Source organism: Lygodium microphyllum, chromosome 12 (genome assembly GCF_053477565.2).
Source record: "Lygodium microphyllum isolate KBCC chromosome 12, Lygodium_microphyllum_v1.1.10, whole genome shotgun sequence".
Lineage (NCBI taxonomy): Eukaryota > Viridiplantae > Streptophyta > Polypodiopsida > Schizaeales > Lygodiaceae > Lygodium > Lygodium microphyllum.
In genome coordinates this window covers 77013014-77085102 of record NC_141146.1, presented here as the reverse complement: position 1 = coordinate 77085102, position 72089 = coordinate 77013014, and the positions used below count along the sequence as shown (strand labels likewise).

The 72089-nt window shown below is 42.5% G+C and overlaps 1 protein-coding gene, 1 non-coding gene and 3 pseudogenes across 2 annotated transcripts; all 5 read right to left on the bottom strand.

Annotated features, from left to right (window-relative positions):
* Window positions 1–47235: 47235 nt before the first annotated feature.
* Window positions 47236–49259, bottom strand: LOC148027938 (protease Do-like 8, chloroplastic). Its single transcript, XM_087689894.1, has 4 exons — window positions 49179–49259; window positions 48700–48826; window positions 47358–47641; window positions 47236–47274 (listed from the first exon to the last, which is right to left on the bottom strand). Exons 1-4 carry the CDS (start codon window positions 49257–49259, stop codon window positions 47236–47238), a joined length of 531 nt encoding a protein of 176 aa, XP_087546020.1.
* A 9039-nt stretch (window positions 49260–58298) lies between these two features.
* On the bottom strand, window positions 58299–58367 carry LOC148027937 (small nucleolar RNA SNORD36). Its single transcript, XR_015692751.1, has one exon. It is a non-coding gene; the product is annotated as a small nucleolar RNA SNORD36 (small nucleolar RNA).
* A 4242-nt stretch (window positions 58368–62609) lies between these two features.
* Window positions 62610–63857, bottom strand: LOC148027936 (pectate lyase 1-like; annotated as a pseudogene).
* A 2171-nt stretch (window positions 63858–66028) lies between these two features.
* Window positions 66029–67083, bottom strand: LOC148027935 (putative pectate lyase 21; annotated as a pseudogene).
* A 2365-nt stretch (window positions 67084–69448) lies between these two features.
* LOC148027934 (putative pectate lyase 4) lies at window positions 69449–70503 on the bottom strand (annotated as a pseudogene).
* Window positions 70504–72089: the final 1586 nt, after the last annotated feature.

Sequence of the window (72089 nt, the reverse complement as noted above, 5' to 3'; positions counted from 1 at the left end):
ATCCTCCTGAACATAGTAGAGTCTTCTATCTCATCCCCAACATCAGCACTCAACTTTACATTCTACTCCAACGGGACTGAAAGTGGTTTGCATGCTATCATACCATACTTGGACAACATATCCAAGCCATACTGTCTTTGGGACAGCCATATACCATCATCACATTTGATCACCTCAATGCCAAAGAAGTACCTTAACTCACCTAAATCCTTCATCTCAAACTTTTTCTTCAAAATTTCCTTGACTTCAGCAATCCCACTATCATTATCACTTGTAATAATCAAGTCATCCACATAGATGACTATGATGACCAAACCTGCATCTCCCTTTCTCACATAAAGTGAATGATCAGCATCAGAAACATAAAAGCCAACATTGACAAGATACTCTCTGATCTTGTCAAACCATGCTCTAGGTGCTTGCTTGAGCCCATAGAGTGCCTTCTTCAACCTGTAGACATACGTGGGATGCTTTAAATCTTCATAACCTGCTGGTTGATCCATATACACTTCTTCCTGCAAATCACCATGCAAGAAGACATTCTTCACATCCATTTGTTGTAACCTCCAACCTTTGGATGCTGCCAAAGCAATCACACATCTGACAGTTATCATCCTAGCAACTGGATTGAAGGTTTCTTCATAATCTATACCATATGTCTGGGCATAGCCTTTTGCAACCAGCCTAGCTTTGTACCTACTAATAGAGCTATATGCATTGTGCTTAATCTTATAAACCCACTTATATCCAATAACTTTCTTGCCCTTCGACAATGATACTAGATCCCAAGTCTTATTGGCCTCTAATTCAGCCATCTCCTCATCCATTGCTGCATCCCAATGAGTATGACCAACAACATCCTCAAAACAAGTGGGCTCAACATCCTCGACTAGTTTCACCATATAAGCATAATGGTGAGTTGCATAACCTTCAAAACCAAATCTTTTAACAGGGTATCTGACCCTGCTAGATCTACGTACCATCGGATCACTCAATGGAGTCTTTGCATTGATACGTGCTCTCTACACACATGGAGTCCTCATACTGAAGGAATGCCAAGCTCATCATCCAAGCTCTCTGAGCCACTAGAGTCTCCATCAAGAACTACATCAATGCCATGTGACACTTTATTCTTTCCTTTGTCTTTACCTGTAGTGCTACTAGATGCACCTGAAGATGTAGAGCTACTCCTTAGTCTCCCAGACCAAGGACTGCCAGATGATGTCTCTGGTCCACTAAGAGTTCGTGATTCTTGCTTTTCAACCTGCACATGAGTGTCATGATTATCATCATCATCCAATGCATCACCACTAGATGCATACCAACTGCTCATTTCATCAAAGATGACATCCCTGCTCACTCTGAATTTACATGTGGCAGGGTTATAACAACGATACCCTTTTTGCTCTAAAGAATATCCAATAAAGACACATTTTTCTGCCTTTGGATCAAGCTTCTTCTGTAGCTCATCTGGCACATGAACATATGCAATACATCCAAACACTTTCAAGTGTGAGACATCAGGCTTCTTACCTGTAAAACATTCTTCGCAGGTCATACCATGAATCACAGCTGTGGGAGTTCTGTTCATAATATAAACAACAGTATAAACAGCCTCAGACCAAAAATGCTTAGGCATATTCTTTTCAGCCATCAAGGCTCGTGCAACTTCTGCAATATGCCTATTTTTCCTTTCTGCAACCCCATTTTGCTGTGGGATATACCTACATGTGAACTATCTCTTTATCCCGTGAGACCTCAGAAAATCACTGAACTCATTCGAGAGGTACTCTCCCCCTCCATCTGACCTCAAGTACTTTACTTTCAAGCCTGTTTCTCTTTCAACTGCAACCTTGAAAGTTCTAAAGTACTCAAACGCTTCACTCTTTTCCTTCATAAAATATACCCATAGCTTTCTAGAACAATCATCAATGAATGTGACAAAGTATGAATTGCCTCCAAGAGATACATTTTGTGTAGGCCACCAAATATCTGTATGCACAACATCAATGATATTTCTGCTTACATCTTTGTCATGTGAAAAGGGTTGTCTTGCCTGCTTACCAAACTGACATGCTTCGCATACCTTATGAAATTTTACAACTCTAAATGTAGGTAACCAACCCTTTTGAATGCATTAATTTCAGCCTTTGTACATTTGCATATCCAATGCATTTGTGCCAAATTTCAATATCTGCAACAACACCTTTTCCTTTAGCATACATAGCAGCATTCATAGTAGGAATTCCAGTATCCAGAGTAAACATACATCCAACTCTACTTCCCTTTGCAACCAACTTGCACTTGTCATTGAAGTCTTCTACAAAGAAGCCCTTTGCATTAAATCTAACTTGTAGCCCTTGCTCTACCATCTGACCGACTGACACTAAGCTCTTTGTAATAGATGGCACATGTAATACATCTAAAAGACTCTTTATCTTACCATCATGCAAGGACAAGGGAACTTTTCCAATGTGTGAGATTGGGTGGCATGAATCATCACCTGTTTGCACATAACCTATATTTTACAAATCCTGCATCTCTTCAAACCATTTTGCATGGCTGGTCATATGATTGGATGCACCTGAATCAACATACCAAATATCATAATGTGTTCCCTTTCCTATAACAGCATTCAGCATATGCTGCATAACAAACAGATGTTCATTTTTGTCTTCATTCTGTCATGAAGACGATGCATAGTTTCCTTACTGCAACTTACCACTGCGAATATCATCTTTCTTAGCATAACATTGGGCTGCAATATGACATGTTTTGCCATAGTAGTGACACACAATACCAGAGTTGTTAGAACCTCTGTTCTACCATCCACCTCTTCCTCTAAAGCTTCCCCTATCTCTAAAGTTACCACAACCTCCTGAAACCTACATATCGCCAAATTGCTGATTCAATTTGTTTTGCTGGTTGTCACTATCACGTCCTGTACCACGGCCTTTTGAAGAGGACCTGCCACGTCCCCTTCATGAACTGGAGTAGAAAGCTTGGACCTGTTCACCACTTTTTTCAGATGTCTCACTCTGCATGTTGATCTCTTCAGTGATCATAAGGGAGACCAACTCATCGAAATCTGGAAATGGATTTCTGACATATACAGAAGTTACAAAAGACTTCCAAGCCCTTTCATTGTTAAGTCCACCCAAGGTAGACGACACCAAATCATCATCATCGGGCATTGCATCAATCGTTGCCAAGGCATTTGCAATGCTCCTTACCTTCAATGCATACTCATTGATAGACATCTTCCCTTTCTTCAATGTATTCAACTCTTGCTTGAGTTGAATCTTTCGTGCCTTTGTATTTATGAAAAATATACTTTCAAGTATGGTCCAAGCTGCATATGAATTCTCTGCATTTTTAATATATCCCAGCATATTATTGTCAATTACTACAGATAGCCAATACATGACCTTTTTGTCTTTTGCATTCCATTCCTTCCGTGCCTTTGTCTCTTCTATAGTTGGAGGATCACTCACGTCCGGCTCCTTTTCTTCACCTGAAACAAACTCGTAGAGGCTTTTTCCAATAAGGAAGTTCGTGACATGGAACTTCCATGAAGGGTAGTTGTTTTTGTCGAGCTTCTCAATGATGGGGTTTCCACTGTTCTCTGCCATTATCACAAAACTAATACCAAATAGCAAGCAAATCTTCTGCAACCCTCGAGCTGTAGTGCATAGCAATACACCAGAGAGCCATTTTCACTGTCTGCTCAACAATACATGCAATCTACAACCAGTTTGCAGATAAACCTTGTGTTTATTCGCTGGTAAACACCTTTGAACTTACAAATCTGAAATCTGTAACCTGTGCACCTGTATACGGCAGATACAACTGAAATTGCAGGATACCTCAAACTGTTTTCCGCAACCTTGAGAGTCTAAAACGGGGCTTGAAATGACCTCGGATGGCGAAAATAGTAGTGGGAAAGCCCTAAAGGGCCTATCTGCAGAATAGACAGCGCTCTTCGCGCACACCAAATCTCATTGCAATTTGAGATTTTTGCTCTGCCCTGCTTTCGGTGCCTCCACAGGCACTGTCCAAGAGAAGAAGTAGAGAATGGAAGAGCTCGAATCTTTGGCTCCTCTCCTTTGCTTTAGCCTTCAAAACCAGCCTCAATCAATGGTGCAGCTCTGGTACTATGTTAAGAATTGCGTGGTGGGGGGCTTGCTCAAGATGCTGCACCGAACACACATAGAATGCACAAGGAGAAGCTCACTCAAGAGACAAGAAGAGAGATGGAGGCCAAAACGTTTTCTTGCTGGTTTCTTCTTCTTCTTCCACACATTTTACAATGTACACAAAGTATAGATAAGATATAACATAAAGGAAAGTGGCCTACTAAGTCAAATAATGCATAACCGACTACACTAGTCGACTGGTGCTATAACTATGCCAGTTGTAAATAGGTGTAACAACCTGAATATAATAAGTAATGAGTCAGTGGCCATGTGAGATTCATAATGACCACCGACGTGCTAAGTGTAGACATGTGGATCCATCTAACCATGCGGTCCATCATTAATGTCCGCATGTGTTGAGCTTGTCATCTCAACATTTCTCAACAAGGATCAAAATTTCTATTAATTTGTGGTTTAATCATGGGAAGTATGAGGTGTTTTACTTCAAAGCATTAAGGGCAAGTCCAATTCATAAATATTGATCTAGCATTGGAGCAATAAATGTTAGTTCATAGCATTTCCTTATTCTTGAATGCTTGGAGAGATTTGGATTCCTAAAATCTCTTGGATTCTTTTTTCTAATCAAGAATTAAAGTATTTCTTGAAGTTTACGATTGATCTTCAGCCTTAAAGGCAATTGTTCCAATTTATGGAGATTTCATCACTCTTCAATTTTGCAAGCAATACTAGTTCAAGATTGGTATTCTTGAAGCTATTTGAAGACTTCAAGTAAACTCTTATTCAATGGAAGCCTTATACAAAGTTTCCACCAACTATTATGAGGGCACTTGATCCATTTTAGCATGTTACAACAATTTCAAGCATTAAACAAGGTATCATGTACTATTTTCTAATCTCTCCAATTCCAATTATTGAGTCTTAGCCAAATATTGAAGGAGGGGCTAAATTGGATATGCCTTCTTTGTTTGATTTAAAAATTCAATCCACTTATGGTAAAATTTAATGGCCATTCATTGTTGATTGAATCTCTATCATGAAATGATGGATAATTCAATCCTTCATCTTGATTTCCATCATTCATATATTCATGATTGAAGCATGCATGGTTGTATATTTCAATTTGAAAATTTCAATGAATTCTTACTTATGTGATTACCCAATCTCTAAATATTGATCTCTTGTGATCCTAACATTGAGATATCCAAGAAAATTGTAAAATGTGAGTTTAGTAAATTAGTGACTTACTAATTACTAAAGGCAAACCTTTCCCAACCCTCTTCATTTCATTCAACTTTTAAATTCTTGCATCTCATTAAAGGCCCAAAGCTTTATTTCAACCATGCATAGCACACTTGTTTTCTAGAAAACTAGCTCTACCATATACAAATATCGATTGAGAAAAAAAATCGAAGTTGGATGAGATAGCAAGACAAAAGAGAGGTGACATTCCCTTGCTATTTAGGACTTTGTAGGGGTGCATAACTGGGCTCGAAAGGAACTTTGCACACCTTTCAAGGTTTCAAAGTCCATTTAGGTATTTCCCATCCATAATTTTATTCTAGACTATAGGTGGTGGGCTACAAAAGACTACTCATGACAAAGGAGTAGAAGAGGATTGAACATCATTGGGAAACAATGTACTAAAATAAGATAAACATGGAAGTGAACACTGAAGAATTACATGTAACTATTGGTATATAGATCATTTACACGTAGCTATATGGTATTTGAATGATATATAGGTTATAATTTAGTGGGTATAGGTACATGATGCATATCCATGATCAAATTTGACAAAACATGGCAATTACAAGGTCATTGTCACAAAGTAAATTCAAAATCAGATATTTTGATTCTAATATAGAACGTTTATACTACATACACAGATGACAAAGAAATATTAGATTCTAACCAATAAGTTTGACAATAGGAGTTGCGAAGCAAAAGTTATGCCCATTTGTTTGATAGGTGGTCACTGAAAACAACTCTTAGACAGCTAAGAAAGGTATACTATTTTGATCTAGGAATATTTTTTACCCAATTGCAACTTGTAATTTCAAAAAAATATACCATACCTACACACACTAAGCTTCATTTTGAGCCCATAAACACAAGGATTAGAGAGGTAAATCTCCTGATATAGCCCACTTATTGACAAGTAATCTTCTTTTATTGCATCCATTCTAATCACTACAAGGATATAGGGGAATAGCAACGGGCATTTTCAACGCAAATTAGTGGTGTCACTAATAGTGACGGTACTCAAATTAAAAAAAGGGCTGAAACCTAAGCGTGGCATTTTTCGCAAAGAGTGAAAGATAGAGAGAGAAATAGATAGTGTGTTTAGGAGGGAGAGGGAGAGAAAGAGAGAAAGAGAGAGAAGAAGAGCTTCTAACCACCACCGTCACCGTTTGCGAAGAAGAGGAGGAAGTGCATGAAGGGTGAAGAGGAGCCGCCGTCGAAGAGGAGATGAAGAATCCATCCTCGGGCCTTTGCGGTGAGTGCATTTATTTGTTCTTGTTTTTTCTCTTTTTTTTTTGAGAATTAGGTGCATTGAGGGAGAAAGAGAGGAAATGAGAGAGGGAGAATAAGAAATAAAAAGGAAGAAAGAATGAGAGAAGAGAGGAACTAAACATGAAACATAATAAAGAAATAGAGAAATAGAGAGAGAGGGAGAGAGAGAGAAGAATGAATGAGAAAACATGAGGGGGTAGAGAAAAACAAAGAGAGGGTTTGTTCTTGTTCTTTAATTTCTTATTTTCTTGTCTGCTTTTTTTTACAATGATGTGCATTGAGGGAGAAAGAGAGGAAATGAGATAAGAATTGAGAGAGGGCAAAAAATGTAATGCATTGAGGGAGAACGATAGGAAATGAGAGAGGGAGAAGAAGAAAGGAAAAGGAAGAGAGAACCAGAGAGAGAGAAAGAATAAACATGAAAGATAACAAAGAAATGGGGAAAGCAAGAGGGAGGAGAGAGGAGAATGAGTGAGAAAACATAAGGGGATGGAGAGAAACAAAGAGAGAGGCAACAAAGAAAGAGAGAGAGAGAGAGAAAGAAAGATAGGAAATAAGAGAGGGAAAAGAAGAAAGGAAGAGGAAGAGAGAAATGGCCGTCGTGTCTACTATACTCTTGTGTTCTAATACTATTGAGCAATGTATGAAAGGTGGGGTGGTGGCTGTAGTAGTACTAGTAAACTAGTAGTAGTAGCAGTAGCAGTAGCAGTAGTAGTAGAAGAGAGAGAGAGGTTTTGTTAAAGGTGCACCTTGGGTGTGTTCAATGCTTTGGTGGTGGTAGTGGTGGTGGTGGTGGTGGTAGCAGCAGCAGCAGCAGCAGCAGCAGCAGCAGCAGCAGCAGTAGTAGTAGTAGTAGTAGTAGTAGTAGAAGAAGAAGAAGAAGGGAGAGAGAAGTTTTGTTAAAGGAGCACCTTGGGTGTGTTTAATGCTTTGGGAAGGTGTGGAAGATCTGAGTCTCTAGGCTCGGTAAAGTGAAAGAAAGATTGGACTTGGATGTGAATGGATGGTTTTCTTGACATGCTTTCTCCTATGCTTTGCATATCTAGTCACACACAAAGGAGAAAAGGTGGCAAGGTCCGATGCAATACCACAGGATGGGGAACACTCCGATGTAGGGTAGCTAGGCCCTTGCCCCCATGCATAGCATATTAGACTTTACATACTGTAGGCCCGCCCGTAAGAGGGTGGCGAGAAACAAAGAGGAGGGCAACAAAGAAAGAGAGAGAGAGAGAAAGAAAGATAGAAAATAAGAGAGGGAGAAGAAGAAAGGAAGAGGAAGAGAGAACTAGAAAGAGAGAATAAACATGAAAGACAAAGAAAACATGAAAGAGAAAGAGGAGAGAACATAAAATGAAGAGCCCAAAGAAATGTGCAAAGAAAGGGGGAGAAAACCAAGACTTTAGTTGACATTAAATTTTTTTGAGAATTAGAACAATTTAAGAAAGAAAAAGAGAATGAAAACAAAAACAAATTATTTGTCGTAACGTAGACCAAATGGAAAACGATGAAGGTCATGATGTTCAAGATTGCGAGACATATCTTAATCAGTGTGTCTCATGTCCTTGCTCTCAAAGCTGCCCTGCCACATATAGCACTAGATGCTTTATTTGGGCCATACAAAATAGTTTCTGCACTGTGTACAATGCTCGTGTAAATAAAGACAAAGTATACTTAAATCATAACACTGATACATGAAATAAATACATAATCACATAATGAAAGCGATTGATACAATCATGGCAAGATATCACTACTACATAAAAAATTTCTACACAGATTATGTGACCAAAAAGGAAGGGTGTGTGAGCTCCAAGGATCCAAGAGCCGGCTATAGATCATCGCCATCCGAAAGCTCGTCCCGTCGCAAAGTAGCATCGAACAAACTCTGCAAAAAAGGAAATAACTACACATCAGTCCACCATACAATAATGCATTACAATTAAACATGGTAACTACGGACAAGAAAGATGGGCGACTTATAGGGCTGCCACATCCATACAATCAGTCGATCAATGCAGTGAGACCATGCCTCTCTACATATCGAGTCTCAAGGCCAGTCGGATTGCGATTTGTAATGGAGTGCTGCAAAGGAAACAAAATACTAATTGTTAGAAACACGATTGTCAGTACAAAGGATATTGCAAAAAAATAAGCAATCAAAACAAAAGAAAAACTTACAAAGTCCTCTAGATATGTCCTGTGGCTGCTACTCCCAAGATGATGGACCGCTCTGGCCTCTAGTCGTGCCCTCGCTGCCTCGCGCTGCTGTCTCCAACGTCCTAGAGAACTTGTAGCCTCCTCCCTCAGTCAGCGCGCCAGTCGTTCAGGCTCCTGACCTGTCATCTACAAGGTAGGCATACCCCTCTGGGGTATGCCTAAGATGGGTCTTCTCCCACCTGTGAGACCACACTCCTGGGGCATATCTAGGAGACCCCTATATATCTGGTGTACCAACCGGGGTAGTATCTATTGGAGTGGCACCCATAGGGGTGCCACCTACGGACGGCTAAGAAAAATCCAGAGTGACTAGAGTAGACGTCCCCACAGGTATGTCAAATCCCTGAGGTGATGCAACTCCAGCAGAATGATGAGATGGGGACACTACGTCTGTGTCTCCACAGCAACCACCTGAGCCACACTCTTTGGAACTGCCATGAGAGCAAGGAGTAGTACCTATATCTCGAGCCGACCGCAGGATTACTGCATCCGGATCTCTGCAGCATCTCCCTGACCTTGAAGCACTCCCTCCGTCTTGGCCCAAGTCTGGAGTGTCACCTTTGTCTCGAAACTGAAGCATCTGATCGCATCGAAGTAGATCTAATAGAGCGGCCTGACACTACCCTCAAAATGTCAGACAAGAGGGACCAGATCTTTCTTGCTAGTGGACACAACATAAATATGTGGTGGGAAGATTCCACATTGGTAGTACAAAAGAAACAATTGCCATTAGAAGTACAACACTTGAAAGGGCTAAGGCGAGGGGTAGACTACCGATTAGCATTCTCCAAAGAAAGGTGTCTACCACAATGTAAGAATTGAAATACCTTGCTAATAATACATTACCGTGAGTACGTACAACAACAACAGCAACAACAACAACAAACAAGAAAACCACTACTACTACTACAACCACGGCTACGATGACTACGACTACGACCACGACTACGACTACGACTACGACTATGACTATGACTACGGCTACGGCTACGGCTATGGCTATGACTACGACTACAACTATGACTATGACTATGACTACCACTACCACTACAACTACCAGTACCACTATAATAAACAAGAAAAGAAGAAAAAACAACAACTACTAATACTACAATAACAATAAACAATAAAAGAAGAAAAAACTACTACTACGACTACTACAAAAAACAAGAAAACTAAACAACAATAAACAAGAAAAGAAAAAAAAAACTACTACTACTACTACAACAAACAAGAAAACAATGACCTCTCCCTCCTTCTCTCTCTCCCACCCTCTCTCTCTCCCTCTCTTTCTCTATTTCCCTATTATGTTTAATGTTTTCTCCCTCTCTCTCTCGTTCTTTCTTTCCTTTTCTCTCTTCCTCTCCCTCTCTCATTTCCTCTCCCTCCCTTTCTGTCTTTCCCTATTATGTTTAATATTTTTTCTCTCTCCTCTCCCTCTCTCATTTCATTTTCTCTCTTCCTCTCCCTCTCTCATTTCCTCTTCCTGCCTCTCCCTCTCCCTCTCCCTCTCCCTCTCTTTCTCTCTTTCCCTATTATGTTCAATGTTTTTTCTCTCTCCTCTCCCTCTCTCATTTTCTTTTCTCTCTTCCTCTCCCTCTCTCATTTCCTCTCCCTCCCTCTCCCTCTCCCTCTCCCTCTCTTTCCCTATTATGTTTAATGTTCTCTCTCTCTCTCTCTCTCTCGTTCTTTCTTTCCTTTTCTCTCTTCCTCTCCCTCTCTCATTTCCTCCCCCTTCCTCATCCTCACCCTCTCTTTCTCTCTTTCCCTATTATGTTTAATGTTTTTTCTCTCTTCCTTTCCCTCTCACATTTCCTTTCCCTCCCTCTCCCTCTCCCTCTCTTTCTCTCTTTCCCTAAACCAGTTTAATGTTTTTTCTCTCTCCTCTCCCTCTCTCATTTCCTTTTACAATTTTTTTTTCCTGTTACCATCGCTATTAGTGTCGCAAATTTACTGCACGCGTCGCTATTGGAGTCGTTATTGGCATTGCAAAGCGTCATTATCAGTGTCACTATTTGCGTTGGTATCAGCGTCGCATTTGATACCGATACAAATAGCGACGTGCGTTAGTATCAGCGTCCTGATACCGATGCAAATAGCGACGCTGATAACGATACTAATACTGACTATTCTATGGCGTCGCCAATAACAACGCTTTTTGCGACAACGGGGGAAAATTTTTTTATTTACACTTTCGTCGCTTTTAACGTTGGTATAAGGCCTACATCTTGCAGTGGTAGTGGAAAGGTCTGTCCATAGAAGGGATAGTCTCGAGCAATAGGAAATGTGGATGCCAGGGGGGGACTTTGACCATAAATTTTGCATTACTCCAAGAATTTGATGAGTCCCTTCATGACCCAGGATGGGATCCTAGAACCCTAATACTATTTCAAGGGAGTAATCTTGATGGATAGAATACCCTTGTGGAATTCTGTATATCTTCCATAAGATTGGAAAGATGGAAATTATAATGAACTTTCAATATAATAAAGGAATTTGTTTTTATTCAAGAGTTGTTTGAATTGTATGCATGTCCATGAGATAAATTACGTGAGGGAACCTATGATTTAATGGACTAATTAAGAAAGCTCGTTGTATATGTTTCAATAAATGTGCTGTAGATAATTAAAAACTTAAGATGATACTGTCATGAAAGGAAAGTGGGTGGCCATGACCTCTGACGGGTCCGTCCAATAGTAGGGTGGTCCCAGCTAGTTGGGAGCTTTTCTAAACCGGCAATAGAAATAGAAAGATGATAAATTGATCGCAACTAGTCGCTAGGTAGAACCGACTTGCATGGTTTTAGGGGGCCGGAATGAGATTTTTCCTTATGGATAGGAGGGTTGATGTACCACACTCCCCTTCGTCTCCCATTCTCTTTAAACAAAGTGCAATGGCAAGTCTTAAGTTCAAATAATCCTATAAGAAGTGGAAACTTGAAATTACTGATAGTAGCTAGTTGTTAAGAGACTTGTTTGATTTCAGGAACCTAGAAATTTAGGCTGATCCTAGTGGGTTCTGGCCGGGAATACTTCCATTGCGATGTAGACTCAGTAGGATCTAAGTGACAAACCCCATGATATTCCAAGGAAGCACTGGGCAGTGTCATTTGGAAAACCTACTAATGGACTACAAAATGATGCGCCTTGAAATGAGCCTAGCAGACACCTCATAGGCTTCATCTTCATCTAAACCTTCTATGATCACCATATTAAACTTTGCATTGTTAGCCTTGCACTTGTGTTTATGATCATGTGACCATTTTTCTTCACATTTGAAACATAGGACTTATTGCTAATGGTATTGGATGATTGTTTAGCTCCACTTTTAGTTCTCTTAAAATCCCTTTTTGGATCAACACTATACCTAAAGTTGTTCCCTTCTTTAGAAGTATATGCTATAGGGTACATAGAAATCTTGGTGAAAGTGTTTGAAGCCCTATTCTCATGTCTACAAGCCTCTCTTTGCTAGCTACTAATGTCCAATCCTCATTTCCTGATTAGAATGATAAGTGGCTCCTATCTTAGGCTAAAAAGAGCTCACTTCTCTTTTATATTTTTGGCTATAGCATTTAGCATAATGTATGGCTACATATACACTCGCAAGCTTTGCTGCCCCCACTTGTACTGAAAGATTTAGCATAATGTATGGATGCATATACATTCACAGGCTTTGTTGCCCCCACTTTTACTTAAAGATTTAGCATAATGTATGGATGCATATACATTCACAGGATTTATTGCCCTTACTTTTGCTAAAAATTTTGGATCTAATCCAAAAATTTACTTACTCAACTTTATTGAATTAGAAATGCCCTTAACATACATGGAAAGCTTTAGGAGTTGGTTGGAATACTCCCTAGCTATAGAGCCTTGTTGTCTATGATCGTATTAGTTCCTTTTCAATCTTTCTTTTTTCATTAGAGATATGAAAACCTAGGTCATGGTTGATTTAAATTCCTTCCATGTCTAAAAAACTTGCCCAGCTTTCCTCATGTATGTGCACAACCCTCTAGGTCTAAAGCCACGTAACAAATCTTTGCCTCATCATGGCATGAATAGAGGGTAAAATACATTTTTAGATTATTGATCCATTCTTCAAGCTGCATTGTTGGTGAGGGCGTATCCCCTTTGAACTATGGTATGTTGATTTTCCGTTTGTACTCCCTATCATATTAGTAATGATGGCCATTTTTATTGGCTAAACCACTTGATTGTTCTCTTGGAGAGAGATTATCAAATATTGACTTTCCAAAGGTTGGATCCAAGACATACAAGAAGAATATTTGTTAGATGAGCAAATAGCCAACATCATGAAGAATTTACAGTAAGACAATGAATCTAAATTTCCCAATATCAAGTGGCAAAATGGGCTCCTTTGGTTTAAAGGTAGTGTATATTTGACTCCTTATATATCTTTTAAGCAAAGGATCTTACAAGAGATGCATTATTCTCCTTTGATAAGGCATATTGGTTTATTTAAATCCTTTGATAAGATCCACAATTTTTTTTAATTAGAAAGGACTTTAGAAATACGTTGAGTGAAGAATATGTGATGCAATTTACCATACCAATAGAATAAAGGTTCCAATTTGCTGCCTAGTGGTCTACTTCAGCCATTATCCATTCTTCCACATGGTAAATGGATTGATATCAACATAAGCTTTATTATAGGATTACCTATCACTAAGTAGGGTTGGAATAGCATTTTTGTTTTGGTTGATCGTCTTACCAAATCAGCCCACTTTATATCTACCAAAGTCTAGTATTCATCCAAATAATCAATTCATGGAAGAAGTTTTCAAACTTTATGGTTTACCTATAAAGATTGTTTTTGATAGAGATACAAAATTCATAATGAATTTTTTGAAAAAAAAAAATTACTTCCATGGGAACAACATTAACTCCAAGTATAGTTTACCACCCACAAACAAACAGTCAAATTGAAAGAGTCAACAAGTGGTTAGAGGCCTACTTGCAACATTTCTACCATGATACACAAAATGCATGGGATCATTGGATTCATCTTGTGGATTTTTGTTACAACACATACCAGGTGAGTGTAGGCATGTCACCATTTGAGGCTTTATATGGCTACAAGGTTGAAGTACCTTCAACATTATTTCATGAAGAAGTAAATCCCCTTGCTAAGGAAGAACTAGAAAAGATGGAGACCTTAATGAAACAATGCAAGGAAAATATTAGAAAGACACAAGAGACTATGAAACCTTATGCTGATGACAAGCGAGGCCATGTGGAATTTGAAGAGGGAGAATGGGTATTCTTGAAGGTACCTAAATCCCATTATGCTTTAGTTAAAGGTGAACATAATAAGCTTGCTCTCACCGCTATTATAGTCCCTATCAAATCTTGAGAAAAGTTGGAGATCTTGGCCACTACCAACTTGATTTTCCTTCAACTACACATATTTACAATGTTTTCCATGTCTCTTAGCTCAAAAAGTATATTAGCCTTGATATTCAAGTTCTTGAAGAACTACCTTCCCTTGATAAGGATGGGTTAATCATCCATGAGCTTGAGAGGATTGTTGGTAAGCGGGAGAAGGTTTTAAGATATTTTATTATCATGAAATACATTATGAAATGGAAGGGTTTGCCTATGGAAGAATCTTCTTGGCAACATGCTTCGTATTTGGAACAATTTCCATGTCTTCTCAAAGAGGATACTAGCTCTTTGAAGAGTGGACAGCTAATGTTTACAATTTTTGCATTCAAAATAATTGGCCTAATAATGTCAAAATTGGATATGGATTCTTACCTATTGAGTGAGGAATTTTGATGCCGAGAGGTGCTTAAAAATAGCTAAAATTACGAATATCAAGGGAAAAATATTCAACGTCGAAGGCGGCGGCTCCGATTTTAAGCGGCAAAGTGCTTTAAAGGCGCCCGAGTGACACTTGTTGATTTTTCATAATTTTTCAGACTACCGTGTGGGTTGTCAAGAGTTACCGGCCAATCCGGGATGCCGAGCCAGATGCCCAGGATTTTTCAGAGCTCAATTCGGAGTCCGGACGGGGAAGGAGCCAAGAAACCGGACACGATACGAAAAGGTAGACATTAGAGTGGCTAAATGTAAGTGACCTTTGGGGGGGCCTTGGGGCATTTGATGCCACATGAAAGCATGGCATCTTTTGGAGGCACAAAACGTGAGGAGAGGGCACATCTTGATGGCACCGAAATTTGCGCCAAGAAGATGGAGGGGGAAGATGCAGCCTGTGAACAACCATACCAAGTGATCATTGCCCTTCAATCCCCTCTGGTTGCTAGTCATATCACCGTGCTTTGCTCCTCCAATGGTGGTCTCTATGAAGATCTCCGATTTCAGTATTTCTTTCTCCTCCCTCTCTCTCCTCTAAGGGCAGATTCATGTGGTGAAGAAAAAGAAGAAGAATGGATGACGGATGCTTGTCTGATGAAGACCGGATTGCTCCGTGGTTCAGGAGGAATGAAGATTGCTGATTGTGGACTGTCATGAGAATTAATGGCTGCTGGAAATCAGTCCCGAGACATGGCAAATAAAAACCCACAACCCGCAAAGAACGGTAATTTCATTTTTACAAAGGAAATTGATGTTTTATGCAATTTGCTTCATGAATATTTGTTCCCATGGGATGATTATGCATCATGATGTTGTTGCTATGAGTTTGATCAGTTTATGCTCAAAAAATCAAAAAATCATAAGTATTGTGACTGAAATTAATGGTGTAAAACCCATAAAACATGCGAAATAGGGGGAAATTGGGTGTTTTTGATATATAAATGGAAAATATAATAAGACACACCAACTAAATTTGTGTTTTTGCTGCAAATGAACCTAAGGGCCACAACCCACAATCCATTTTGCATTTTCAGTTATTTAATATTGTGAAAAATACAAGAAAAATAGGAAAAATGGATGAAAAATAGGAAAAAAATGGATTTTGAGTACCGCAAATTAAGGAAAAATAAGATTCATGTTTGTGTGTATATGGGGGGTCTGAAGTATGAGGTTTAGCCTCAGTTCAGCCCTACATTTATGTTCTAGTGAGTTTTTATGGCTTTTTATACAATAAAAACATGGAAAATATTAACCTAAACCTATGCATCGTGCACAATCTAAACGGTGAGGGGGTAGAGAGAATGAGAGTGGTGTTTAAGTGCTGAGAGAAAGAAAAGGCTGATTGTTTTTATGTACGCATATCATATAGATCGATCGTTAGTTTAAAATAAGGATCTGGTAGCACAAGGTCTCCTCGGTGCTAGGTTCGTGCAACATAGCAATTACACGTCATAGAAATTCATTGAAAGAATGCTTTTGCACTAAGCACAATGCAGATTTTTCTTTGTTTGAGCACATGGACATTCACAATTTGCATAAATCATAAAGAAAATTAAAGGGTATCAGACAATACCTCCTGGATGCATAGCACCTGTATTCTCTAGATCGTGACCAACGTTGAATGAGAGACAGGATATCCCAAGCTGCAGGCTAGGCGTTGGATCCTAGGGGCAAGAAAGTGAGGAAAATGGTACATTCTTGGATACGATCAATTGGTACCTTGAGTGGAAATATGTGCGATATTGTGTTATATATGTTTAGCGACGCATCGAGAGGCCAATCCCCAAGATGTAGGAGAGTCACAGTGAGGTAGCGGCAGTCAGCCGTGGGAGGACCTCCTATGTTTGTACTTTGTGCCATTTGGCAATGTGCTGGGACTCCCTCTGAGGAGTGTTAATTGGGTTAGAGTTGGATTACGAGACGTGATACAAACGCAAGATGTTTAGGAAGGCAATGTATGTGTCAGTGTCATCAACGCTCCTAGCCGCGAGGCCGTGGGGTTGTTGAGCGCATGATAGAGGTCCGGCTAGTGCATGAGCCAGTGCCGGCCCATTTTAGGTCCCATCACCTACTAAAATATTGTTTGTCTAGAGTTATGGAATATTTTCTACAGTTATCTTGTTTAGGATAGAATTTCAAAAATTCATTATTTGATGTTGATGATGCTTCTACAAGTCTATTTCAGCATTGGGTTTTCTCTTAGATTCATTTTTACCATTCATATACCCTTTTATATCTTCAAGTTTTGAGAATGAAAATTTTGGTAGGAATGGATTATAATAAAGCAAAATTTTTACCCTTTATTCTAGGGAAATTAGCTTAATTGGGACTAGATTATAAAAGGCAAGAGTGTGCCATTGTAAATATCATTTAGCACATTTGTAAACTTCTCCATTTTCTTGGAGCTTGAGCATTCTTTCCTTCCCCACCAACATTGAGGGTGAATACTCAAGGTCCACCATAGCACAATGTGGATCTCTTGAAGCAACCTCTTATCCATGAATCCCATTGTATTTTTTATTTCATTTAGATATGGCTTCAATGTGCTATAGACTTAATACATTTTCAGCTATGGCATGGCTATGGTTGATTGATTAAATTTTTGTTTCTTGGTTTTCTTATAATTTTAATCTAGTCTAGGCTAAATTAATTTTAGGTTTCAAGGTTCCAACTTAGTTTCCACAAATTAAGGTACATTATAACCATATCCCAATACATAGAGGTCTAGAAAAATAGTCAAAACTTGTAAAAAGGTCAATTGACCGACCTTCAACAAAGGCTAGGTTAAGGAAGATTGCCAGTAAAGGCCATAACACATTGGAAAATTTACTAAAAATCAAGGAAGGATCCAATCAAAAAGACAAATTGGGATCATGATTTCAAAGATAACTTAGTAAAATCCAAAGGGAAACTAGGAGAAATCCAAGAAGTAGACCAAGTTGAAAAGAATTGCTGCTAGGTTAAGACATTACTTTGATTGCCTCCCTGTTTTGTATAAATATTTCTTGAGAAAGAATTGCTTGTACTTGCAATTGGTACATACAAGTTTACTTCATGCACTTAGGATGTTTGATTGAAATTGTCCAAAACCCTAATATATCAAATTTACAAAAAGGTAAAGAAAAAGCATCCTAGACCTACGCCAAGGCTAGCTATGAAAATCCTTCACCAAGAGGGATTGGTCTTTGCAACCTTAGAGAGTTTGGACCAACCCCTATTGCGAGAGGTCACTCCGTAGGGGATCCTTGGGCAAGAGGAGTTAAGGGTGCCAATGGGTCTCTGGCCAATAAAGTCTTAGACCCCTAGGAATCATCCAAACCCTTGCATGACTTAGGATGGACCACTAAGAGTCCCGATACTAGTTGGGGAGTATAGGCAGAAGGTGAACACTTGTATAAGATCCTCTAATTAAATAAAGAAGTTATATTTCAAAGGATTGTTTTTATTGTTTGTGTGTTGTGACTTAAGCTATGTGGACGAACACTGACTAGGGGGAATAATTAAGAAATCTCTCTTTATTTCTACAACATAAATATGTTAGGCAAGTAGATAACTAAAACTATCCAATCAAGGAAAGCAGAAGGGTGAGATTCCTGACAAATCTGCCCCAAGCTAGGGTAGTCTTAGTAAGCCAAGAGCTTCTTTATAATTTTATGTGTTAGAGTATAGGGAGCAAAGGGATCGATGTAACCATACACCCTTTTGTTTCTCACTCTTCCTAAACCAAATGTGATACATATCAACTTTAGCTTGGAAAACCTAGCAAAGGCAGATGCTCAAAGAATGACGCTAGTTAATCTAAATAGGAGACCTTAGTTCACTTAACAACCCAAAATTCAGAGCAATTCTCATGGGAATAGCCAAGACCTTCCATTATGAAGTGGACTTGAGAGAGTCCAAGTAGTAAACCTCGTGTTAATCGAAAGAGTAAAAAGTAGTTTTGCCTATAAAATCTCTCAATGGACCACTAAATCATGCTGCTCAGAATATCTCAAAGTGGTATATCACAACTAGTTACAAGATAGTTGGCAAAGGCCATTTAACAATAGTTGTAATCCACAATTGTTTACTTGGTATAGAAAATCCATCCAAGGTAACACTTAGTACCACTAGTTCCATTTTAGAGAAATCTATTTGTTATCAAATGGTCTACCTAGAGTGGCTTTTGGCTCAGTACGAGGTGATTTTGCCCAAAGTTGATTTTATGATTAGTTGATGGCTATTATATTTGATTTGTTTGAAATAAATGATATTTTTTATTTTATTTTTTCCATGTATGTGATATAAAGGCATGAAATGAACTTGCGCTGAAGGACTAATTAAGGCAGTTGATTTTGAATATCCAAACTAAATATGTTAGGACCTTAATTAGAAAGCTAAATATATTTTAATTTTGTGCATGGGAAGTGGGAAGATGACTTCCCCAGCAAGCGTTGTTCTATGGGGAGTATAACATTGACGACCGATGTGTGCCTTATAATTAAAGATCAACATTCTACTCTCCTTTGTTTCTCACTCTCATTGAATGAAGTGTGGTGCTTGCTTGAGTCTTTAGGAAATTCAAGTTGATCCTTATGGGTCAAGCCAAACCTAAGCATCTAAGTGTGTGTGTTTTGTGGATCCGTGTGATGACACTTATGCCATGCAAATGATCAATGACTACCCAATGTTACTCCCCAGGGCTTTTAGGTTGATGTGTCTCACAAAATTTGTCTCTTAATCACCTATCATGCTATCCCCAAGAGAGATCAATTCTTCTCTTAAGTACCAAATTTTAATGATATATATGGCATTGCACATGGGTGTTTGATCAAACATTCAACCAAATATACATTGAAATCCTTGATATATACTTTCTCTCTCAATCAAAATGAAGAGTGTCTATTTGATATCTAGACAAATTTTCAGCCATGGTAATGAACTACTTGAAGCATAAACATATCCCACAATAGTGAACTAGATGTAATAATTGTATCACCACAAGAGGAATCATGAGTTATGCGAATATGCCAAATTTGCTAAGTTCTAAAGATAACAACACTTTTCTCTTGACCTCTAGTATATATAGAGCATCTAAAGTGTGAATGAATTGCCATTAATAGTAGTCAACATAAAATTTTCAATTTATTTAACAAAATAATATAAAGTTATTGGCACATCTCATAGTATTGCTCTTAGGGAAAGGTTCAATACAAGTGAAATTTTGCTTAGAGAAGTGATATGCTTTCTCAGACCACTATCAAAGTATCATGTATTTGAATCCACAACAGACATGCCAAAATCAAGTAAAGAAGGATTATGGGTGTTGGTAGCTTATCCTAGAATGCATTTTTTACTTGTTCACAAATATCAAAAGAATATGATAGCTAGCATAAATTCGGATCATATTTTGGATGTATTTTGAAATGTCAAAATGTACTTTTTATAGTAATTTGAGTATTTATCCTAATTCATACAAGCAATTACAAAATATAAACAAGAACAATCTTTTTTAAGAAGAATATATATTTATAGAGTTTAGTGACTAATTTATGAGAAATTATTAATTTTACAATTTAATAATTTCATATCATGACTATCTTAGATGTTAAATAGTATTTTTGATGACTTTATATCAATTCTAAATATTTAAAAAATAAAAAAAATTAATAATTTTTTCAAAAACTAGTGTTTTAATTATATTTAATTACTTTTAGTTTTTAGTTTAGTTTTTTTCTTTTATTAATAATTTTATCGTATTTTATTAAATTATTTTAATTATATTCTTGGTTTTAAAAGATAAAAATATTAAAGTAAATAAGATAAATATTATTTTATTATTTTAAGAAGACTTTTTATGATTTAAATCAATGGAATTATAACTTGAAAATAAAAAATACTTTTAATTATCACATAAATTTTATAAAAAATTAGATATTATTTTAGCTATTTTTTGACAATAAAATAAAATATTATGCATTACCCATATTGATGGCCCGAATTCTGACACCATGGCTACTTGTTGGGGTCCACACTATGTTGACATGCTTGTGCAAAGGGCTCGGGTAAGTCACTCATAAATATATATGTGCATCACGTGAGTTCAAAATAATGCATTTTTGAAATACCATTTTAATACATTTTATACATACAAAAGGGTGTAATATAAAGGGGTTATTTATCAATTGAATAGAAAAGGATTATATTTTATTTAAGAAAAAATCACAAATAAGGATATTTATAAATAGGCCTTGAACATACATGATGTAGAGAGGATATATATATAGTAACTTCCCTGAGGCGCAGGGCGATCAAGGATGGAAAGGATGAGAAAAGAATGAGTTTCATGGTAGGGGGATGGTGCACAAATTGCCATATGCTCCTTTGTGTAGAAATTCATCACCTCTAACTTGTAGTTTTCACTCCCTCTCTCAGTCTCAAGTGTTGACTAGTAACATTGTGCATTGAAAATGAGAAGAGGGACCCTCCTTTAAATAGTTTAAAGGGGAGGGGAGGAGCAAGGATTTGCATCTTTTAGTGAGGTTTTAGTAAATAATTTTTTTTATTTTATTACCTAAGGGATTTCTTTGGTGTTTAATTTTCAAAGTAAAATTTTAATTAAATATGTGCAATTTTTTTAATTTTTTTAAATATGAGAGAAAAAAGTGGGGCGCAATGTAAGAGCTTTGTAGCTATTTTATGGCATTGTTGCCAGAAACATCTATATAGGGAGTAGTAGTCACTCAAGCCCTGTGCTTCTATATGTGAATTCCTGGGCTTAGTCTCGGGGAAGTTACTATATATATATTCTCTACATCACATGTGTTCAAGGCCTATTTATAAATATCCTTATCTATACAATTTTCTTGAATAAAGGATAACCCTTTTCTATTCAATCTGTAAATAACCCCTTTATATTACACCCTTGTGTATGTAAAAAATGTATGAAAATGGTATTTTAAAAGTACCTTATTTTGAACCCACGTGATGCACACATATATTCATGAGTAACTTACCCGAGGGCTCAGTGGTGGTGAACCCTCACATGTACACCATTATGATGATGTAGTCCTAAGATGTGCCTTAATGTTGTATCTTTCTAAACCATGAATACAAAGGATTCCTTATTTATATATCTTGTGTGCTGCCTTTCTACTATGCCATTTGTGTGCCTCATGGCGGGTTATGACTCAAAGTCACATGAAGATTTGTTACACTTAGTACTAGAGCAACTCTAGTGCATAGCATACCAGCTCAATAGGAGAGAAGCCTCACATATGTGAAGGAGATCATACCATAACACATTGCATAACATGATGGGATGACCCCAATATGATAGAACACGATGTGACATAACACAACATGACATGGCATGATGTGCCATGTCGCGATTCTCCCGAGCATGATACTTTGCTAAAAAATGGAAAAGAACTTGCTCTGCCAAGAAAGTTGAGAGGGAGCCGTGACATGATAGGGTATACCATTCAAAATGACTTGGAGAGAGTTGAAGCTATGGAAGGACACTTTCTTTGAAGAGGAGGATGAGCTATATCATTGGATCAAACATACAAGAAGAAGAAGGTGTGGCTCAAACTGATGGAGCAAAAAAAGAAGACCATCAAAGCACTAGAGAAGACCCACAAAGGAAGAGATGTGATGTGCAATCTCGGAGAGAAGGCTAAAGAGCTAGAGGAGGTTGACTACTAATTGATCATGGTGAGAGAGAGAGCTTTTTGGTTGTGGCAAGTGAAGATGGCTCAAGACCTCGATAAGGAGATACAAGGAGAAATTATGCTAGTAAGGTGGAGCAGGGAGACCACCTCTAGATTTGAAGAAGCAAAGGTGCGGGCTGAACCATACTTGAAGTAAATAAGAGCTGAAAGAGTCCAAGAGCTAAAGAATGAACTGAAGCCTGTCAAAGAATAGAAGAGCCAAGAAAATAAGAAACATGTGATAGAAGAAGAAGAGTTTTGGTCAAATGAGGCGGAAGAAGAGGACAAGGGAGAGGATGAGCTGAACCCCAATCTTGGAACACCCACCCCAATAAGAAGTAGCCGACTACTAATACCTTGAAGATTTACCAAGAAGGCTACCCCAAAGATCAATATCTCTACAATGAATAATCTCTTGAAGAAGATGGATACTACTGGCTTGAAGATTTTCCTATTGACTACCACCCAAAAGGAGATTACCTCTACATCGACTAGGGAGAAGGATGGAGAATGGATGTGAGTTCAAAGGTAGAAAATATTATGATGGAGTTAGGATACAAGAGGAGGAAGATAGGTGGATATATCAGAAGGACAAGCCCTTGTAGCCATAGGTTGCATCCCAATTGAAAGAGGAACCGGTCTCACAAGAAATAAAGGAGAAGAAGGGGGAGGATGAGCTCAATCCTGATCTTGGAACACCTCCATCGGTGTTGAGATTGAGGGTGAGGCTAGGTTGGCACCCTCCTTTGAAGCACAAGATGCCTTCGATGACGATGATGATGAGGAAGTAGATGAGGAATTAGACTTAAAAGATAAGAATGGTAGGGTGAAAGCACCTTGGGCAAGGCATCCACTATATGGAGCCAACACTTCAACATTAGAAGAGGAGTTAGGAAAAGAAGAGGGGAAAAAGAAAGAGTTAGAGAAAAAATGTGAAAAAAAGGGAGAGGATGAGCTCAACCCAGATCTTGGAACGCCTCTATCCCAATAACCTAAAGAAGAAGAGAAGGGCTCTGTTTCTTGTGGGGTTGTTTGGTTGGTTGTCGGGGTCAAGGTTAGTCGAGGTCGAGCTCATAGCCTAGATCTTGGAACACCTCAACCTCAACAACTTGAACCTTGTGGGGTTGGTTGGTTGGTTGTTGGGTTCGAAAGAGAGTTGAAGGAGAGAAACATGAAAATATGGGAAGAGATAGAAGAAGACGATAAGAAAGAAGAAAAAAACTTGTTGGATGGAGCCATAGAGAAGATGAAGGAAAAGATGAGACAAGAAAAGAGAATAAAAGAGATAGAAGAACAAGTAGAGTTAGCTAGGAAGAAGCTAGAAGAGAAAGGAAAGATAGAGCAAAATATGAAGAACCAAGCATAAGAAAACCAAGAGAAGAAAGTTAGAAAGAAGAATAAGCAAGTAGAAAGAGGTGAAGGATCCAAGCTAGAAGAAAAAGTGTGGAGGGACATAAAGCCCAATGAAGGAGATAGGATAGAATAAGAATAGCAATAAAAGTTAGACCTAGGCATCAAGACTAACCAAGCAAAGATAGAAGATGAGTTAGACTTAGGTAAGAAGAGAAGGAAGAAGAGGAACCAAAGATAGATCTAGGTGAAGAAGGTTGAAAAGAAGAAGGAAATATAGAAAAAGAAGATGATGAGAATCAAAGGAGGAAGAAGAGGGAACCAAATTCTAAGAAACTAAGGCAGGTCAGTAGAGCCAAGACAAGAGATGAGAATGAGGATATCTTGAAAACTCCCCAAGCTAAACTCATGGTTAAGGATGAAGTAAATCCAACTTTCTATCCAAGGCTACATTCCATTATAGTCAAATTAGATCAAAGTAGGAACCAAGTCTACTTCAACAATGGAGTCATTGGCTACACCTTTCAGCCCGGAGAGGCAAACCCTTATGAGCTTGGATAGAATAAGTCATAAGATGAAGCCTCAAAAGAGTGAGAGCATGAGGGAGTGGTTGCAACATGGTCTGACCTAGATAGCTTAGTGCCATGCAAGGGAACCTTGCTAGCTGAGCCTTGGAGAACTCTCCAACCCACTCTTAAGGTGAATGTATTTGGACTATGGAACTCATTGGGACCATACTCAATGCTAGTAAATATTGAGATCTTAGTACTCATGCTGCAAGCTGTACAAGGAGTTGTCATTATGATCCTATGGATCTATGATACATCAAGCACTCCAAACATGGGTATCACCCCAAGAACTTCAAAGATACCTCTACTTCCACAACCCCTAGAAACTGTCCAAATGTTAAGTGTGATATTTGTGGGAAGTCGGCCACTTAGCTGCTACCTATTGGAGTAAGATTAGTTCCCTCCAACAAGGGAGTAAATAGTCAAGTCCAGTTAATCATAGAGTGCAAGGTAATAACCTCCAGCAAAATGATGGACCAAGACAAATATTGCAAAGGGGAAAAACCACTATAGAGGAGTTGCCACAAGGCAATGGAGTCAGCCTTATCGAGGCTGTACGTGTCAATGGCGCTGAAACCTCTAACCTATGAGCCATGACAAGAGGACAAAAGGCTAAAGAGGGTGATAGAGATAATGCAAAACCGGTCGAGGGAAACCCTAAGCAAGGGGATAAGGGGACGCAAGTCCTGGATCCTGGCGTGGAAGGTGGACCTCTAAGGCTTGTTGACAAAAAAGTTAATCCTAAGAAGGATGAGGAAGTGCCAAGAAAGAAGGCAAGAGCTAAAAAAGAAGCACCAAAGCCGGTCCCAAGACCAAAAGAAAGGATGGTTTGGCGAGAAAAGAGAGCTTTGGCTACCTATTATGATTTTGATCTAGCAAGTTCTCTTTGCGAAGTCAAACTAGATGTAAACCTCTTTTAGTTGATTAAATTATCTCCAGGAGTACGCAAGGAATTCAAGAAGATCCTGCGTATTGGGTATATTGTAGAATCTTTGGGCATAGCACGAGTAGGGGAAGATTGGTTTGATCATGCTGAAAAGAATTGCCCTAGGTTTCCAACATACGTGGATGGAATGTTAGTGGAGCATGCTATCGTAGACACTGGGTCCTTCGTCAATATCATGAGTTCAGAGTTGATGGAGAGGTTGGGTCTAGGCATCCAAAAAGATAGCTCCACCCTTCTTAGAATGGCTGATGATAGTCTAAGGCAACCAGAAGGTTGCGTTACTAAAGTCCATGTTACAGTTGCAAGTGTAGAATGCTTCTTGGACTTTAGGGTAATAAAATTTGCAGGATGCCCGAGCTATGGAGTCTTGCTAGGCAAGCCTTGGATCTTACAAATAGACTATCAAGTCGATATACCCGCCGGTCTAGTGGTTCTAGGTAGAGGTGCTAATCGAGTAATAGTCGATGCTTACCCAGAGTCTCCTCAGAGTGAGAGAGCTCCTTTATCCTCTACTGAATTAGAAACAACAGATGATCCATCTGGTAGTGAGACATCATCCAGGGATGAATCTAAAGAGGGGTCCACTACACAGGATATTTATAAGATAACTCTAAATGAGCCGATAGAGCTGCAAGATAGGATAAGAGATGCGGATGTGATTGAGTTGGACCTTGGCACGCCGAATGATTCACGACCAATTAAATTAGGTTCCATGCTCAGTTCAGCAGAAAGGGAGGACTATGTGTCCTTGATTCAAGAATTCTGTGACATCTTTGCTTGGAGTTATGAGAGTTGAGAGGCATTCCTCCCAGCCTGGCTGTTCATACTATTCGTGTAAAAGAAGGTAGTCATCCTGTGCGCCAGAAGGTAAGGCGTATGCCTTTTGAATTGAGGGACGGGCTGTTTGAGGAGTTACAGAAGTTACGAAAAGTTAGTTTAATCTTCCTTGTACAGCACACAGAATGGTGTTCACCAGTTGTTATTAGGAAGAAGAAAAACAACCAGATCCGACTATGTGTAGATTTTAGAGAGATGAATAAGCAAACGGTTAAGGATTACTACCCGTTGCCATTTATTGACCAGATTTTGGATCAATTAGCGGGTAGGGAAATATATTCGTTCATGGATTGCTTTGTAGGATACAACCAGATGGCAATTGCAGAAGAGGACAAGTTGAAAACAACTTTTATTACTGTCTTTGGTACTTTTGTGTACCATGTGATGGCCTTTAGTTTGTGCAATGCACCTGGATCATGGCAAGAATAGCAGACAAGACCTTTGGTGACATTTCCCCCGATGAGTTGAAAGTATTTATCAATGACCTGGGGGCAGCCACTATAAGGGAAAGGATGTTGATTATTTTAAGAAAGTGCTTTGAGCGCTGCAGACAATTTTGTATCGCTCTTAACCCATGGAAGTGTGTCTTTGGAGTGCCTTATGGGCTATTGCTAGGCCATGTGGTCAGTTCAGTTGGGATCGCAACTGACCCTGAAAAGATCAAGGTTATAGTCGCTATGAGTCCACCACGCACTCTGAAAGAGGTACATAGCTTTCTGTCTCATCAGTAGGATACTATTGGAGGTTTATAAATGCCTTGGCAGAAAGGACGTTGCCACTAATGAACTTATTATCCTTTAGTTAGTAGAAAGGACGTTGCCACTAACGAACTTATTATCCTTTAGTTGTCTATTTGTATGGAGCGACCCTTGTAAGGTAGCTTTTGAGGATGTGAAACATGAGCTAGTAAAAGCACCAGTTTTAAAAGCACCTAAAAGAGGCGAGGTATTTTACATATTTTCAGCAGCCCACCATGCATAGTATTAGTTCTTGTTTATCCCAAATATGGGAGGAAAAGTGGTATCATCCGATAGCTTTTGCTAGTAAAAAATTAGGCATATTAGAAATTAACTACACCTACATGGAGAAGTTGTGCCTTGCAATGGTCTTTGCGACTACAAAATTCAGGCACTACATCCTCTATGAGAAGGTAGTATTCTATATGAAGGCGGAAGGGCTTAGATTGCTTATGAACAAGCTACAACTGCCTGATCGTTTGGCAAAGTGGTTAGTTACTTTGCAAGATTTCGATTATGAGATTAAGAGTAAGCCACCGAGGTTGTAGGGTATTGTGGAATGCCTTGTGGATTTCGGGGAGCCGAAAGAGACTTTGACTGAAGGAAGTGATATTGAAGAAATATTTAAAATTAATACAACTTCTATCCCATCTTGGTATGTTGTTATCATGCATTATCTATCAAGGGGAGAGACTGGAGTTGGTTTATCAAAATCTGAAAAGAGGAAACTCAAACAACAGGCTTTGAAGTTTTCCTTGATCGCAGGAACACTATATCGGCAGGGTGTTGATGATATCTATCACTGATGTGTGACGCCTGATGAGGTTCCTTTCATCTTGGAGGAGTGCCATGACTCTGCATGTGGAGGGCACTTTGCTGGATGGTTGACGGCACAGAAAGCTTTAAGAGCTGGATATTGGTGGCCATCCATCTTCCAAGATTCCTTTGAGTATGTTAAGAGATGTGATACATGTCAAAGACACGACAGCAGAGAGAATAGGAAATGCCCACTTACACCTATCATGGCTATCCTTCCATTTGAGAAGTGGGATATTGACTTTGTGGGTCCTATCACCCCGTCATCTACTACTCAGAAGAGGTACATTATAGTAGCAACTGATTATTTTACAAAATGGTCAGAAGTGCGGGTGACGAGGCAGGACAATGCAAAAGAGACTGCAAGTTTCCTCTTAGAGCAGATTATCTGCCGTTTCGGTCCACCAAAGGAACTAGTGTCAGACCGTAGAACCCACTTTTTGAATAAGGTGATTAAAAGCCTGACTCAAGCTTGGCAAATTAGGCATAACAAAATGACCCCTTATAATCCGCAAGCAAACAGACAAGTCAAAAGTACTAATAAGCAGCTTGTGGGTATCTTGTATAAAATAGTCTCGGAGAAGAAATGAAACTGGGACAGGAAGTTGTATGTGGCAGTATGGGCATACAATACAACGTTCAAGTGAGCTACTGCCATACTCCATTTAAATTAGTTTATGGGGAAGAGTGTGTGTTACCCCTTGAAATTGAGTTGCCAACCATATGGTTTGCGATTAACCACTCTTTGGGAGATAAGGATGCACTTTTTGAACGTTTCACGACCATAGCCCACTTGGATGAACTGAAATTGCAGAGCTTATTACACTAGGAGGTAGCTAAACATTAGACGAAGTAGTTGCACGACCTTAAAGCAAAGAAGTACACCTTTAAAAAAGGGCAATTAATTCTGTATTACAATATGCGTAGGGAGCTGTTTCCAGGAAAGTTGGAACCTAGATGGGATGGCCCCTACAAGATTGTTAGGATAGGGAAAAATAGGTCTACAGCTCTACTAGCTAATCTGCAGAGGGAGTAGAATTTAAAACTAAGGTTAATCTTAATAAGATTAAACCTTATTATTTCTAAGTATGCTAACACGGAGAAATGCATTGCAGATCCATGCTGGGGCTGATTTGAGACCTGCAAAAGAGCTTAAAGCTGGTTGATGGGGCAGTTAATTCCTTATTTGGAGCACCCATATCTGGAGTAGAGATACCATGAGGGGAAACTTATATGGTGGAGCAAAGGATACAAAGTGATTGAGCAAGAAGACAGAACCTTTGTATGGGAGATCAAAGTCTTCTACCATCACTGCTTACGAATGTTGACAAGTATCCCTGTTGAGTTTAAGAAGGTGGGATGGAGCCGTCAGTTCACCCTCTAAACATGTTAAATTTTGACTATCATAATTACGAATAGAGGAGTTCGTGATGGCAGGTTGTGTAAACCCATTGTGGACGTAGACATTATATTTTGATGCGTCTAGGGGCCCTAAAAAAAAGGGAGTGTTGGAGTAGTAATCCGAGATCCCCGATGTAGAGTTACGATGAAGTTAGCTGCTTATCTCGGGGTAGGATTCACTAACAACATGGCGGAGTATAAAGCCTTGATTATGGGACTGTATATTGCCAAACAAGGTGGTATTTGGCAGTTGTTAGTAAAAGGGGATTCCCAGCTGATCTTGAATCAGCTAGATGGGACATACACAGTGCAGAATCCCATCCTTGGTATGTATCATCGAACTACCATGACCCTACTTGAGGAGTTTGAGAGAGTGTCTCTTCAGCTGATTCCACGTTATTGGAATCAATTTACGGATTCACTGGCAAATCTTGCTTATGAAGAAGACCTTTTCTTTAACTATGGTCCTAGTTTGGATATTGTTATCAATAATGAGACAGGACCCGATCGCTTGTGGGGAATGTTATCAGAGCATGCAATGTATGGCAGGCGATGGTTGATATGGGTGATGCAAAGAGTAGCCGAGACCCATCTACCATTGTTATCCTGGACCCATAGGCTGATTAGACAACATGTTATGCGTACACCTCTTGCTATATATGTAGGAGGGATGGGTCATAATCTTATGCATTTAGCTTAGGGCTGCGAGCCCTATTTTTTCTCCTTGGAAAGGAGCATATTATTGCATATCTGTACTATTTTGGGGAGGGATGTATAGGTGCTATTTTGTTTGATCTCGTTAGGCCAAGAGGGCCAGTTTTGTGAGGTTTTAAATGTTTTATTTCATTAGGCCATAAGGGCCGATCAGTTTTTGTAGTGGCATGCTTTATTTCATTAGGCCAAGAGGGCCAGTTTTTTTGTTACCAGCTTTTGCATCACTACATTGTCGTTTCTCCTCACCATTGTGACACCTTCAACCTTCGTTATTGGCCTTCTGTACTCATTCACTTCTGTAACGTGTCCACTAACATCCTCTAGGACACGTCTTAGCAGTCCATCGGAAAGGTTGTCTAGAAGACTCCACCCGGCACTCCCATGGAATGTTACGGGACTTGCGATCTAGGTCTTCCCGCGTCTGCCACGTAGCGGAAGTATCCTGGCCGTTCCCACTTAGGATCGACCTGAATTTTGGGTTTTCCTGTTTGGTCATTATCTAGCAACCACTAGCGTCAGACCCGAATGAACTACTTTACGTAGAAACGCCCGGTCTGAAGCGGATTCAAGCTGCACTTGGTTCAAGGAGAATGGAAAACGAGAGGGATGCAAGGCTCGACCTCTCTGCCAAAAGGCATAGTCCCATTCCGTTCCCCTAAAACAGCCTGAATCGGGTAATCGTTACTTCCAAGTCATTGTTCTCCTTGCTTGCTTTGGTGATGATTATCACCCTGCTGTTCGTCGAAGACTTTGAGAAAAGTTCCCGGCTAACCGGGACCACCCTTCCATAGGACAGACCCATGGTCCATCCTCCGCACTTTCCTCGGTTTGTTTTAGTTATGTAATTACCTACCACATTAGTTTGACATATACAAACAGCTTCCTTGATTAACCCTGTTATGCACTGGTTCCTTCACGTAATCTTATCACAGGACATAAAGAAAACAATGCCAAACAACTCCTTTATTATCATTATATCCTTTTATCTTTGAAATACAAGGAGTTTCCGCCCGTAGGCGTATTCATAATCCGCCCGAAGGCTATCCAGTAATCCTTCCTGTGATTACTATCCCAAGTTTCCGCCCGTAGACTAGTATGCGGGCCTCGAGATCCAATCCCGAGTCACGTTAGTCTCTTGTGCAGGGCCCGGAAGGCGAGGGATTTACAGCCAGAGCCCCCCCTGGCACCCAAGCGTCCTCCTGCTCCAAGCAGAACTCAACGGAGAGACCTCTCACGGCGGGTTCGGTCCACGTTCCCGGCGCGGTTCACAACCCCCTTGGTTAGGGTCAGGCAGGCAGTCGGGGGTAACTGAAGCTGCCTCTCAGGCACCAACCTGAAGCTTTAGATATATTTTCATCCTTTAGTTCATTGAGCAAACAATGCAAACAGTCCTTTCTAAACTGTTACAAGCACAATCAATTTCAGTGGTCTTTTAACTGGCAAACTGTTAAGGATTGACTCCTTATCTCCGAATGCAACCCGCATTCGATCCGGAATCAATTGCAACTTAGCAAGATTCCTATCATTCTTGGGTTAGGGTCATACCCTTCCAATACATTAGGTTTATTGTGGCAGGATCCAGCGACCATGTCGCTTTAGTTTATTGTCGGACAACTGCTTCAAGGCAATTTACTTAACTTTCCTTTTCCTTGGCAACTTTTCCCAGGGAAAGTGAATAAGAGGATGATTACTCATCCTCAATAATTTAACTCCCTCCAATAAATTGTCAACCTCATTTCGAGAGATGACAATACTCTTTGCGGACAAATTCCAAGACTATACAATGTTGCGGCTTGTGCGCAAGTATTGCATCTATTGTATGGAATCCTCCTATCCATTCCTTAGTGTTCCGACCGCGGGTTTTTAACCCTACCCGAGTAACAGGATTTTGGGTATTCTTCAAGTCATTATAATTAGGTTTGGGTCATGATACTAGAATGCGCAACTCCGTCGGAGTTCCATCATGATCCTTAGGTTCACAGTTTTTGTCTTAAGCGATATCGAATTATCCTTGCACTAAATCCTAGTTATCTCTTAGGATTCCTATGTTTATACGATTCCTTGTGGTTCATATTACTTAGCCAATTCAACTATGCCTGTTTGTGACAAGGATGATCCTTCTAGGGTGATAAACCAAATCTACGGAATCGAATTCGCATAAACAAGCGATTGATTTCCGTTTCCTAGGTCAGGTAAAATTACTTACTACTATGTATGCTAACTTTCCTAATAAATCAAGCCTATTACTTTATAGTTTATGCTCTCGAACTTATGCACCGGCGAATCATACAATCTTTCCTTGGTGCACGTTAATTTGGCTACTAACTTTTCCTAGGGCCTACTAGGTCTTGCATCAACAATCGTACCTACTACCTTGTAGTTTATCCTTCGGCATCCCATGCATTTACACCTAGTTACAACTCTTTAATGATTGATCCTTTTCTCACGAAGACTACGCAATTTCATAACATTCTCCTAGTCACTAAGTCGTGATGATACTCAAGCGAAAACTAGTGTTGCTCTATTCCATCGTATAACTATGTTGCAAGTCATACGTTCACTTTAGTACCCTATTAGTTCTTTCCAAATGAAATCTTATGGTGCTAGACTTTCCCTATGAAATCATAATGTGCATATACGCTTAATTCATCATATCTAGGATGGCAACTAATGCACATATAAACTTCGTCTTCTTGCTTAGGATTAGATTCTTACCTTTAAAAATACCATCTACATGCATCTAATTCCCTAACCGTTCAATCTTTCATAATGCTCAAAAAGATGCATTTCTTTCAATGCTTTTAATTTAAACGTAACTTGAATTTCCCTTCCTAAGCGCGCCTAATCATTTCTTATGCGGAATTTAACACGGAAGAACCTGGACTTGTGGTGTCGGGGTGATGTCCACTTGCACATTTGGAGTCGAACCTCCCGCGGTCGCATCTTGGGATCTTTTTGGAGCCATCGTAGTCGTAAATTCGACTTCCGATCTGCCTTTGTGCTTGTATGCGGTTGGGTTCCTCTTCGGGATAGAGCTTGCGACAAAAGCTTAGGAGTCCCCACGAACTCGAATCGGCACGGTATTTGGACGGCTTGCGGATTTAATGTCTTTGTCCGAAGTCTTGTCGAAGGTTCTTGTCGAAGGTTCTTGTGAGGTCTTTATGGCCTCACCGTCTCCTTCTTTAGAAGTCCCGGGGTATTTAATGGATCCTCAGGAAGATGCCGTGGGAAAGGTCCTTTGGGACAAGTGGTGGAAAAGTGCCTTTTGGCCAGGTGGTGGGAAAGGGGGTTATAGAGGCCCCCTTTGGAAGCTTCTAAAGAAGCTTCCAAAGAAGCTTCTGAGCTTCTCAGCTCCACGTGGGCAAAGGGGGGTCGTGACAGCGTGGCGGTGGCCCGAATTGGCCAGCAGACAGGGCGGGAGCGATGGCGGCTGCGGACAAGCTGGCGGCGGATATGGCAGCTGGCGGACGGCCTGGGCGGCGGCTCTTATTCGATGGCGGCGACCTACGTCCCTCTCCTCCACGGCCCGACAGCCTCTCCCTTGCTCCCTCTCTCACAGGCCTCCACAGTCTCCTCCTTCACAGAGTCTTCCCTCTCCCTCCTTCTCCTTAAGCACGTCCCGACGGCCTTCTTCCTTCCCCTTCCTTCTCCTTCAGCACGTCCCAACGGCCTTCTTCCTTCCCCTTCAGCACGTCCCAACGGCCTTCTTCCTTCCCCTTCAGCACACCCCCTTAATGGAGGTGTTTTTATAGCCTTGGGGGGTGGGGAAGGGGGTCTCCACCCACGTGGGGAACTTCCCATGCAAACTCCTCTTTCCCATCCCCCCCCACACACTCCCTTTCCTCCAGCCATGCATCGGCTGGGGGAAAAGGGATAAATACATAAAAAAATTTGCCTTTAGTTAATTGAATTTGCCCCTCCCAAGAGGGTGTTCCCGTGCGGTTAGCGGTTTTTATCCCCCGGTTCAATTTACTACTCGCAGAGGATTCTATTTTCCTCGTGCGGCTCACACATTACGCGGTCAACAATTTCAATGCAAGAGATACCCTTTACACAGGGTTTACACGGTATACGGAAAGTTAATATTTACGGTACGGTACGCGGAAATATTACATTCTCTCCCCCTTAGAAGAATCGAGATGTCCTCATCTCGAGATAAATTGGGGATATTGAAGATTGAGAGAGCTTTCATCCATCCAGGTAGCATCCTCTTCGGAATAATCTTGCCACTGGACGAGGCATTCTCTCAAGGTTCTAGATCTCAACTGTCCCTCCCTGACCGTGGCCAATACCTTGACGGTGTCCCTCGCTGAGCTTGGGGCATTGCTTTCTGAAGTGACCGAGCTCATTGCAGTGGAAACATCGGACGTTTCGGCCATTACCGTGAGTAGGAACAAAGTTGTTGACGTTATTTGTCCTTGCCTTCTTTCTTTGTCCCTGATTGTGGCCTTGAACTCTCTTAACCTGGGGTCTGAATGCTCCTCCGCTTGGGTCGCTATAAGACCAATTCTTAATACTCCTTGGTTTAGCTTGCACTTCCTGAATTATGGGTGCCGCTCGAATGAGTGCATCCTGAAGATCTGATGGTCTCATAGATTCGAGACGGGTATTTACAGGTGGATTTAAGCCTGCGCAAAATTTGGACACCTGCTGTGTCATGTCCATTCGTGGCGCATACTTTAAGAGTGAGACAAACTTAGAGTAGTATTCGTCAAGCGTGAGTCCTAACTGTTTTAACTCATAAAACTCATTCATTTTCTGAGTACGATATGCTGGTGGCAAATATCTCCCTTGTACGGCTTGCTTTAACTTCTCCCAGGTAACAGACCCCTCTGAAATTCCTTGATCCCTGCACCATTGTTTCCACCATAGTCTGGCTTCACCGGTGAGTTTTAATTTAGCGAGCATGGCCTGATTGGTTGGCGCAGTGCCAGCGGCTTCGAAGTAGTCCTCCATAGATTCAATCCAAATCTCAGCGTCTGTCTGGACGAATCTGCCTCTCCCGTCAAACTCGGGTGGCTTAATCTGTTTGAGGAGGAACTTCTTCTCCTGGATTACAGTAGTACTTGATGTAGGGGGCGAATTTGGAACCTGTACCTGGGGTTGTGCCTGGCGTAAAAAGTTTTCTTAACGTTATTATATGATAATTGCCATTAGCTTATCTTTAGTTCAGCTAATTCGTAACTCATGAAGCAACTAGACTTTTTGCAACAACCCTGATGCACAATCGGATAGTGATAGAAAGAAGTCCTTATTTATATTTATATGGCGTAGCCTCATACAACATCTCGAGTGATGATAGTCTAATCATTATATCTAGTTTGGGGAGAACAACATAGTATTGGATTTGTCTACAGGAACTGTGTAATAGTAGGGTTTTGGGTCATGTATCTTTAGGAATCGATAATTCATCGGAAGTTCGGGATATCCTTTCCGCTGGAGACCATACTTCCCATGGCGTCCCAATACCTTGATCCTATCAGCTGGAATTACACGGGTTACTTCCTCATAAACATATGAGTTTAATTCAACCCTCCGACCTTGAATATGCAAAGTCGAATTCACGTGAGCTTCCACAAAAATGAACAGCTTCACGACTTTCAAATCTTCCAACCACTTGATCCTCTTCAAGTTGGTTTGTAGATAAGCAAACCGGTGGGCAGCTATGTAGTAGATTCCTGAAGACCCAGTCCATCTTTGCTCTATATATAGAGGTGATGGGTTATAAATCCGCTCCAAGATGTTCATCATCTCAATTCTCTGCCTATAATGCGGAGAATGCATCGCAGTCATGAACATGATCCGGCACACCAGAAATTTATTCCACGCCTCGTAATTCTGGAAGACAGTATTGAAGATGAGAAAATGTTTGGACAGGAACAAATTCTTTACTTCACTTCTAATGAAATCTTATGAAAACAATTCCATTGTAAGTCGGCTCTGATACCAACTGTAACGTGTCCACTAACATCCTCTAGGACACGTCTTAGCAGTCCATCGGAAAGGTTGTCTAGAAGACTCCACCCGGCACTCCCATGGAATGTTACGGGACTTGCGATCTAGGTCTTCCCGCGTCTGCCACGTAGCGGAAGTATCCTGGCCGTTCCCACTTAGGATCGACCTGAATTTTGGGTTTTCCTGTTTGGTCATTATCTAGCAACCACTAGCGTCAGACCCGAATGAACTACTTTACGTAGAAACGCCCGGTCTGAAGCGGATTCAAGCTGCACTTGGTTCAAGGAGAATGGAAAACGAGAGGGATGCAAGGCTCGACCTCTCTGCCAAAAGGCATAGTCCCATTCCGTTCCCCTAAAACAGCCTGAATCGGGTAATCGTTACTTCCAAGTCATTGTTCTCCTTGCTTGCTTTGGTGATGATTATCACCCTGCTGTTCGTCGAAGACTTTGAGAAAAGTTCCCGGCTAACCGGGACCACCCTTCCATAGGACAGACCCATGGTCCATCCTCCGCACTTTCCTCGGTTTGTTTTAGTTATGTAATTACCTACCACATTAGTTTGACATATACAAACAGCTTCCTTGATTAACCCTGTTATGCACTGGTTCCTTCACGTAATCTTATCACAGGACATAAAGAAAACAATGCCAAACAACTCCTTTATTATCATTATATCCTTTTATCTTTGAAATACAAGGAGTTCCCGCCCGTAGGCGTATTCATAATCCGCCCGAAGGCTATCCAGTAATCCTTCCTGTGATTACTATCCCAAGTTTCCGCCCGTAGACTAGTATGCGGGCCTCGAGATCCAATCCCGAGTCACGTTAGTCTCTTGTGCAGGGCCCGGAAGGCGAGGGATTTACAGCCAGAGCCCCCCCTGGCACCCAAGCGTCCTCCTGCTCCAAGCAGAACTCAACGGAGAGACCTCTCACGGCGGGTTCGGTCCACGTTCCCGGCGCGGTTCACAACCCCCTTGGTTAGGGTCAGGCAGGCAGTCGGGGGTAACTGAAGCTGCCTCTCAGGCACCAACCTGAAGCTTTAGATATATTTTCATCCTTTAGTTCATTGAGCAAACAATGCAAACAGTCCTTTCTAAACTGTTACAAGCACAATCAATTTCAGTGGTCTTTTAACTGGCAAACTGTTAAGGATTGACTCCTTATCTCCGAATGCAACCCGCATTCGATCCGGAATCAATTGCAACTTAGCAAGATTCCTATCATTCTTGGGTTAGGGTCATACCCTTCCAATACATTAGGTTTATTGTGGCAGGATCCAGCGACCATGTCGCTTTAGTTTATTGTCGGACAACTGCTTCAAGGCAATTTACTTAACTTTCCTTTTCCTTGGCAACTTTTCCCAGGGAAAGTGAATAACAGGATGATTACTCATCCTCAATAATTTAACTCCCTCCAATAAATTGTCAACCTCATTTCGAGAGATGACAATACTCTTTGCGGACAAATTCCAAGACTATACAATGTTGCGGCTTGTGCGCAAGTATTGCATCTATTGTATGGAATCCTCCTATCCATTCCTTAGTGTTCCGACCGCGGGTTTTTAACCCTACCCGAGTAACAGGATTTTGGGTATTCTTCAAGTCATTATAATTAGGTTTGGGTCATGATACTAGAATGCGCAACTCCGTCGGAGTTCCATCATGATCCTTAGGTTCACAGTTTTTGTCTTAAGCGATATCGAATTATCCTTGCACTAAATCCTAGTTATCTCTTAGGATTCCTATGTTTATACGATTCCTTGTGGTTCATATTACTTAGCCAATTCAACTATGCCTGTTTGTGACAAGGATGATCCTTCTAGGGTGATAAACCAAATCTACGGAATCGAATTCGCGTAAACAAGCGATTGATTTCCGTTTCCTAGGTGAGGTAAAATTACTTACTACTATGTATGCTAACTTTCCTAATAAATCAAGCCTATTACTTTATAGTTTATGCTCTCGAACTTATGCACCGGCGAATCATACAATCTTTCCTTGGTGCACGTTAATTTGGCTACTAACTTTTCCTAGGGCCTACTAGGTCTTGCATCAACAATCGTACCTACTACCTTGTAGTTTATCCTTCGGCATCCCATGCATTTACACCTAGTTACAACTCTTTAATGATTGATCCTTTTCTCACGAAGACTACGCAATTTCATAACATTCTCCTAGTCACTAAGTCGTGATGATACTCAAGCGAAAACTAGTGTTGCTCTATTCCATCGTATAACTATGTTGCAAGTCATACGTTCACTTTAGTACCCTATTAGTTCTTTCCAAATGAAATCTTATGGTGCTAGACTTTCCCTATGAAATCATAATGTGCATATACGCTTAATTCATCATATCTAGGATGGCAACTAATGCACATATAAACTTCGTCTTCTTGCTTAGGATTAGATTCTTACCTTTAAAAATACCATCTACATGCATCTAATTCCCTAACCGTTCAATCTTTCATAATGCTCAAAAAGATGCATTTCTTTCAATGCTTTTAATTTAAACGTAACTTGAATTTCCCTTCCTAAGCGCGCCTAATCATTTCTTATGCGGAATTTAACACGGAAGAACCTGGACTTGTGGTGTCGGGGTGATGTCCACTTGCACATTTGGAGTCGAACCTCCCGCGGTCGCATCTTGGGATCCTTTTGGAGCCATCGTAGTCGTAAATTCAACTTCCGATCTGCCTTTGTGCTTGTATGCGGTTGGGTTCCTCTTCGGGATAGAGCTTGCGACAAAAGCTTAGGAGTCCCCACGAACTCGAATCGGCACGGTATTTGGACGGCTTGCGGATTTAATGTCTTTGTCCGAAGTCTTGTCGAAGGTTCTTGTCGAAGGTTCTTGTGAGGTCTTTATGGCCTCACCGTCTCCTTCTTTAGAAGTCCCGGGGTATTTAATGGATCCTCAAGAAGATGCCGTGGGAAAGGTCCTTTGGGACAAGTGGTGGAAAAGTGCCTTTTGGCCAGGTGGTGGGAAAGGGGGTTATAGAGGCCCCCTTTGGAAGCTTCTAAAGAAGCTTCCAAAGAAGCTTCTGAGCTTCTCAGCTCCACGTGGGCAAAGGGGGGTCGTGACAGCGTGGCGGCGGCCCGAATTGGCCAGCAGACAGGGCGGGAGCGATGGCGGCTGCGGACAGGCTGGCGGCGGATATGGCAGCTGGCGGACGGCCTGGGCGGCGGCTCTTATTCGATGGCGGCGACCTACGTCCCTCTCCTCCACGGCCCGACAGCCTCTCCCTTGCTCCCTCTCTCACAGGCCTCCACAGTCTCCTCCTTCACAGAGTCTTCCCTCTCCCTCCTTCTCCTTAAGCACGTCCCGACGGCCTTCTTCCTTCCCCTTCCTTCTCCTTCAGCACGTCCCAACGGCCTTCTTCCTTCCCCTTCAGCACATCCCAACGGCCTTCTTCCTTCCCCTTCAGCACACCCCCTTAATGGAGGTGTTTTTATAGCCTTGGGGGGTGGGGAAGGGGGTCTCCACCCACGTGGGGAACTTCCCATGCAAACTCCTCTTTCCCATCCCCCCCCACACACTCCCTTTCCTCCAGCCATGCATCGGCTGGGGGAAAAGGGATAAATACATAAAAAAATTTGCCTTTAGTTAATTGAATTTGCCCCTCCCAAGAGGGTGTTCCCGTGCGGTTAGCGGTTTTTATCCCTCGGTTCAATTTACTACTCGCAGAGGATTCTATTTTCCTCGTGCGGCTCACACATTACGCGGTCAACAATTTCAATGCAAGAGATACCCTTTACACAGGGTTTACACGGTATACGGAAAGTTAATATTTACGGTACGGTACGCGGAAATATTACAACTTCTGACTTCATTCAGTGTCGTCTTCCCCCCAAAAAGCCCCTTTTCGAAAATAGCCATCCGTGGCTTTATTTTTTTCTTTCCCCAAGCATTCAATCCTTCCACAATAGGCCCTAGAAAAGCATATAAGCCCTCATCTTCATGCTCTAACCCACTGAATGATCTCATAAATTTGCCAATAAGTCGACCATAAGCTGCCCCTGCTATAATTTCTGGTATAAACAGACCCGAAGGAATTGTAGTGCCATAGGTAATCAGAGCTAGGAGGAAGGTTGCAGGCAAAAAGAAATAGCTAAAGAGCTTTGGTTGAGGGACACTCTTCACTGTCACCAGTGAGATCAGAAGGGCAAGGCATACATGTGGCCACGCATGATAGTCCAAATAAGATCACAGAAGTGAGCATGGCCACACCAACCGCATGAACTATTTTTTACTGAGTTTCCATACCTTGTATGCCAACCAGAGTAGAGTCTAACAATCTTCCTGTTCACATAATTAAAAAAAGTACCAAAACAGCCACCAAGCACACCCAATATTACAACTGGTATCAGTTCTCTAATGCCCACATATGTCTCATCCATTTCCATATCAAACATGATCAAGCTCCCAGTTCCAAACATTCCACATTTGCCACTCTGACAGTAATTAATTGCTAAACGAAGAGTCACAGCACAAGTTGCAGTGTTGAAAAAGGCCCATTGTTGGAATGGAGACTATACTGACACAAGATTTCAAACTGCACAAAAATTTGCCAACATCCAAGGATAGGCCTTCTTCTTGCATCTCCCTGAAACAGTTGAGCACATCCTCACTGAGCCCATATTTAGAGTATCCAGCAGTTATAGCAGCCACATTGAATGCATCAAACATTATTTGTGTCATCATCTCTCTATTAGCCTTGGGATTCAGTGGAGCTTTTGTGAGGAGGACTGCTTGCTCTTCCTTAATGACCTCTATTGCAGCCCTTTACTTTTCAACTGCAGAAACCTCCATTGCAAGATCCAAGGTAGATGGTAATCGATTTTCTAGTGCTTCTGAAACTGATCCAAGCTTCCCAAACATATCCATTACTATGCTTCCAAACTTCTCTCCACTATACTCACACATAGGAAAAAAATGTAAACACAACCACTAAGTATGTACAAAGTAACAAATATCACACACATAACTTTTTGGTGGATTCCACACCTCAGATGCGCAGCAGTACGACATCCACCCCCTCTAATCCTGCGCATCCTCCAGATGGGCCAACTACCCATGATCATTATCATCAAGATCCACAAACAGATCAATCTCTTCATTATGCATTTTCGGTATTTCAGCAAGATTATCTATCATATCATCTGTCTCTTCTATTGGAGTTTCCTCTTGTTGCTCTTCTCTTGCAAATTCTTCCAATGCATAATCCTCATCATCTCTTTTCTTGAAAATCTTGATTCTTTTTCCTGCAATAGGCACTCTAAGCACTGTCCCATCCAATTCTGTCAGCTCATATGTTGCATTGTCAAAGACATGTCTGACTATGTATGGCCCAAATCATCTTTTCACCATCTTTCGAAGTGCAGTATGCTGATTTTCAAGGCTGCTGTCAAAGACTAATACCCAGTCTCCCTCTTCTATTGCTCTAGGCCGCAAGCGATGCCTGCTGTCAAACCTGTCCTTATTTCTTAGTCTAGCAACCTTCAACCTGTCAATAGCTAGCTGAATATCCTCTGGTCTTCTCTGTCAAAGCACAAGTCTCAGTCAGCATAACCGGTTTCTAACCATACATCAACTCTGTGGGCATATATCCTGTGGTAACACTGTGAGTCATACGATCAGCCCACAAAGCAAATGGTAGAAGTCTCAGCCATTCTCCAAACCGTCCTCTGCATGCTTTGGCTAATGCTTTCACTATCGACGGATGCCCTCTTTCACTCTTCCCATTTCCCTCTGGATTGTAAGCTGTGGTTAGAGCCAACTTGATTCCTAGTTGAGAGAAAAACTCTTTAGCTCATCTGCATCTAGTTCACCACGATCTGCAGTGATCTTACCCACACAGCTATACCTATAGAAAATTTCTTCCAATAAGAACTTACACACTGCACTAGTGGTCTTCGTTCTCAAAGGTTTGCCCTCAACATGATTGGTAAGATCCTCTCTAGCCAAAACAATATATCTCATTTGCCATAGACCCATAGGCATAGTAACCAAGTCAACTACCCACTTATAATGAATGCATAGCGGATAGGTCAGATGAAGCTCATCTCGATGACGCACTACCGAATACATCTGGCAGTCTCTGCAAGTCTCTACAAAGTGAGAAACATCTCTATACATGCCTTTCCACCAATATTTCTCCTTGATTTTCTCATAAGTAGGCCACACTCCTCTATGACCAGCCCAAGGACTCTCATGAAACTCCCTCATCACCTGTAACTGTGTCTCTTTATCGTAGACAACCCGCAAGGGTAATCCACCTCTTTTCTTCGGATGCTTCCAAAGAAATCCGTCCTTGAGAAAATAACCATAGGCTTTTCTTTTGATCTTCTTGAACTCTTCATCTGTCCATTCATCTCTTTTACTTAGTGTACTGAGGTACTTGCCAATCTGCAACCAATCTCCAACATAGAGTTCTTCTATGAACGCCACAATATCATAGACATGGTAAACATGATCAACCATAGCGGCTGAAATTTTTGCATCATCCTCTTCTACAAGTAGTGTCTCCTCATCATCATATCTGGCTCTAGACAGCATATCTGCCACTGGATTATCCTTCCCTGCTATGTGTTTAAATTTTGGATTTAATGACTTGATGTATGCAATCCATCTCAGCATAGCTATATCCGGAGTAGAGCAACTCGTAATCATACCTATCAATGGCAAGCAATCTGTCTCTACCACAACTGAGGCTCCAATAAAGTACTCCTTGTCACATTTGAGAGCCATAACAATCCCCAGTAATTCCCTCTTGATTTGCGGATATCTCCTCTATCTCTTGTTTAGGACTTTCGCCCCAAACCGAATAGCATACCTGTTTCCATCTGCATCATCTTGACCCACAGCCCAACCTATGCCAATTGGACTAGTGTCAACTGTCAATACAATAGGTCTTCTGCAATTATAATCCGCTTTCCTAAGAGTAGGAGCAATCTGTAATAACTTCTTCAATTTTCGCATGGCTCTAGTGTGGCTCTCATCCTAATAAAATTTCTGCCCCTTTCGAAGAAGCTGATATAAACAATCTGCTATGTGTGCAAAATGGGGTATCCAAATCATATAAAACACACAAGCTCCAATGAATCTCCGTACCTCTGAAGTGGTAGAACAATACTCCGTAATCTTGCCTATAGCATCCACCTTCTCAGGTGAGGGTTTCCTGCCATAATACCCACACATATGTCCAACAATGACAACCTCATTCACTCCAAAAACAGATTTTTGCCCTGATAGTGTCAAGTTCACTTCTTCTAACCTGGCCAAAATCTTCTCACAAGCTGAAATATGATCAGCCACAAAATACCTGCATCCCTGCTCATTTAGAGTCTCATTCTTCTCTTCTTCTGCACACCCCTTAATGGGCACATCATCCAAGAAAGGGATGGTAAGCTAAGGTATGTAATCACGAAGGACCTTATGCATGGCATTCATCATATGCGCAACAGAATTAGTGGCACCTTGAGGCAAGGTACACATCCTGACAAGCCCAATAGGAGTTCTCATAGTGGTTATGTCCCTGCTTTCCAAAGCTAGCTGAAACTGATCATATCCCGAATACAAATCACCTAAAGAATAGATGGCACGTCCAGCAAATGCTTCTGCAAACTCATCCACGACTAGACCTATACCAACATTCCTGATAGTAACTCTGTTTACTGGCTGCATGTCCTGTATAAATCGGAGAGTACCATTCTTCTTTGGAATTGTAAACCACCTATTTGAGTATGGTGTAGATGAAGGCTCTAGGATTCCCATCCTGATTTTCTCATTCAACAAGTCAATCAGCTTTGGCAGGTGTGCCTTAGGCACTGGAATAGGTTGGAGGTTCCATGGAATATGAGGAATAGTAAAGATCACCATAGGAGCAACAATATTCGGATTCACACATCCAATCTCATGCGAGAAAAAAGTAAACCCCCTTCCATGTCGCTCAAGCATCTCCTGAAAGCATTGCTTCTCTGGGGGTAGCAAGAAGTCACCATTTCCAATTTTTAATTCAGCAAGAGTCTCTGCTGAAAATTTATGGCCTATATACTTTGGATTCCTCAAAATTGGCTGTTTGGCAGCCCTCTCTATTTGCTGATCATTGTCAGGTGGAAGCAGTACAACTACTGGCTTCACCTTCTAATCCACAGTTTTGTATTTCATGTCAACCCTGGCTTCATTATGATCCTCTGCATTACTCAAATCTTGCTGTAAATCAGCAATTCTGCACTCCAATGGGGCTGAATATCCTCAACCCTCTACTGTATGGACTGCATAGGAACAACCCTAAACTCTGGATGCTGAAATATTTCAGCAGTAAACTCTGTTGGCTGAAAGTTTTCAGCCCTCTGTGTCTCTGTAAGCTGATCATTATCAACCGGAAACTCTGTTTGCTGAATTTCTTCAGCACTCAACACTTTTTGCTGAATCACCTCAGCCTTTGACTCTATCTGTGACACAAAATCTGCAATTTCATGAAATATGTCTAGGGATTGCACTGATACATTATTGCGACAACTCTGCATATCAGTTTTCAGCATATTTTCCATCTTTGTAATCGTATCTGCACAAATCATACTTTCATACATCCCATCTATATGCTCATCATCCTCTAAAATACCTGCATTTTTCAAAATTTTCTCCTTCCTGCATATGTACTGCCTGGCAGCTCTAGGCAACTTAGAAATCTTCTGATAACTCATCGAACTGTTTGCTGAAATTCCAACAAAAGTGGAGGAGAAAACATTGCTGCCAGGAGGCGAGAACTCCAATCTCCTCTGCTCTGTACCACTGTCGTCTCGCGAAACAGCGGTACCTTATGAAAACCCGAATCCCTCACAGTGGGCAAAGGTGCATCTCTAAGAGTATCCCTGTTTCTAACATGGTTCACACACAGAGTCATAAACTGAACTGCTCTCATGCCATCTTTACTGCGAATCCATGCATAAGCAGATCCATCATCCATTACTTTTGTTTCCATGCGCATCTCTGTGATGAATGGCTGTCCAAGAATTATGGGATAAGAGCATGAATCCTGCACAAAGAAATGGAAATCCTCCTCTACATCTCCAATAGAAACCCTGACACTAGGACATGCAGCATACAAATCACCTACAGTGTTGTTGGCAGCTCTCATACGCCACCCATGCTCTACATCCATAGGCCATCTATTACTTTCATAAACTCCACGAACTATGAGATTAATCTCTGAACCATGATCCACCAAAGCAACATAAGGCACCTGTTTCTCTCCAATTTTTACCATTGTTTCTGTAGTTGCCCTAGCCCAATGACTCCGCGAAAAGTGACTACGCGGTATCAAGACAGGCTCATCAGTTTCAGCATAATGCATAGGCTGAACCCTCTTCTCTATCTGTGGAAAAATAGAAGCATTCTCAACCATAACCTCATCCTCATCCTCATCCAACTCTCCAATCAAAACTCCCTATGTATCAGTAGTAGGCAATGTATGTATTTTCCTCTTCAAGACTTCTTGGAACTGATCTTGAAACTCTCTTTTCGAGATGCCCAAAACCTCAGAAATAGTAAAAGTCACCTCACTGCCAAGTATCTTATCATTAAAGATTTTCTTCATGTCCGTAGATGTCTCAATATCAGACATCAATCTAAACCCTGGCTGCTTTCTCTCTCTAGGCTCTTGCCTCTTTTCTTTCTTCTGAGCATCTTCCATCTGTCATTCTGGCCCTGGTCTCAAAGACGGTCCTGCAATAGGTGGAGTAACAAACTCACCCCCTCTAGTCTTTTTAGTTGCATTTGGATTTTCTTCATCCCTCTTACGCTTCTCCTCAACAAGTACATCTGCTCCCTGAGACTTAGCCAAGTAGGCATAAATAGTGTACCTGTCAACAGGCGAATTCCAACCTGTCTTAGATCTGATGCTAGAACCTGCACTAGTCAAAACAGTCTGCTGAAATTTTCCCTTGTTTGCCGTCTCCATAGCATAAGTCCATAATGCTGACTAATTCTCTGATCCTTTCTCAATTTGAACTCCATATGCAGAAGCATCTCCTCTAGCTGCCACATAAGAAGTACGCGTAGCCATATCATCCACTAATTTCTTCATTCTGCCTTTCCCAAAATTGGTAGCAAGCGGAGCTCCTGTTTCAGTCAATCAAATCTTACCATCTTGTCCCCAAAATACCAAATTCTTCCTCCTTGCATCCTAAAAAGATTCACAATCCCTGCAATGCTGATGGTCCGTACTATCACACCAAATACATCTTCGATCTCTCCTAGGTGCACTAGGAGCACTCCTAGGTGCATTAGGAGCACTCCTAGGTGCAGTAGGAGCACTAGAAGAAATAGTAGGTGCAGTCAAAGCAAACTGCTCTTTCAATTTTCCCACCAATTCTGCTTTAACTGACTCCAGTGTCAAATCCGTTATGCCTTTGATTATGTCATCAAGAGAGGAAGGCACCGACGGAGCGAATGGTTTTGGAGCAGAAGGAGCCGGCATCGGTCTTGGAACAGGAGGAACGGGAGGAGTAGAAACAGTAGGCACTAGCATAGGCCAAGAAACTGGCTGAGGAAGAGAAGAAATAATAGGGATAGAAGCAGGCATAGGAGTAGAAGATGGCGTCGGTGTCATAGATCCATTCTGTAGGCGGATCTTTCATATCCTCCTCTTGGTCAAAGTCGAGACTGCATCCTGGGCATCTTGCCAATCTGTTTTAAGACCCATAGGCTTCATGCGATCCTCAAGGAGCTCTCCTAATTCTTCCTGAAGAGCAGGATCTGCAGCTTGCAAGAAAAGCTCAACTTTCTCAACATCCAATGCTCTTTGTTCAATGGCATCAAGCTGACTATACCTCTCTTCAAATTCTCGTATCAACTCTGAAGCAGCTAGACCTTTGTTTGGCATGTAGACCCACTCTCGGAATGACCGCCGTGTAGCCATCCCAAAGTCCTCAAGGAAATACTCTTCTTTCAGGGCCTTCTTAAAATCTTGCCAATGCGAATTTTGAATAAAAAGATCAGTCACTTTTGCCCTCAAGGCGGGTGTGACAAGACGAAGGAAATACTTACTCATAAGTCTAGCTGGTACTCCAAAAAATCCCATCTTGATCTCATATGTCTTCAAATAAGCTGAGACATTACGGCCATCAAATAGCTTCTTCTCATTCTCAACTACTTTAATCGCCTTAGTCGTGCTGATTGCATTCTCCTGCTCCGAATATAGACTCTTGCTATGCACATCGCAGCAAGTATGGGCAATGTGATCTTACAGAAGTAAAGTCTCAGTTGCAATCCCACTCTACCTTAGAGTGAGAGAGAGTCCTTGAAAATAACCAAGGAGTAAGCTTTCTACTGAAAAACGTAGAACACAATTATATAGCACTAAACAACCAACCCATTAGTACTCATGATCCTCCACAATCAACCGGCTTAAGCATGAAAGCTGCTCCAGTCCCATTACAACCAAATCTTGGCAATCCTTATCTTTGCATCGAAGAAGTGAACTCAACATATCACTCTATTTGGTTAAAACTTGCAACATCTCCTTAAAAGTAGTCTGCACATGGACCATAGCAAATGAGCCTGCTTCAACATTAACACCAGGCTGTAAAGCATCAGTTGAGGTACCAGTTTAGATACCACATCTGCAGGAATAGTGAAGCCTACTCCAACAGAAGTTCCAGTTCTTGTGAAAATAGCTGTGTTAATGCCAAACAGCCTTCCTCGAGAGTCCAACAAAGCACCACTGTTTCCAGCATTGATAGCAGCATCTGTTTGAATGCTCCCCTCAATGACAACACCAGTTTGGTTGTAGATATCTCTGTTCAGCCCATTAACTATGTCTACATTCAGTGTGTGATCGAACCCAAATGGATTTCCTATTGCAAGGCATCGCTGTCCAACTTTCACTTTTGATGATTGTCCTACAGTAATAGGTTGTAGTAACTCAGGAAGTGCATCTATTTTCAAGACGGCTAAATCTTTCGCCTTGTCAGCCCTTCATCCACTGCAATTCCCTCTGATTTTTTGCGTCTTCCTTCCTCTTCCTAGCAATCGATTCTCTTCCCTTGTTTCATAGCAGGCCCGGAGAAGACAAATAATTGTTCATTTATATACTCTATTTTCTCACTCGAAGGAAAGACCTTGTAAATCTTATGGTAGAAGAGTTCAAGGATTCGTAATTCTGCCTTAGGATGGGATAGATCAACCCTATGATTCTCATTAACATTTCGCATCAAGAGGTAGACATCAATGCCTCTACTGTCTGAAGTACCGTTCCTCCATATTGCGCTGCCAATCAGAATTGTGTTGTCGAAGTAGGTAGGTGGGAGGTCCTAGCAGCTACACAGGTTGGCTTTCCCTTCGGCTCTCTGTGGCACATTGTCATCATCTTCAAGTCTTCTATTGTGTCTTTGTTACCAGCTTTTGCATCACTACATTGTCGTTTCTCCTCACCGTTGTGACACGTTCAACCTTTGTTATTGGCCTTCTGTACTCATTCACTTCTGACTTCATTCAGTGTCGTCTTCCCCCCAAAAAGCCCCTTTTCGAAAATAGCCATCCGTGGCTTTATTTTTTTCTTTCCCCAGGCATTCAATCCTTGCCCTCATCTTCATGCTCTAACCCACTAAATGATCTCATAAATTTGCCAATAAGTCGACCATAAGCTGCCCCTGCTATAATTTCTGGTATAAACAGACCCGAAGGAATTGCAGTGCCATAGGTAATCAGAGCTAGGAGGAAGGTTGCAGGCAAAAAGAAATAGCTAAAGAGCTTTGGTCGAGGGACACTCTTCACTGTCACCAGTGAGGTCAGAAGGGCAAGGCATACATGTGGCCACCCATGGTAGTCCAAATAAGATCACAGATGTGAGCATGGCCACACCAACCGCACGAACTATTTTTTACTGAGTTTCCATACCTTGTATGCCAACCAGAGTAGAGTCTAACAATTTTCCCATTCACATAATTAAAAAAAGTACCAAAACAGCCACCAAGCACACCCAATATTACAACTGGTATCAGTTCTCTAACGCCCACATATGTCTCATCCATTTCCATATCAAACATGATCAAGCTCCCAGTTCCAAACATTCCATATTTGCCACTCTGACAGTAATTAATTGCTAAACGAAGAGTCATAGCACAAGTTGCAGTGGTGAAAAAGGCCCATTGTTGGAATGGAGACTATACTGACACAAGATTTCAAACTGCACAAAAATTTGCCAACATCCAAGGATAGGCCTTCTTCTTGCATCTCCCTGAAACAATTGAGCACATCCTCACTGAGCCCATATTTAGAGTATCCAGCAGTTATAGCAGCCACATTGAATGCATCAAACATTATTTGTGTCATCATCTCTCTATTAGCCTTGGGATTCAGTGGAGCTTCTGTGAGGAGGACTGCTTGCTCTTCCTTAATGACCTCTATTGCAGCCCTTTACTTTTCAACTGTAGAAACCTCCATTGCAAGATCCAAGGTAGATGGTAATCGATCTTCTAGTGCTTCTAAAACTGATCCAAGCTTCCCAAACATATCCATCACTATGCTTCCAAACTTCTCTCCACTATACTCGCACACAGAAAAAAAATGTAAACACAACGACTAAGTATGTACAAAGTAACAAATGTCACACACACAACTTTTTGGTGGATTCCACACCTCGGATGCGCAGCAGTATGACAACGCTCAGCTCCCTCCTTTTTACACGCCCGAGTATGGGAAACTAAAAACCTAAAATAAGAAATGTGCTAAAAGAAAATACTTCATGATTAGGCTATAGGAGTCCTCGCCTAGTAGAAGCTCCTGGGTGTGTTGTCCTTAGTTAGGTAGGTAGTTCAGACCACCACTTAGGGACCTCTTTGATAGTTCTTTTTAGATTGGCCGTGTTGGAGCAGTCGATTAGTGACTGGCTTTGGACCTTCTATCAGATTATGCTAGGCCTACTCCTTGTGGATTTCATGCCTTGGTTTTGTTAGGGGGTAGGGTGAGCATTGTGCTGTGTTTTAGTATGTATCTATTTTGTATCAGCTTGATGCTTGCTTTGGTTGTTTTGTGTGCAGATCTGTTGTGGGATTCGACGGGCTGAGTCCCTCTATCCTGTGGTTGCCAATGAGAGCGGATTTTTGAGCCCGGGATGTGCCTAAAATTTGCCAAAAAATTTGGAATTTAGGGGAAAAATATTTAACATTGAAGGCGACGGCTGCAGCTAAGACGATTTTAAGCACCAAGTGAAAGACGGCTTTTAAAAGGCACCCGAGCGACACTTGTGGATTTTTGATAATTTTTCTGACTGCAGTGCAGGATACCAGGAGCTCCCAGTTAGTGCGGGATGCCGAGATGGACGCACATGATTTTTCAGAGGCTAAAATAGAGCCCGAACGAGGAAGAGGCCAAAACTTGGCCAAGATTTGAAGAGGTGGACAAAACTTAGGCCAAAGGGGGGGTGCCCTTTGGGACCTTGACCCCCCCTCATTTTTTCATTACATGGCATGGAGAGGGCGACGTGATCAGTAGGCGCTGAAAAATGCACCATCCCCCCCAATCATCAATGGAGGCTGCAAAGAACCTATCTAACCGACAATGCCCATCAACTTCTCCCTCTTTCCTGGTTCTATCACCGGTCTTCGCGTGAGATATGGCTCTCTGGATGAAGATATAAGAATCTAGTCTTTCTCTCTTCTCCCTCTCTCTCCCCTCTATGGGCTGTTCATGTGCACCATCTTGAAGGAGGAACCGAGAGGGAGAATAAAGGAAATGGTGATGGAGATTGATAGAGATGCTGAAGATTGAGGTATAGCATTGGATTGAGAGCAATGGAGGCTCCCTATGCTGGTTACGCAAACATTCAGTCCTAGGGATTGCAACTCAATCCGAGTTTCAACATTTGAATGAATGATCCTTAGGGTAGAAACCCTAGATCGTTACTTGTATGAGTGCCCTCTTGACCCTACATTCCATGAATGTGGGTTGGACCTTTGGGTATGAGGGTTTCGACTTGGCAACAAGTGCGAAACTAGGCCAAATCCTTAACGAGCTAAACCCTAGCTAGCACTTGGGGTATTTATCGTATCATGCCTATATGAATCCCTTGCGGGTTAGGTGATTTAGATAATTCGATCTACTTGTCTTGCGACAAGGACGAACCATTCCTAGAGATGTTAACTTGATCTAAAGGAGAAACTAGATGCAACATATCACAATATACGTAAACACGTGATTTACTGCTTCTTCGTACCACTAAATTTGCAGTAACCCTAACATTTCTTGTTAAAATCAAAACGCATGATAATTTATAGAATAACTTTCATTGAACCTACTAGGACTTACATTCAAGAATCATGCCTACAACTCTTTTTCTAAGCTTTTAGAATTTCATGCTTTAATAAACCATGCAACCTCCCCAAATGCAACTGGACGAAATGAACTTTGCGAATATGTAACATGCGACCCCTAGATACAACAACCTCGAAAATGAAGTTCATGCGACACAAGGCTAGTATTGATTTAATCCATTTCCAAGCATCCTTTTCCCATGCAACTTACAAGACTGGAGTTCATTTTCATGCCGCGAAATGGAAGTTAACAATTTCCTCGTGCGAATCCTAATGAAGGGAATTAGTGACTAAATGCAAGATACTCCTTTCCTTCACGGCCAATGCACTTAACAATTTCATTCCTTTGCCCTAAGTAATAGGCGTTTAGACTCATTAAATTGGAAAGGCACTAAAATTAGCAACATGTAGCTAATCTCCTAAGACGGACAATTCTAGAAATGCAACGTTCCAATTTCATGACATGCACCAACCTTGTCTAACATTTAAAGAAATAATTTATCAAGAGTACATTTATCGCTACCACATACATTAATGATAAGCGCAAAAATGCATTCTTCCTTATGAAATTAATTGTGCCTAAATCATCTATTTATGTGAGAATAAACTTAAAAAGAAAACCTAGACTTGTGGGCTTGTGGAGATGTCCACGTGAATGTTAGGAGATGAACCTCCCGTAGGTGCGCCTTGCAACTTCTTGGGGGCCATTGTATGCGTGATTACAGACTTCTAGTTCGCGATCGGTGAATCTCCTCAGCCTTGATAAGTAGCCTCAAGATCTTACCCTTCTCCCTCGTACGCAGGAGATACCTTCACCGAACTTCGGATCTTAAAAAGGTTGGGGCTTGTGAGATTTGAGCTTAAGGGATTTGGACTTATGGGATTTGGGCGTATGGGATTGGAGCTTTGTTTGCGGAAATGGGGCTCTTACGAATGGAGCTGCGGGAATAGAGGCTTTACAAGGACTTATGAGAATTGGAGTTTTATGAAGAAGCTGCGAGAATAGAGCTTAATGAACTTGGTCTTAAACCCAGGAAGGCCGCAGGAACAAGGTCAAAGCCTTATCCCTTAGAAGTTGTGGGAATGGGGCTTTAAGGGAAGGTTTTTAACCCCCAGGGTGGAGCTCGTGTGCACAAGGCCTTAAGCCTTGTACTTTAGAAGCTTCCAAAAGCTTCTAGGAAGCTTCTGCTCCCCAGGAAACCATGTGGGGACAAAGGAAAATGATTGAGGGGAATTAGGAAAGAAAGGATGACGTCGAATTGGGGAGGGGGGATTGACTTGCTGGGCACGTGGAGCCATGCCGTCAGCAGTAATGCGACGGTGCCTTTAGCTGAGCAGGATGGGGCGAGGTCGGTGCGCTGCTGCAAGCAGTGGGGGAGTTCTTGGAGGCCGGGGAGCATGCCGTGGAGGACGTGCTTCCTCTTCTGAGCAAGCCGAGCAAGATGGGGGTGATGGCAGCTTGATCTCTCACTCCCCTCCCTTAGCACGGCGTCGTCGTCTGATCTCTCTCCTTTTCCCCCTAAGCTAAGGGGGGTTTATATAGGCCTTAAGGGATGGGGAGAGAAGCTCCCCACGTGGCCTCTGCATGGCTTCCCTTCCTCCTCATGCAGCCCACACAACTCCACCAAGCCCATCCCTCCCCACACTCCCTCTCCTCCAGCCAATGATCGGTTGGGGGAAAGGGATAAACATAAAAAAAGTTGCATTAATATTATCCATTTTTCCCCTCGCAAGAGGGTGTTTCCCCACGGTTATGTGGATTTGAACCCCCCAACTCGATTTGCCAATGCAGAGATCCCGTGTTTACGCGTGTGGGTTACGGATTAGACTGCTGGCAATTACAATGTGGAAGATAACCTTGCACAGGGTTTACACGGCGTGCGGGGAGTCAATCTTTACGAGCAGGAATATTACATTCTCTCCCCCTTTGAGGAATCAAGATGTCCTCATCTCGAGAAGAACTGGGGGTATTGTTGGTTGAGAGTACTTTCATCCATCCAAGTGGCATCCTCCTCGGGATAACCTTTCCACTGGACGAGGCATTCTCTCAAGATTCTGGATCTCAATTGTCTCTCCCTAACATCTAAGATCCTGTCAAGCCGTAGCTCAAGGACTCCTTGGCTAGTCATTACAACTTGTTGGTCATCAAGTACATGGCTAGGATTAGGTACATACTTCTTCAGTGGGCTGATGTGGAATACATTATGAACCTTTAGGTTCTCCGAGAGTTACAGTCTATAAGTGTTGGGTCCAGCCAAGAACCTAGCCACTTAAATTTTTATCAATACTCATAGACAAGACAATCATTGATAAAAAGAAGTCTTATTTCATTCATATGGGCATAGCTCTTTCGGAGTACAATATTTTTTTGGGATGCTAGAGCAAACTGGTACATCAGTTCGGGGAGAATAATGTTGTGTTACATTTAGCTACGAGAACTGGATAATAGTATGGATTTGGGTCATGGATCTTCAGGAATCGATAAGTCATCCGAAGATTAGGGTATCCTTTCTTTTGGTACCCATTCTTTTTGCGTCTCAATACCTTGATCCTGTCGGCGGGGATTATGAGGGTGTCTTCCTCGTATACATATGAGTTCAGCTCGACCCTCCAACCTTCGATACGTAAAGTTGTGTTTACGTGAGCCTCAACAAAAATGAATAGCTTCACAATCTTCAAGTCCTCCAACCACTTGATTCTCTTTAGGTTGGTTCGAAGGTATGCAAACCGGTGGGCAGCTATGTAATAGATTCCTCAATCACCCGTCTATCTCTATTCCACATACAGAGGCGATGGATTATAAATGCAATCTAGGATGTTCATCATATTGATCCTTTGTCGATAATCTGAGGAATGCATCGTGGTCATAAACATGACTTGGAACACTAAGAATCTGTTGCATGCTTCATAATTCTGCAAGACAGCATCGATAAGGAAGGAAATGTTCTTAACAACAACATTTGCTTTACTTCTTAAGTTTTCTTATAAAGACAAATCCTTTGTTGGTTCGCTCTGATACCAACTGTAACGTATCCACCTGTTCCCTTTCAGGACATGTCTTAGCAGTCCATCGGAAAGAGAGTCTAGAAAGTTTCGCCCAGCATTCCCATGTAATGTTACGGGGTTTGCGATCTAGGACTTCTCGAGTCTGCCACGTAGCGGAAGTATTCCGGTCGTTCCCACTTAGGATCGACTTGAATCAGGGTTTCCCCTAATGGTCACTTTCCTAAATGGCAGCTAGCGTTGAACCCCAGGAGAACTACTCTACGCAGAAACGCCAGGGACGAAGCGGATTCATGCTGCACTTGGTTCAAGGAGAATGGGAAATGAGAGGGATGCAAGGCTCAACCTCTTTGCCCATAAGGCATAGTCCCATTCCGTTCCCCTAAAACAACATAAATCGGGATTCTAGTAACCTAAACCCTAGGTCAGTACCCTTGCTATTCATTTCCTTTGAAAAGAGCCCCTTGCTATCTATTTCGATTGAGAAAAGTTCCCGGCCAACCGGGACCACCCATTCGTAGGACGGACCCATGGCCACATCCACCGCACTTTCCTCAAGGTTGCTTTAGTTGTCTAATTATCTACCACATTTAGATGGACATGCATCAAACACCTTCATTAATTAGCCAATTAGACATTGGTTCCTTCACATAATCTTAGCACTTGACATAGAAAAGCAGTGTCAAACAAGTTCCTTTACAACAAGTTATCTTATTTATCTTTGGAATACATCCATAAAGTCCAGCCCGCAAGCTAATCCATAATCTGTCCGAAGGCAATCCATAATCTGCCCGAAGGCTATTCAACAATCCACAGTGATTACTAATCCAAGATCCCACCCGTAGACTAGTATGCGGGCCTCAAGATCCAATTCCAAGTCACGTTGGTTCCTTGTGCAGGGCCCGGAAGGCAAGGAATTTACGGCCAGAACCCCCCTGGCACCCAAGCATCCTCCTGCTCCAAGTAGCGCTCAACGGAGAGACCTCACATGGCGGGTTTGGTCCACGTTCCCGTGCGGCTAACAACCCTCTTGGTTAGGGTCAGTCGGGGGTAACTGAAGATGCCTCTCCTTTCAGGCCTTCAACCTGAAGCATTAAATATCTTTCCATCCTTTAGTTCCTTGAGCAAACAATGCAAACAGTGCTCCTAAACTGATACAAGCACAATCATTTCCAGTGGTCGTTTATTTGGCCAACTGCTAAGGAGTGAATCCTTCTCTTCGAATGCATCCAGCATTCGATCTAGGATCAATTGTGACTTGGCCAGATCTCCAAGGGTTTGTTTGTTAACCCTTTTGTCCTTGGATTAGGGCCATACCCTGTTAATCCAACTTAACCAATACATTAGATTTCATAAATTAACAGTAATTCCTGGCGACCATGTCGCTTCAATTTGATTGATCCTTTGCTTCCAAGCAAATAATTAACTCTCCTTAACTTGGAAACTTTTCCCAAGAAAGGTGAGGTAACAGGATGGCTACTCATCCTCTTGCAAGTTAACTTACGCAAGAACCTGCTAGGCAAAACTCTCTTGTGATCAAACCAGAAGGCCATGCGACATTGCAACTTGTTGCACAAGTGTTGCATCTATTCCAAGGGATCATTTCACCCATTGAACGGTGTTTTCTGGTCAAGGAATTATGATTAGACAAGAAGCAGGGTTTAGGGTGTCTTCTTACCCAACCCAATCCTAATTGCACTAGGCCGACAACATTCCATCCTAGGGATTCCAACTCAATCTGAGTTTCAACATTTGAACGAATGATCCTTAGGGTAGAAACCCTAGATAGTTACTTGCATGAGTGTCCTCTTGACCCTACATCCATGAATGTGGGTTGGACCTTTGGATATGAGGGTTTCGACTTGGCAACAAGTGCGAAACTAGGCCAAATCCTTAACGAGCTAAACCCTAGCTAGCGCTTGGGGTATTTATCGTATCATGCCTATATGAATCCCTTGCGGGTTAGGTGATTTAGATAATTTGATCTACTTGTCTTGCGACAAGGACGAACCATTCCTAGAGATGTTAACTTGATCTAAAGGAGAAACTAGATGCAACATATCACAATATACATAAACACGTGATTCACTGCTTCTTCATACCACTAAATTTGCAATAACCCTAACATTTCTTGTTAAAATCAAAACGCATGATAATTTACAGAATAACTTTCATTGAACCTACTAGGACTTACATTCAAGAATCATGCCTACAACTCTTTTTCTAAGCTTTTAGAATTTCATGCTCTAATAAACCATGCAACCTCCCCAAATGCAACTTGACAAAATGAAGTTTGCGAATATGTAACATGCGACCCCTAGATACAACAACCTCGAAAATGAAGTTCATGTGACACAAGGCTAGTATTGATTTAATCCATTTCCAAGCATCCTTTTCCCATGCAAATTACAAGATTAGAGTTCATTTTCATGCCGTGAAATGGAAGTTAACAATTTCCTCGTGCGAATCGTAAGAAAGGGAATTAGTGACTAAATGCAAGATACTCCTTTCCTTCACGGCCAATGCACTTAACAATTTCATTCCTTTGCCCTAAGTAATAGGCGTTTAGACTCATTAAATTGGAAATGCACTAAAATTAGCAACATGCAGCTAATCTCCTATGATGGACAATTCTAGAAATGCAACGTTCCAATTTCATGACATGCACCAACCTTGTCTAACGTTTAAAGAAATAATTTATCAAGTGTACATTTATTGCTACCACATGCATTAATGATAAGCGCAAAAATGCATTCTTCCTTATGAAATTAATTGTGCCTAAATCATCTCTTTATGTGAGAATAAACTCGAAAAAAAAACCTGGACTTGTGGGCTCGGGGAGATGTCCACGTGAATGTTAGGAGATGAACCTCCCGCAGATGCACCTTGCAACTTCTTGGGGGCCATTGTAGGTGTGATTATGGACTTCTAGTTCGCGATTGATGAATCTCCTCAGCCTTGGTAAGCAGCCTCAAGATCTTACCCTTCTCCCTCGTACGCAGGAGATACCTTCAGCGAACTTCGGATCTTTAAAAGGCTAGGGCTTGTTAGATTTGGGCTTAAGGGATTTGGACTTATGGTATTTGGGCGTATGGGATTGGAGCTTTGTTTGCGGAAATGGGGCTTTTACGAATGGAGCTGCGAGAAAATCAACAAGCTTGTTTATCATGTTTCATATGACCACAATGAAGAAAAGAACACCAGGCACAACAAATCTTCATATAGCATCATGTAGATCTCCCACGGATTTGATAGAACCAACCATATTCTTCAATATCTTCACAAAATCCATCAATAGAACAAAGAAAGCAAAGGAATACACCATCTTTGAATGAAAATATATCACATAGTATTCATCTTCAATATCTTCATAGTCTTCTCTCTCAATCTCTCATATACAATCACTCTATTTGAGTAGAATTAGCTATCTCTGACTCTCTCTCTCTCTCTCTCTCTCCATCAATAATACATCATATCCTCACTACAATCTCTCAAAATCACTCTCAATAATCCTTCTTAGGTCGTGGATACCCCTCCCAAGAGGTATGTCTGATATGAAGAGTCACTAGAGCCACTACAGTGTCCTTTTATAGTTCACTACTGTCACTTCACTCCAGTCTTCACTTGAGTCTTCAGCAGCTACTTCTTTCACTTCTTTCAGCTCCTTTGCACTTGTATTCACCTCTTTTCAAGGTTAGAAGACTTTCCCAAGCTACACTCTCATCCAACAGAACACATACAGAAGCATACAGAACAGTACCAGAACAGCTACAGTACAGAACAAAATAGAACAGAGACAGAGGCTCTACAGAAGACCTACAGAAGGTTACAGAAGGTCATCAAATCCTCATAACTCATACTCAAACCATTCCAAACTCTCAAAAACTATTCAATAAGCTTTCACAAGATCTCAATCTTCATCATTCAATACTCCATCCCTCCTTACAGAAGACAATCAAAACAAAACAGAACAAAACAGAAGCTATACAGAAGGTATACAGAACCAATCAGAACCTATCAGAACATCACAGAACCACTAATAAACATCATGAACTTCCAAAACACAATCAATATCATCCAAAACACTCTCAAACCACTTCCAAACTAATCAATCATCTCATAAAATCAACCATTCAGCTCTCAAAAACAACAAAAATCAGCCCAAAAAACAAGTCATTTCAACACTCAACATATCCCCACACTTAATAAGGAAGTGTCCTCGCGACCCAGGAAAAAGGGAATACAAGTTCAGGTAAAAATCTCAACTTTAATCTTCAATATCTTTTCAAAAAGAATCCATCCACCATGACCCCAACTTATAACCTGTATCTGATATAAAAATACAAAGAAAGGAAAACCCTTTATACATTAACACTTCTTATCAAACTAGAAAATCACAACAAACTTGTAAAGGATATAAGAGTTTTCTTCTTCTTCATCATCAGCATCTTCAACTCTCCAACCATGACCCCATCACCACAATTCTCCAAAATGTAGCTCACACGAAATCCAATCCAATAGGAAACCACCACGTTCGTTTTACATAAATGAACTCACAACACAAACACTACACACAACACAACCATCTGAATGACTCCTCCAAAAAGAGAGATTTTCTTTAAAAAGCATCCACCATACATTGGAAAAGGTATCAATGAAGATGATCCCTCTTGAAAGATTGATGTTGTCGGAAACGATCCATAGACAAGGATTCATCTACAAAGGTTTTGGGAGGATTCTGAAAAAACTGAAGACATCACATCCTTTCCAACAGGACCAGGTATCTGCTAGGCAAACAAAGGGCATGAAAATACAATATATCTAGCTGCTGGGAATCAATGCTCACATTGACATTCATGCACAACTTGGGAATAGGCTTGGAATCATTATGAGAGTGCCTATGCATATATGCCAAGTACCAAGCAAAGTGAGCAGTTAATCTCACTGAAGGATCTGCAGACTGTGAATATTGCTGAGCAAAATGAACATAGTTTTGATAAGCTTGACTGGCAGCTGTCCATTCTCCTGGAATTACTGGCCAATTGATCTGAGGTCCTATAAGGGAATCATTTGAACTCCATCCCCTTCTTCTGGAAATCTGATTATCAAACCCGTCATAGTCACTAACCAACTGACGTGGTTGAGATATAGAAGTGTTAGGAGAGGGTAGTGGAATAAGGAAAAGTGGATGAAGTAAGGGATAGGAAAAATCATAAAAGGAAGAATGATTTAAAGAAGGAGTGGCAGAAATTTGTAGGGAATCACTCAGGAAGGGTGTTAATTGATAAATAGGAAATGTGGAGGGTACATGAATGGATGGAGAAGGACAGGGTGGAGAAGGGGAAAATACTCTATCCTCAATAAAGGAACAATATGTAAAAATGGGAATTTGAGGGAAAGAGGAAGGTTGAAAAAGAAGGGGTAAAATAGTGGTGGAATTAGATTGACAAAGGGAAAGATAAAGAGCATAGTGGTGAGCCATTTGTTGGTAATATAAGAGGGTAGGAACAGAAGGTCCTAAGAGAGATCTTCTATGATAGGCATCAAAGAAGGTAGAATCAAACGGATTATGTTTTGAAAGATAGGCTAAGAGATCCATCCTCAGTTGATTAGTACTCTGGGCGTAGGTAGGAGCTGTGTTTTGTCGTTGATTCAGAACCACAGAATCAATCATGGGATGCCACGAATTATCATGACAATCAGCCACTTTGGAGGAGTAACTCTGGAACATGTCAGCTATGCGCAACTCCAAATGGTTGACATACAAAACAGCTTGTAGAACCACGTCCCCCACATACCATGCCATATCCACCTCATCTGGAATTAACAAGTCTCCTCGTAGATACATGTATGACATCAACGTGGTATCTGGCATGATAGAATCTTCAAACACCATCCTGACCACCTCTTTCAACAGCTCAGCAGACCAAGCCCCACTCCATCCATCCTCTGGAAGAGGTAAATCCATCGTGGAAAGCTTCATGTAGAAGACCAACTTCTGTAAGTGGTAGTGGACAAAGAAAGAATGGTCTGGTGGAACATATTCTTGAAACTGCTCAAATGTAGACCATAACAAGTCCATTCTGGACTGCAATCTTTCCACTTTATCTTAGAATAGAGGACACAAAGTAGCCTGTCTCTGAAGAGCAGCTAAGTCCTCCTGTGAAAGAGAAGGGATCAAGGGAACATTAGGGCTTGGAGGAACAGACCGTGACTTGGCCAGTTGATCTTGCAACTGCTTGATTTGGGAGGCTTGGGAGGCCACTGTGTCATTAGCAGTCTGTAAAGCTGAAAGTTTGCCATCTAAGAGAGTTTGGAACTCCTGCGCTTTGTTGAACATCCTTTCCTTCTCCTCTGAAAGGCTAATAACCTGTGATTGAGCCTCTAGTAATAACTGGAGCTTCAAAGAAGAGATCTCATCACTTTGGGTGGCAACCAGTTGGGTTTGTTGTTCCATCTGCTTAAACAAATCTGCTAGGGTATCCTTAGTAGAAGCTAACTCAGATATTGCCTTATGCAACTGGTCCTTAGACTGCATGAGCTCTTCATAAAAAGATGCGTACATCTGTTGAACACAGGCTGCACTGACAATTCAATGGAACTCTGAATATCTTTACAGAGGAAAGGAATTGCATCTCCTAAGACTAGACTGTTCAGTGAGGGAACTGATATATCCAATGATCCTTTGCGATGTGCTCTGAACAGGTTATTACAAGTGAGATACCCAGGGAGTTCACTGCCAGAGGTAGCAGGGATGGGCACTGAAGGAAGTACGGAAGGAGCTTTATCCGCTACCCGCTTCAAGCGTTTGCGCTGGATGACCAGGGGAGGCGGAGAATCATCATCCTCTATGTCAATAGGTTCTGACTCATCTGAAGGTGGAGGAGGAGGTACTAGATCTGATGGAGGAGGTGGAGGTACACTCTTCTGTAAACCTGAATAGGTCAAGAAGGCAGACACATATGATCCATATGTGACATTGGTAACATTACCCCTGGTGACCTTGACGAAATGCTGATCCATTTTAGTAAGGAGGTAAGTGCTCCAATCAATAGAAACTCCTTTCAACACCATCCTTGAAGCTATGAAAAGCTCTTTGGACAAATATTAGGATGGCTTTTTGGCAGGCATAAACCTGTCCTGGAGAAATTGACAGACCATCTTCCATACGGGATCAGTGATCATGGAAAAGGAAACTCCTGAAGAGTTGATCACCTTCTTAACATCCAGGATTTTCCTTGTCTGCTTTTGCAACAGCTTCAGAATCTCTTCATTAGAGAAAAGCTGACGAGTGGTAACAAAAGGTTCACCTTTGGAGGGTAAAGACAGAGCCTTCCCTAAGCCTCGAGGTGTCAAAGTCATAGAAATTCCCTGGACTAGTCTTGTCTTCTTGCTGTAGGAGGCCAGAAACTCATCACATAACGACGGATCCTCGGGAAGCAATGGAAAGGAAGTAGCCACAAAAGCAACGAGTCCCGCCTTCGTGAGAGGCTCAAAAGTGAGTAGGGAAGAGTAATCCCTACTAACTAATGGGACGTACTGGATAGGGGGAGGAGCGTGAGAAGGCGCCATTCAGATGGTTACACACACACCACAAACACAGACAATCAAGGAGAATGCCTGCAAAGCAACAGACAAAAAACCAAGGATAAGAGAATAACCAAAACAATAAAACGTCACTCGACCAACTAACCCCAAGCAAACCACAACCTAGAAAAAATTCGACATGACCTCTAGACATATGCGACCGAAAGCTTCATGCTATGCATCAGACAAACACCCAGAACCCCGTATCAGGCAATAAAAGAAAAAACTACACACCGTACCCTTAACCGTAACAAAGAAGCGGAACCAAAACATTACCACATCCGACACATATCAAGACTACATCGTTGATAAACCAGTGTTTGACCATGGAAATAACTCCAATGACTGTGCATACCCATCCCACGAAACGGGTTCGTTAAAAAAGGGAATTAAGTGCAGTGAGGGGGAATTAATTTAATGAAAGGTTCATTTTAATAAATTATTAAGAAATGGGTGAATTTTTATTAAGTGATAAACCTTAGCAAGAAAATGGCGGTTCCTTCTTAAAAATTAAATTACCAATTATTAGGTGAAAATGGTGCTTTAAGTCGAATCCCGGACTACGATACCCAGACTGGGTCTCTAAATGCAAGTTCATTGATGACAAATTAAGGTGATGTGGAGCGCTTTTTTGCCATCGCGTGGTCTTGTGACGGCTGGTTCATTTTAATTAAAAATATTAAAGTGCCTCTTTAGCGCACTTAGCACGTGCTAAGCGAATGGCGGGTTTATTTTTATTTAAAAAAATGGTGTGTTTAGCACGAATGCGCATGCCATGGTGGTGTTGAGGGTTCATTTTTTTAATTATTTGTTTGTTTGTTTGTTTGTTTTTTTAAAAAAAATTTAGAATGCCCAATGGTAAAGAGCCAAAGGCAAATATATTTCATTGAATACTTGGTAAGCAATTGACTAAAAATATTTTTGGAAAATATTTAGATAATGTTATAATGATTAAAGCCATGAAAATTTAGGCTTGTTGGCATCTTAAAAGATTTCCTCCAAAGAGAGCACCAGAACATGATTCAACAAGTGGGGCCAAGGAGCTTGTTGAAATGATAGGAGGTGATGAATTTATTGTAGTAGCACTCCTTGAGGCCAATAAGAATTGGTGGAACGTAGTGCCATTAAGCAACAAATCATTCTTAGACTCGATTCTTGCTGACATGTCAAAGGTAGCTGGTTTTGCTTCAAACCATGGAGTCGCTTCCTTTACTCTACTCGCTATAAACACATTGCTCTCAGATATCACATGAGCATTAGCTCTAGCTCCAATTGCATAGTATCCCCAATTTGTATACAAGTTGTTTACCACACGGCACATACCCCACCTGAATGAGGCATGTGTTGCATGGAGTCCTTGAACCAATTCCAGTACACAGTGACCCGCAGGATCTTGTCCTCGACATCAGCCTCGGAGGCACCGAGCAGCATGTTGAAGTTGTAGTTCTACAGGCAACAGTTTGAGATGGTGACATCGGTGGAGGCCTGGAGGACGGAGGCGAGGCGGAGCTCGCCGGTGAAGGAGGTTATGTGGTCGAGCCAGACGAGGGAGGTGTTGGAGAAGACATGGATGGTGTCGGAGCCACGGATGTTATTGACCTGGATGTTATGGATGATGACGTTGGTGACGCCCCCGAGGACGAGGTTGCGGTTGTTGATGGTGATATTGAGGCCGCGGCCGTCGATGGTGGTGTGGACTGCACCCACAGCATGTCCTGCTGGCGGATGGCCATGCTGCGGGAGAACGTGATCCAGAGGCCGCCCGGGGTGGTCCGCACCAGGTTGGTGGCTAATCGCAGCGTGCCGGGTGGCGGGTCCAGGGGCAAGTCCGCGTCGCTGGTGACCATGTAGCTCTTGCCATACAGGCCCCCCACCACCCCTCAAGCGTACCCCATTGCGTAGCTCACCAGCCCGTGGCCCGCCCCGCACGCTGAGAACTGGCACCGCATCCCGTCCACACTCGTCGCCGGACACCCCCCAGCCCGTCTGGGATTCCCTGCCCCGGCGCCACGTATTCATCGACTCTCGCTCCTGTGATAGGAGCCGCAGACGCTGCCCATGTTACAAGCAGGCACAGGAGGAAGTGGTTTAAGGAGGCGTTGATGATAGTAGACGCCATGTTACAATATAAGAGTATTTGAAAGGTGAGGGCTAGAATTAATTATGGCCGCTTGCTATCAGAACATGCAGGGATGCCGGCCGGGGATGACAGCATGCTTTCTACTGTGATGATGATGAGCCGGGGCGAAGGCGACCTTCACGGGCGGCAGGCGACGCGACAACTGGGGCGGGGAAGCGGGGGGCCTACAGGCTCAGGTAGGGAAGCGGGAGGCCTGCACGAAGGAGTTGAGGGAGGAGACGAGTAGGGAGGGAGGGAGAAGAAGATGGAGGAGAGGGAGGGGAGGAGCACAACAGGGAGGGAGAAGAAGATGGGGAGGCGGTTGGGGGAAATGGGTCGTGAGAGGGGAGGGGGGGATAGGGAAAGGTGGGGTGGGAAGGGGCAATGGGCAGGGTAGGGGTAGGGTTTGGGGGTGCCCAGGAAAGGGTAGGGGTAGGGTGAGGTAGGGTAGGCCATAGGGGGGGTGCCCAAGGGGTGAGGTAGGGGGAGGGGGTGGAAAGGTGAGTTTAGGGAGGCTAGGGTAGGGGCCCAGGGGGGGTAGAGGATAACCGAGGGATGGGGTAGGGGTAAGGGCAATGGGCGGGGTAGGGGTGAGGGTTAGGGGTAGTGTTAGGACCCAAAAAGGAGGCGTACCCTCATTCTGCGTGCGTGCGCGGGCGTGGGGTAAAAAAATTTACCGTGACGGGAGTGAAAGGGCACCCGGGTGCGGGGACGAGGCACGCAGATGCGATCGGGGCACGTTAAGACGCGTAAAATCGAAAACGAGCGCGTTCACGCGCGGGACTGGGCGCGTAAAAACACATAAAAATAAAGAAAAATTAATAGCTCCCAGTTCGGACGTCAAAACGAAATGACGTAAAAACAAAAAGTAGGCAGGACGGCAGGGGGAAGACAGGGAAAATATGCAATGGAGGTTCCGGGGGGGAGGTAAAGGGCGGTCACGTGAAAAAATCACAAAAAACGGGTCTAGAAACGCCATTAAAAATTAAAATCGGAAAATCCGTGCATCGGAACGAGGTGTAGGAAAAAGGAAAAATGTGCAGAAAGACGTGCCCGACAATCCTATCAAAACATAGTTCCGACTTAGATAAGATGCGTTCACGTGGGAAAAACCCAAAAAACAGACCCGAAAATGGGATCGAAATTTAATATTGGACACCGTTCATCGGAATATTAATGTAACGAGTCCCGCCTTCGTGAGAGGCTCAAAAGTGAGTAGGGAAGAGTAATCCCTACTAACTAATGGGACGTACTGGATAGGGGGAGGAGCGTGAGAAGGCGCCATTCAGATGGTTACACACACACCACAAACACAGACAATCAAGGAGAATGCCTGCAAAGCAACAGACAAAAAACCAAGGATAAGAGAATAACCAAAACAATAAAATGTCACTCGACCAACTAACCCCAAGCAAACCACAACCTAGAAAAAATTCGACATGACCTCTAGACATATGCGACCGAAAGCTTCATGCTATGCATCAGACAAACACCCAGAACCCCGTATCAGGCAATAAAAGAAAAAACTACACACTGTACCCTTAACCGTAACAAAGAAGCGGAACCAAAACATTACCACATCCGACACATATCAAGACTACATCGTTGATAAACCAGTGTTTGACCATGGAAATAACTCCAATGACTGCGCATACCCATCCCACGAAACGGGTTCGTTAAAAAGGGGAATTAAGTGCAGTGAGGGGGAATTAATTTAATGAAAGGTTCATTTTAATAAATTATTAAGAAATGGGTGAATTTTTATTAAGTGATAAACCTTAGCAAGAAAATGGCGGTTCCTTCTTAAAAATTAAATTACCAATTATTAGGTGAAAACGGTGCTTTAAGTCGAATCCCGGACTGCGATACCCAGACTGGGTCTCTAAATGCAAGTTCATTGATTACAAATTAAGGTGATGTGGAGCGCTTTTTTGCCAACGCGTGCTCTTGTGACGGCTGGTTCATTTTAATTAAAAATATTAAAGTGCCTCTTTAGCGCGCTTAGCGCGTGCTAAGTGAACGGCGGGTTTATTTTTATTTAAAAAAATGGTGTGTTTAGCACGAATGCGCGTGTCATGGTGGTGTTGAGGGTTCATTTTTTTAATTATTTGTTTGTTTGTTTGTTTGTTTGTTTTATTTTAAATTAGAATGCCCAATGGTAAAGAGCCAAAGGCAAATATATTTCATTGAATACTTGGTAAGCAATTGCCTAAAAGTATTTTTGGAAAATATTTAGATAATGTTATAATGATTAAAGCCATGAAAATTTAGGCTTGTTGGCATCTTAAAAGATTTCCTCCAAAGAGAGCACCAGAACATGATTCAACAAGTGGGGCCAAGGAGCTTGTTGAAATAATAGGAGGTGATGAATTTATTGTAATAGCACTCCTTGAGGCCAATAAGAATTGGTGGAACGTAGTGCCATTAAGCAAGAAATCATTCTTAGACTCGATTCTTGCTGACATGTCAAAGGTAGCTGGTTTTGCTTCAAACCATGGAGTCGCTTCCTTTACTCTACTCGCTATAAACACATTGCTCTCAGATATCACATGAGCATTAGCTCTAGCTCCAATTGCATAGTATCCCCAATTTGTATACAAGTTGTTTACCACACGGCACATACCCCACCTGAATGAGGCATGCGTTGCATGGAGTCCTTGAACCAATTCCGGTACACAGTGACCCGCAGGATCTTGTCCTCGACATCGGCCTCGGAGGCACCAAGCAGCATGTTGAAGTTGTAGTTCTGGAGGCGACAGTTTGAGATGGTGACATCGGTGGAAGCCTGGAGGACAGAGGCGAGGCTGAGCTCGCCGGCGAAGGAGGTTATGTGGTCGAGCCAGACGAGGGAGGTGTTGGAGAAGACATGGATGGTGTCGGAGCCACGGATGTTATTGACCTGGATGTTATGGATGATGACGTTGGTGACGCCCCCGAGGACGAGGTTGCGGTTGTTGATGGTGATATTGAGGCCGCTGCCGTCGATGGTGGTGTGGGACTACACCCACAGCATGTCCTGCTGGCGGATGGCCATGCTGCGGGAGAACATGATCCAGAGGCCGCCCGGGGTGGCCTGCACCAGGTTGGTGGCTAATCGCAGCGTGCCGGGTGGCGGGTCCAGGGGCGAGTCCGCGTCGCTGGTGACCATGTAGCTCTTGCCATGCAGGCCCCCCACCGCCCCTCGAGCGTACCCCACCGCGCAGCTCACCAGCCCGTGGCCCGCCCCGCACGCTGAGAACTGGCACCGCGTCCCGTCCACACTCCTCACCGGACACCCCCCCCATCCCGTCTGGGATTTCCTGCCCTGACGCCACGTATTCATCGACTCTCCCTCTTGTGATAGGAGCCGCAGACGCTGCCCACGTTACAAGCAGGCACAGGAGGAAGTGGTTTAAGGAGGCGTTGATGATAGTAGGCGCCATGTTACAATATAGGAGTATTTGAAATGTGAGGGCTAGAATTAATTATGGCTGCTTGCTATCAGAACATGCAGGGATGCCGGCCGGGGATGACAGCATGCTTTCTACTGTGATGATGATGAGCCGGGGCGAAGGCGACCTTCACGGGCGGCAGGCGACGCGACGACTCGGGCGGGGAAGCGGGGGGCCTACAGGCTCGGGCAGGGAAGTGGGAGGCCTGCACGAAGGAGAGGAGGGAGGAGACGAGTAGGGAGGGAGGGAGAAGAAGATGGAGGAGAGGGAGGGGAGGAGCACAACAGGGAGGGAGAAGAAGATGGGGAGGCGGTTGGGGGAAATGGGTCGTGAGAGGGGAGGGGGGATAGGGAAAGGTGGGGTGGGAAGGGGCAATGGGCAAGGTAGGGGTAGGGTTTGGGGGTGCCCAGGAAAGGGTAGGGGTAGGGTGAGGTAGGGTAGGCCATAGGGGGGGTGCCCAAGGGGTGAGGTAGGGGGAGGGGGTGGAAAGGTGAGATTAGGGAGGCTAGGGTAGGGGCCCAGGGGGGGTAGAGGATAACCAAGGGATGGGGTAGGGGTAAGGGCAATGGGCGGGGTAGGGGTGAGGGTTAGGGGTAGTGTTAGGACCCAAAAAGGAGGCGTACCCTCGTCCCGCGTGCGTGTGCGGGCGCGGGGTAAAAAAATTTGCCGTGACGAGAGTGAAAGGGCGCCTGGATGCGGGGACGAGACACGCGGATGCGATCGGGGCACGTTAAGATGCGTAAAATCGAAAATGAGCGCGTTCACGCACGGGACGGGGCGCGTAAAAACACATAAAAATAAAGAAAAATTAATATCTCCCAGTCCGGACGTCAAAATGAAATGACGTAAAAACAAAAAGTGGACAGGATGGCAGGGGGAAGACATGGAAAATATGCAATGGAGGTTCCGGGGGGGGTAAAGGGCGGTCACATGAAAAAATCACAAAAAACGGGTCTAAAAACGCCATTAAAAATTAATATCGGAAAATCCGTGCATCGGAACGAGGTGCAGGAAAAAGCAAAAATGTGCAGAAAGATGTGCCCGACAATCCTATCAAAACATAGTTCCGACTGAGATAAGATGCGTTCACATGGGAAAAACCCAAAAAACAGACCCGAAAATGGGATCGAAAATTAATATTGGACGAACCGTTCACCGGAATATTAATGCAACGAGTCCCGCCTTCGTGAGAGGCTCAAAAGTGAGTAGGGAAGAGTAATCCCTACTAACTAATGGGACGTACTGGATAGGGGGAGGAGCGTGAGAAGGTGCCATTCAGATGGTTACACACACACCACAAACACAGACAATCAAGGAGAATGCCTGCAAAGCAACAGACAAAAAACCAAGGATAAGAGAATAACCAAAACAATAAAACGTCACTCGACCAACTAACCCCAAGCAAACCACAACCTAGAAAAAATTCGACATGACCTCTAGACATATGCGACCGAAAGCTTCATGCTATGCATCAGACAAACACCCAGAACCCCGTATCAGGCAATAAAAGAAAAAACTACACACCGTACCCTTAACCGTAACAAAGAAGCGGAACCAAAACATTACCATATCCGACACATATCAAGACTACATCGTTGATAAACCAGTGTTTGATCATGGAAATAACTCCAATGACTGCGCATACCCATCCCACGAAACGGGTTCGTTAAAAAGGAAAATTAAGTGCAGTGAGGGGAAATTAATTTAATGAAAGGTTCATTTTGATAAATTATTAAGAAATGGGTGAATTTTTATTAAGTGATAAACCTTAGCAAGAAAATGGCGGTTCCTTCTTAAAAATTAAATTACCAATTATTAGGTGAAAACGGTGCTTTAAATCGAATCCCGGACTGCGATACCCAGACTGGGTCTCTAAATGCAAGTTCATTGATAACAAATTAAGGTGATATGGAGCGCTTTTTTGCCATCGCGTGGTCTTGTGACGGCTGGTTCATTTTAATTAAAAATATTAAAGTGCCTCTTTAGCGCACTTAGCGTGTGCTAAGTGAACGGCGGGTTTATTTTTATTTAAAAAAATGGTGTGTTTAGCACGAATGCGCGTGCCATGGTGGTGTTGAGGGTTCATTTTTTTAATTATTTGTTTGTTTGTTTGTTTGTTTTTAAAAAAAAAATTAAAATGCCCAATGGTAAAGAGCGAAAGGCAAATATATTTCATTGAATACTTGGTAAGCAATTGCCTAAAAGTATTTTTGGAAAATATTTAGATAATGTTATAATGATTAAAGCCATGAAAATTTAGGCTTGTTGGCATCTTAAAAGATTTCCTCCAAAGAGAGCACCAGAACATGATTCAACAAGTGGGGCCAAGGAGCTTGTTGAAATGATAGGAGGTGATGAATTTATTGTAGTAGCACTCCTTGAGGCCAATAAGAATTGGTGGAACGTAGTGCCATTAAGCAACAAATCATTCTTAGACTCGATTCTTGCTGACATGTCAAAGGTAGCTGGTTTTGCTTCAAACCATGGAGTCGCTTCCTTTACTCTACTCGCTATAAACACATTGCTCTCAGATATCACATGAGCATTAGCTCTAGCTCCAATTGCATAGTATCCCCAATTTGTATACAAGTTGTTTACCACACGGCACATACCCCACCTGAATGAGGCATGCGTTGCATGGAGTCCTTGAACCAATTCCGGTACACAGTGACCCGCAGGATCTTGTCCTCGACATCGGCCTCGGAGGCACCGAGCAGCATGTTGAAGTTGTAGTTCTGGAGGCAACAGTTTGAGATGGTGACATCGGTGGGGGCCTGGAGGATGGAGGCGAGGCCGAGCTCGCCAGTGAAGGAGGTTATGTGGTTGAGCCAGACGAGGGAGGTGTTGGAGAAGACATGGATGGTGTCGGAGCCACGGATGTTATTGACCTGGATGTTATGGATGATGACATTGGTGACGCCGCCGAGGACGAGGTTGCGGTTGTTGATGGTGATATTGAGGCCGCTGTCGTCGATGGTGGTGTGGGACTACACCCACAGCATGTCCTGCTGGCGGATGGCCATGCTGCGGGAGAACGTGATCTAGAGGCCGCCCGGGGTGGCCCGCACCAGGTTGGTGGCTAATCGCAGCGTGCCGGGTGGCGGGTCCAGGGGCGAGTCCGCGTCGCTGGTGACCATGTAGCTCTTGCCATGCAGGCCCCCCACTGCCCCTCAAGCGTACCCCACCGCGCAGCTCACCAGCCCGTGGCCCGCCCCGCACGCTGAGAACTGGCACCGCGTCCCGTCCACACTCGTCGCCGGACACCCCCCCCAGCCCGTCTGGGATTCCCTGCCCCGACGCCACGTATTCATCGACTCTCGCTCCTGTGATAGGAGCCGCAAACGCTGCCCACGTTACAAGCAGGCAGAGGAGGAAGTGGTTTAAGGAGGCGTTGATGATAGTAGGCACCATGTTACAATATAGGAGTATTTGAAATGTGAGGGCTAGAATTAATTATGGCCGCTTGCTATCAGAACATGCAGGGGTGCCGGCCGGGGATGACAGCATGCTTTCTACTGTGATGATGATGAGCCGGGGCGAAGGCGACCTTCACGGGCAGCAGGCGACGCGACGACTCGGGCGGGGAAGCGGGGGGCCTACAGGCTCGGGCAGGGAAGCGGGAGGCCTGCACGAAGGAGAGGAGGGAGGAGACGAGTAGGGAGGGAGGGAGAAGAAGATGGAGGAGAGGGAGGGGAGGAGCACAACAGGGAGGGAGAAGAAGATGGGGAGGCAGTTGGGGGAAATGGGTCGTGAGAGGGGAGGGGGGATAGGGAAAGGTGGGGTGGGAAGGGGCAATGGGCAAGGTAGGGGTAGGATTTGGGGGTGCCCAGGAAAGGGTAGGGGTAGGGTGAGGTAGGGTAGGCCATAGGGGTGGTGCCCAAGGGGTGAGGTAGGGAGAGGGGGTGGAAAGGTGAGATTAGGGAGGCTAGGGTAGGGGCCCAGGGGGGGTAGAGGATACCCGAGGGATGGGGTAGGGGTAAGGGCAATGGGCGGGGTAGGGGTGAGGGTTAGGGGTAGTGTTAGGACCCAAAAAGGAGGCATACCCTCGTCCCGTGTGTGTGCACGGGCGCGGGGTAAAAAAATTTGCCATGACAGGAGTGAAAGGGCGCCCGGATGCGGGGACGAGGCACGCGGATGCGATCGGGGCACGTTAAGACGCGTAAAATCGAAAACGAGCGCGTTCATGCGCGGGATGGGGCGCGTAAAAATACATAAAAATAAAGAAAAATTAATATCTCCCAGTCCTGACGTCAAAACGAAATGACGTAAAAACAAAAAGTGGGTAGGACGGCAAGGGGAAGACAGGGAAAATATGCAATGGAAGTTCCGGGGGGGGTAAAGGGCGGTCACGTGAAAAAATAACAAAAAACGGGTCTAAAAACGCCATTAAAAATTAATATCGGAAAATCCGTGCATCGGAATGAGGTGCAGGAAAAAGGAAAAATGTGCAGAAAGACGTGCCCAACAATCCTATCAAAACATAGTTCCGACTGAGATAAGATGCGTTCACTTGGGAAAAACCCAAAAAACAGGCCCAAAAATGGGATCGAAAATTAATATTGGACGAACCGTTCACCGGAATGACATGCAGTAGGAATGACATGCATTAGTGCGTCCAACCCGTCTGGCATAGGTGCAAGGAGGAAGGCACGGGAGCCTTACAGTGCAGTGTACAGAACAGGGTGATGTGTCGTGTGATGACGGTAGAGACCCATCCCATGGGTGCATAGGGAAACGGGAACATACCTTACTCCAAGTATCGTAACGTCCCTCAATCTCACCTCTGGGTAATTGATTGAAGAAACTCCAGTCACACTCAGCCCATCCTCTGTCTCACGCTCTGTTGATAGTTACAGGAGGAAAACCATATCCTGAAACCTGTTGATGTAATCCTCAC

Excerpts from the sequence above, each read along its gene's own strand:
- LOC148027938 (XM_087689894.1), bottom strand. The coding sequence starts at position 49,259 with ATGGATATGTTTGGGAAGCTTGGATCAGTTTTAGAAGCACTAGAAGAT. Across the intron at positions 48,827-49,178 it reads CCTTGGATCTTGCAATGGAG|AGTGGCAAATATGGAATGTT; the intron begins GTTTCTACAGTT and ends AATTACTGTCAG. Across the intron at positions 47,275-47,357 it reads TCACTATTCCTGCAGATGTG|ACTACTTTTAAGGAGATGTT; the intron begins GTATCTAAACTG and ends GTCCATGTGCAG.